Consider the following 72,089-nt stretch of genomic DNA (forward strand, 5'->3'; position numbering starts at 1 on the left):
CAGTTTAATGGATTTCAGGTTTAAAAAGTGTTCCCTTATACTATTTTGTATTTCCTTTGTATCTATTATAATGTTTACTTGTACATTTCTGATTCTGTTAAATTGTATCCTCTCTATTTTGCTTAGTTAGGCAAAGTTCTGTCAATCTTGTTTACATTCTCAAAGAACTAGCCCTTATAATCATTGTTTCTTTTCTTTTTTCTTTTATTTCTTTTCTTTTCTCTTTTCTCCTTCCTTCCTTCCTTCCTTCCTTCCTTCCTTTCTTCCTTCCTTTCTTTCTTTCCTTTTTTCTTTCTTTCTTTGTATTGTAGTCTTTGTTCTCATGTGATTGTTTTCTGTCTGTTTAGAATTGGATTTGGATTTAATTTCTTCCTTTCTTTAACTTTTTGAGTTGCACCATTTATTTGTGTTCTTTCTTATTTATTAGTGTAGGCACATAGGGTTATAAATTTCCCTGATAGGACTGCTTATACTGTCTCTTACTGTTTTATGTTTTCATTTTTATTTAATTCCAGGATTTATTTCTTTATTTATCAATTTATTTATTTATTTATTGATCAATTCATTATTCAATGATGAGTTGTTTAATCTCCGTGAATTTATGTGTGTGCTAGAGATTTATTCACTGTCAGTTTTAAGTTTATTATTATTACTAACAATTCATTCACTTGTACCCAAGTTATAGGCCCTCCCTCATCTCCTCCTGGTCCCACCATCCCCACCTCCCTCTGCCTCCCCTAGTCCTCTTCCTTAGTCCACTGATAGGGGAAGTCCTCTTCCCTTACTGTCTGACCCTAGTCTATCAGGTCTCATCAGGACTGCCTGAATCCTCTTTCTCTGTGGGATGACTAGGTCGCTCCACCAAGGAGAAGTGATCAAGGAGCAGGCAACTGAGTTCATGTCAGAGACTGTCTCTTCTCCTCTTACTAGGGAACCCTCATGGAGACTGAGCAAGGGTCAGGTCTGCCCTATGCATGGTCCTTGGTTGATGCATCAGTCTCTGCAGTGCTCCTTGAGCCCTGTTTTGTTTGTTTGTTTTGTTTTGTTTTGGCTCTGTTGGTCTCCTTGTGTAGCTCTTGTCCCCTCCAGGTCTTTTTATATACCCTTTATTGTATCTTGTTAGTATAGGATATAAGGAATAATTTTAATCCTTTTGAATTTGTAAATATTTGTTCAGTGTCCCAAGATGTTATTTCTTTTAAAAAAGCTTCCATGTACTACTGAATAGAATTTTTTTGGGGAGGGTGTAATATTCTATAAATATCTTTTAAGTCCATTTGATATATGCTTTAAACTAATTCTCAAGCTTCTTTGTTTATTTGTTGTCCACAGGCCTGTTCATTGGAGAAACTGAGATATTGCTATTGTAATGCCAGGTTCACAGGACCCTCAGAGACCACCAGGAGACAACTTGATGCAATTGCAAGAGAGCTTTATTATGAGAGCGATCGAACTCAGGATCTAAGTCTCACTGATGCAGCAGTAGAGAAGTGGGACCCTGAGTTCTGAGTGAACAGGGTTTTCAAAGGGAAAGTCTGTGATAGGGGGGTTTCCATGGCAGCAAGCAGGGGGCACAAGTCCTGGCATTACAGAATTGGGTGAAGTTTAGCAGGGCGGGTGACCTTTTCTGAGGCATACAATCATAATCGCTATTTTTCTAAACCATATCTGAAACATTGGGGAGAATTTTCCCACCCGATTCTCAACTGATTCCCATTGATTATTGCCAGGGAGATTGTCTCTATTTTCTATGAAGCATTTATTCTGTTATATTTCCTGGAGGCTGTTTCTAGGAGAGTTAACTTTATTTTCTGCAAGGTGTACATTCTGTGACATTTCCTGGTATCTGAATTCAGCTCCCAGTCAAGATCTTTATTTCAAAATGGAGTTATATTCAGGCTAACTTAAACTCTTCAATATCACCCAACTTTATGGATTGATGATATAGGTTATGGCTAAAAGATACTCTGTCTTTAAACACCATAGTATGTTTGAGTTTTGAAATTCAGCATGCCAAAATTCAATGTATATATGTTTATCATAGTAAAGTCTTCTTGGTTAGCTGATCCCTTCATTACTGTAAAATGTGCCTCTTTATCTCTTGCTTGCTTCCTGATCCTATTTGCTTCAAAGGTTTTTGTCTATTCTTTTCCTCTAAGGAAGTGACTACCTTTTTTTTAAAAATTTCATTTTTCTTATTAGTTACATTTTGTTAACTCTGTGTCCCAGTTGTATCCCCCCTCTCTCATTCCCTCCCCAACCCCACACTCCCTCCCTGGTCTCCTCCCTGCCCCTTTCCAAGTCCACTTCTTCTTTCATTTGACCCTGTTTTATCAGGTATCTTCAGGGCTGGCTGCAAAGTCCTCGTCTGTGGCCTAAAGGACTGCTCCTCCCCTGGGGGGGAAGGTCAAAGAGCCTGCCCTTGAGCTCCTGTTAGAAATAGTCCTTGTTCCCCTTACTTTGGGGAACTACTTGGTTACTGAGCTACCACGGGCCACATCCGAGAAGAAGTGACTACCTTTAAAGCAGAACAATTCAACAAGAAGCCAAGGCAGCCAGCTTGAATCAATTACACATGAGGAGATATTTAAGTCGGAGCAGCTGAATCGAAACAGCTAGCCAGAGTACAGAAAGAGCTAGACAGCAGTAAGTCTCAGAGACTAAAAACATTCTAAGGCTCAGTTAGCAGAATAAAACTGAAAGCTGGATTTCTAGGTCTGGACTTACAGAAGTTTAGGTTTTTATGGAGGCTAGAGGTTTCCAAGCCTCAGCATAGGAATAGCTACAACAGAGATAGAAAGGCTCTGGACTCAGCCCAAGTCATTTTCATAAAGCTTGGATATGGCTCTTTTCTTATCTCTTCTTCTGAGGGGATAAACACAAAATTTACATTTTAAGGTATCCTGTATTTCCTATATTTTCCTTTCCTGCATTTTTTCATATTATTTGATTATTTGGAATTAATCCTCTACGTTATCAATGAGCTGTGATATCCTTTCTTTTGTTTGATTCATTTAACTTATAATACCTTGCCTTGAGTTTTCTAGTTGATTGACTCGACTTTTCAGTTCCATTTCAGTTTGATTTCTCTTCAGTGTTTTGATATCCTTATTAAATTTTGTTCTCAAGTACTGGATTGACTTTTTCATTGGTGCCAGCCCAATCTTTGTATTTTCTTTGGCATCACTCAGGTTTTTATTTTCCTTAAGCTCTTTGGTCTCCAATTGCATTGAGATATTTCTTCACATTATATTCTTTAAACTCCTGGAATCCTTTGATAAACTTGGTTGTTATTTTAAGTTCTGTGTCCTGGAGTTTATTTAAGTAATCGTCTTTGGCAAACATTTGTACAGGGCTGCCAGCTTTGGGGGAAGCGAAGATGACTTAATCATGCATGTCATTTGTATTTTTGTGATGTGATCTAGGCTTGTAGACTTCTTTCTTTAGTTCTAAGTCACACAGCATAGAGAGGATTAGGGCAGAAGGAAGGATATCTGGGTGGGTTGGGCCTAGAGGCTAGAAAGTTTTTTGATAGAGTGAGCAAAGGTGGACAGAGGGCACTGGTCTGTCATATAGGATTTGCTGCCTGGTTCAATCCTGGAGTGTAGGAATAGATAAATCTGGTGGAAAGGTGTGATGTGGTGTGGGAGGGGCCCTTATGTGGGGGTAGGTAGGGAAGTTCCTGGACACATCTAAGAGATCATTTGTGCTGCAGGCAAGGTAGGGAAGCATAGGACAGGCTTTAGATGTGTGAGATTTAGCCTGGGTGAGTGGAGTTTATGGCAGGGCCTGAGAACTCACTGTGCTATATGACGAGGAAAGATGCGTAGGTGGGGATTTTGCATGAAACCTAAAAACGATCTGTGGGTAGTGACAGGTAGGGTGTGTGAAAAGAATCTGGGAACTATGGCTGGATGGTGAGGTTGGTTGTGGTACATCCATGTTTGTGGCAAGTTTGACATGTCCTGGCAGGAGGCTAGGACTGATCGCCGTGTAGACAGGGGTGGCCAGACGAGGCCAGAATACTGGCTGCATGACTTAGGCTAGATCTTTTGGGTTCAGGAGAAGGTGCAGATAGAGAAGACAGAAAGACTCACTGGCCTAGATTCTGGAGAAGGAAATGAGAGCTCTGGCTGGATGGAGACTGACACTGATAATGGACTTTTAAGGGGAGGAACTTATGAGAGGCTTGTCAGTCATTAACGGTATGACCTCTGGAGAGTGACTGCTACCCAGAGAACAAGCCCAAAGTTAGTTAATGTAAAACCCCAAATATGAGCACTTTGTCCTTTTCTGGCTTCTGTTCATAAAAGTGAGTGAGCTGTGCTTCTTGTAAACACTCCCAGTACACACCAGGGAGCCCTTGTCAGAGACAATATTACACTGTTTGCACGTCCGGCTTCCCAAACTGTGAGCTAAATGGACTTCTATATAAAGCTATTCTGCCTAGGGCATTTTATTCTGGCAGTAAAAACTCATATAATGATGATATTTCACGTGTATTACTATTTTTGTGACAAAGTACATTTGCATTTTAGATTTAGATGCATTTTTTTAGGCTACTATCTTTCCATAATTTCCATCCTAAGTTAGACATATGCATTGTAGTGCAGCTCTGAATGTTAGCCTGTGTTTGTTTGTTTTTAAAGTTTATACTTTGTTTCTATTACTGAAGGGCTTTTGTATCAACCATGTGACAATGATTGGAAATATGATCACTTGACTCAAGGACTCAAAGCCTGAAGGCAAATTTTACCCAACTCCTTAACCCTTTAGAAATGGGTGCCATGATGCACATTTGACAGTGATATACATTGTAGACTGTCGCAATGTTTCTGATCCATATATTAATTCCGAAATTATTTTTATTTAGACAGAAACGATAATTTCCATTAAATTTATTTATTTTTGCTCAGATTCATTAATTGTTTTGTAATTTGACCATCCTGACCATTAAAAGAAAAAAAATGTTCTAAGTACATAGGCTTTGTCTTTATTATCTACAGTCCTGTTTTTGTATATTAACTCACTGTAGTCTGATATGTGGTGGCTGGGAAGGTGGACCATGAAATGGATGACACAGAACAGGTCACGATTGTAAAACTGAGGGCACTTAAAGCTTCACTAAAAATGGAAAGCCTTTCCAGAGATCTTGTTAAATATCCTTCGTATGGCATAGGCTTATAACAGACAGCACTCAGAAGGATACCACAGGACTTGTACTTAGCAGCAGTGGTAGCAGTATCACCACCATCATCGTCATCACCACCACCATCATCTTCTTCACCACTGTTACTGTCATTGTGTCAGTCATTGTCACCTTTATCATCATCATCTATATCATTATTATTCTCAGTACCATCATCTACTTCTAGAGCGTAAATGCTAAAAAAAATGTTGTGTTTAAATAGTCATTTTTGTGTAACCAGTTGCAGAGGTAGGCTCGCGAGTGAAGCAAAAACAGCAGCATGGATGGCAGTTAAATTGCTCCCATAGGAAGATTAGGTTTACTAAAAACATATCAGTCAAAAAATTCAAGGAGGGAAGATATAAAGATGGTATGGAGCTATTTCCTATACTCTGTTGGTTTACATGTCCATCTTTAGGGACTTGTCATGCCTCTGCTAGCACAGGAAGACAGAAGTAGAACAGCCAGGTTCAAACATTGATATGAACTTCACAGGAAGATTTTTGCTCCACCTTGCAAAATGCCCAAATGTCACTCTAAAAAGCTGCTTCATTTGACCCTCTGAGAGACCAGCAGGTGTAATATGCTCTAGATATCAGTGACAGCAGCAGAATGGAGGCTGCATGCTATCTAGTGTCAAAATGTGTTTTCCAGCCCTATGTCAGAGTCCTTTAGCCCAGCAACATTTGTAATTTCTGAACAATTCCCATAAAACTTAGGTGTTGTTGACCTGGACTGAACTCCCTATGGCCAGCAATGTCATTCCCCCTCTTGTTTCACTTTCCAGGTTGATAAAAATCAATAGTTCCTCTCACAGAATTCTGACTTTCCACGTGGTGTTCAGATTCACGTGAAAAAATGTGACTCAGATAAAGGGACAGGAGCTATTTTTTTTTTTTAAATCTTCCAGATGTATTTCCCACATTCATTATTATTTCCAAAGAGGAAATAATAATGCTACTATTAAGTACTATATAAATGATACCATTAAAAACAATTACTTTGAAATTAGCTTTTGAATATTTGGATGTAATTAAGGTAATCTTGAAATTATGTACTGTTATTAACACTTTATTGTTCCAACTATTGTTAAAAATGACATCTCTGAGCATATTAACTCATGACAAGTTTTAATTTAAGTCATTGTTGTTTTGTTAATTAATTATTCTTTGATTTTGCATAGACATTATGGGTCCATAGCCCAGGCTGGCCAGCCTGGCACCTACAATGTAGCCTAAGCTGTCTTCTGCCTCCTGCTTCTCTGTGTAGAGATTTAAGCATGAGCCTCCACGGCCATCCGTTGTGTTATTTTACTTTTTAGTATATTTTTAAACGCTTTGAGAATAAAACACAGTTACATTATTTTCCCCTGTCTCTTTTCTCCGTCGAACTCCTACAATGCAGTCCCTTGCTCTCTTTCAAATTTGTGGGCTGTATTTCTTTCACTGTTTTTACATCAGATATGTAATTACTTTATTTTTAAAGTGTTAAAGAAAGTGAAATTTGCATTTTTTAGATTTATGAAACTGTAACTTGTCTACTTGTTTTGCTATGAAATCTCCTAAAAAAGAGAGAAATTGAATTCTGAGAGATTTCTCATTATTTTATATTTCAAAATCTTACAGTATAAGTTTTCTGAAATTAACATTAAGTAGAAATTTTGAAAATGTCCCTGTTGACTATTGCTTTGGCTAGCAAACAATAAAACTCTATGTCTTCCATTTGAGGGCTTTACTTCTCTGTAATTCTGTATGTCACTAGATGCTAAATTTTCTGGAAAAAAAAAAAAGAAAATAAAGGCCTGACTGTAAACATTGTAGGATTTGCAGCCCATATGGTCTCCCTCATAACTATTCTGCCACTGTGGAGTAAAAAGTGTCACAGAGAAATGGATATGACTATACTCTGTAAAAACTTCATTCTTGGAATCAGGCCTTAGACTAGGTTTGACCCTCAAACAAAAGTTTGCTTTTAATTAATGATTTTCAGTTTGGGATAACACCATAATTATTTGGTACGTTTGATATGTATCTGCATTGAGGCTCTGTCCTCTAAATTATACATATTTCAAAGTATGTGTATATCCTGATTCACAAACAGTATATACACAAATGCAGTGTTTACATATTTAATATGCCTTTTGTGTAATCCTTTTGAAATTCAAGGCATATATTATTGCTTCAGAAAATGCCATTCTTGAAATTTTCAGGCAATGAATTTTAGATGGGGACTCAACTGTTGCTAATTTCAACATTCCTTAGAAAATATCTACATGAATGGTCCTTGGTTGGAGTATTAGTCTCAGAAAAGACCCTTGGGCCCAGATTTCTTGGTTCTGGTGCTCTCTTTGTTGAACTACTGTCCCCTCCAGGTCTTTCTATCTCTGTGGATTTATATCAATATATTTGTCTAATCCTTACTTGCAGACATTAGGCAATAAATAAGGAGTAGAAATCTATCAGGAGTGATAGTGTATCAAACTACATTCTCATCTGTCATAAAAAGTGAATTCATAGGAGCAGTAGTTGAGGAATAACTTTGTCGAGAGTATATAATCTTTCTGTTCTCAGGGTACAATGTAGCAAGTATACTCTGAAGTTCAGAGTACCTATATTGAATAACTGAATAATGATTGAAATTTAATGAGTATGTGCTTTGTACCAGGGCTCCCTGTCATGTCTATTATCATATATAATTCCTATGTTAAACTTTTAACATAAGCACTAATGTGACTTCTTTCCATTCTTTTTCTTATATATAAGAAAGAAAACCTGAGTGTCAGCCGAGTCCATTCAGCAAATAAATTAGAGTCCAGATCTTTAGCTTTTATTCTATACACATTTTCTTATCAGATAACAAGAATACATGAAAGAAAAAATCAATTTCAGTGTAAAATTCTGCAGAAAAAAAATAAGAAAATAACATCAAACCTGCATTAAGTAGCATACACACACATAAACCAAAGAGCACTGAAGGAAGTCCATCGGGAATTTAGATTCCTGGTAAATCTGTTATTGTGTTCTGATTAGAACTATTTAGAAAAGAAATGTTTACAAAGAATGTATATAGAGAAGAATCAATAAGAGTATGCAATGTGTGGGAATCAAATACAGGAGAAAGTCTTTAATAAAGGAGATCCAAAGTGTTTGCAGTTAATGTGATTTGAAAGAAAAGCAAACAAGGGTGTTAGTTCTACAATGACTGTGCACTAATTGGATTCCTTCAATAAAGTGAATGGTGATTTGTAAACGAACCATGTGAGCTTCTTGAGAGTCTAGGGAACTGCCTGTGTGTGAAGTGGAAACAATGAATCTATTCTGCACCCTTGTAACAGGGGGGCACTGAGGGGACACGTGAAATGGTGGCCTTGGGAAGGGACAAGGGACAAGGAAAAAAGTCTACCATTTGCACAATAGAGGAAATCAACCGCAAGGAAGCATTAGAGCCATTACCCAGTTCCAGGATTCCTTGGTGTAAGACCACATGCTTCAAAGGGACACCACAAAATATGCACACTGTATGTTTTCCTCTTACCATGATGCTTGCACTTGATACCTGAGTAGCTAGCCACTATTTTTAAACGGATGGATTTTTCAGCAAAATGGAATGAAAATTATGAATTTTCAGGAATAAATATGGCACAAAGTATAACATCTCTACAGATGTCACAGAAACACATTTAGATCTCCATTTATTATAATTATAGGCCCCTTGTTAAAGATTACATGCCCAAATGCTTAAAATACTCAAGAAAAGTTGATTGTACATTACCTAAAAGAGAGATATTTTTGTCTTAAATTTTCTTTATATTGTGAAGGAAAAGATTTTCCATTTTATGCAAAACACTATATTTTATTTATATAATTGTGTCATGACTGACTCATAACTTTTACATGCTTTAAATATTTCATTTCCAGTTCATTTCTATATTTTCATTCATCAAAAGTGTAAAACAGCATATTATTGATGTAGTCGAATATTAATAAAACATAAACACTCCTTAAAATGTGTAATGTAAGGAATTAATACAGATGTTACTTTCATTAACTCAAAGATGAAGACTTCTTAAAGCATGTACATTGATGATCTTATAGATTATTCAATAATAATTCAAAAACAGGAAAATTTAAAGATTCAATGATAATTTGAAAAGAAGAAAAATTAAATATTTATTTTAGTTATCTTTGTTTATTAGAACTTGAAAATAATAAAACACCATTAAGTAATATTTATCATCAAATTTTAAAGAGAAAGCACTTTGAGAAAGTAAATTTTCCCTGTTTATTAGCTGTGACCTGAGACCATTTTACACAAATGGCAAGAACATATTTTCTCAAAAACTATCTTGTACTCCAGGCTCTTTTATTTCCTTTATTAGCTTGGTATAAAACCAGGGGCTATAGAGAGAAGAGACTAGAAAATAATAGAACACTACTTCAATATGAATTCTACGTGTGACTTTACCTCTCCATAGATACACGTGTGTGTGCCTTCTGTCATATACATGAGGAAATATGACTATTTCCTCAAAAATGGAACTGTTTCTCATAGGATGATGGAGGAAGTTTCTATGGTTCAGAGAGCTTAAAAACTAAATGAAGAGATTACTAATCTCAAAATGAAACTCTTCAAGGTTATATGAACACCGAACAGTTCCTGAGGAAGAGGAAATTCTGATTGAACATGGCTCTCCAAGAATACAACTCTTGTAGCTTTTTTGGTGATGTAGCTGTCTTTGAGACATATCTGCTCCTAGGAATAACTTGCTTTTTTATATTTCTGTATAAATGGCTAATGCTGATTGTCAAAACGAGTGTGCTTATAATCATCCAAGATAAATGTCTCTGGTTATGCCTGTGACAACTAATTCTAATAACAACAGTTGTTCTTGTCACACAAAGAAGAGATATTCAATGTTACTATACTGGACTGATCTCTGGAATAGAACAGGGATTTTACATATATTAGCTGTTTGTTTTAGCCATTGTTCTATTGTTGTGAAGAGACACTATAACCAAGGCATCAGCTCATTATCATCAAAGCAGGGAGCATGACAGCATGAACAACAGTCATGATGCTTGAGACGTAGCTGAGAGTTCTATATCTTAATATGCAGAGCAGAAGGGAAAGGTGGGCCCTGGCCTGAAATTCTGAAACCTGAAAGCCTACTCCCAGTGACACCCTTCTTCTTACAAGGCCACACTTCCTTATCCTTCTAATTTTTTCAAAGAGTTCCACTACCTAGAAGCTAAGCATTAAAATGTATGAGCCACCACATGATATATAATCACTTATAAGTGGATATTAAACATATAATATAGGATACACCTACAAAAATCTGTACACTTAAAGAATCTAAGCAAGAAGGAGGACCCTGGATAAGATGATCAATCTTCACTCAGAAAGAGAAACAGCATGGACATTGGAAGAGGGAGAAAACAGGCAACAGGACAGGAGCCCACCACAAAGGGCCATCGAAAGATTCTACCCAGCGAGGTATCAAAGCAGAGGCTGAGAGTCATAGCCAAACTTTGGGCAGAATAGGGAATCTTATGAACGAAGAGGGAGATAGGAAGACATGGAGGGGACAGGAGCTCCACAAGAAGAGCAAAAGATCAAAAAAATCAGGGCACAGGGGTCTTTTCTGAGACTGATACTCCAACCAAGGAGTATGCATGGAGATAACCTGGAGCTCTTAGAACTCCTACACAGATGTAACACATGGCAGCTCAGTGTCTAAGTGAGTGCCTAGTAATGGAAACAGGGACTGTCTCTGACATGAACTCAGTAGCAGGCTCTTTGATCACCTCCCCCTGATGGGGGAGCAGCCTTACCAGGCCACAGAGAAAGACAATGCCTCCAGTCCTGATGAGACCTGATAGGCTAGGCTCAGAAGGAAGGGAGGGAAGACCTCTTCTATCAGTGGACTTGGAGAGGAGATGATAGAGGGAGAGTGGGATTGGGAGAGTATGAGGGAGGGGACTACAACAGGGATACAAAGTGAATAAGCTGTAATTTATAAAAAGAATCAATAAATTAAAAAAATAGATAAGCTGATGGGGGCTATTTTTATTCAAACCACCACATTATTCTCTTAAAGAAAAAGATCAACATAAATTATACCTTATGTTTCTTTGTTTATAGTATATATATATATATATATATATATTATTTATTAAAATTTATTCACTTTGTACCCTGGCTGTGGTCCCCTCCCTCATCTCTTTCCAACCCTAAGCTCACTCCCTGTTCTCTCTATAAGCCTCTCCTCTATTCCACTGAGGGGGGAGGACTTCCTGCCTTTCTATCTGACCCTAGCCAATCAGGTCTCACCAGGACTGGCTGCATCATCTTCCTCTGTGGCCTGGCAAGGATCCATCCCCCAGGGGAAGGTGATGAAAGAGCCAGCCACTGAGTTTACATCAGAGACAATCCCTGTTCCCCTTACTAGGGAACCCACTTAGATATTGAGTTTATGGGTTACATCTGAGCAGGGGTTTTAGAACTTCTGCATGGTACTTGGTTGGGTATCAGTCTCTACAGGGCCCCAAGGGCTCTTTTTTTTTTTTTTTTTAGTTCTGTTTTTCTCCTTTTGGACCTCCTGTATTGCGTTTCTATCTCCCCCTTCTTTCACAAAATTACATGCCTTTTGCCCAACATTTGGCTGTGAATCTCAGCCTTTACTTTGATACCTCGATCAGTAGAGTCTTTCAGAGGCAGTCTGAATAAATCTCAAAGATTATGCTAATAGTACACAGAATAAGTCTCATTGCAACATTCCCTGATGTGAAATTCCACTAATTTACTAAGCATTTTTGTTTGTAAATGGTGCCCTGTTCACATGTCACTATATTGTTGTCAGTTCATATATTCTGGCTGTACCCTTAGAAGTGGAAATGCAAAGGCATCAGATAATGTTCCTATATTCATCTTGCTGAATATTGGCAAGGCCGCACCATCAGAGAATATTTCTGTGCAATGACATAAAAATAATAGGCTATTCCATTTATATATTTCCCCAGTTTTATTTGTGGAAAATGAGCATTTTATTATAGTTTTGGTATGTAATTCTCTCATTATGAGATAATGAGCATCATTTATTTTTGTGAAGCATTTCTATAATACTTCTAGGCATTGTGTTTGTTTTCCAAAGCTGTCTGTACATTAGTGATCAAGTAACTACAATTTCAGTTTTACGCTTATCTTTTTACTTTACTATTTTCAATTGTTTTGGCCAGCAAAGCATTTTCTTTTCAAATTTTTTATTATTAAAATTTCACTCTTCTGAGTCATATCACAGTTTATAAAATTCTATTCACTCCTCAATTATAGTCTTACATCTCTTCTTATACTACATGGTATCGATTCTTTATATTCACTTTTCTGATACAACTTACTTTTATAAGATACAATTATTAAGGTGGATTTCTCAGTAGCACTTTCCATTTTCCTATGCCCTTGTTACTGGAGCCAGAAATCCGAGATGCCTCCAATATAAAAAATATATATATTTCTAATATGGTCCAGGCATTTATTTGGTTCTCTATTTAAGTACAGCTATGAGATTTTTGTTGTTGTTGTTGTTGTTTTAGGGTTTTATGAAGCGCTATATTCTAGTTAGGCCTATCATTGCAGTACTGCTTCTCAATACTTTTCCTAGTTATTCTCACTTGTTGGTTTACTCCAGTATATTTACAATTGAATTAATTCACAAAACGTGAAGAATCAACAATGGAATTGAAAAATTAGATCTGTACTGTGTCCTTGTGGTTATGTCTCTATTCGAAGAATATCTTCTTGTTTCTGTCTTATTCCAGTCTATATGTATGTGTCTTTTCTAGTGATCATACAAATATTTCTTGTTAAGTTTATGGCCAATTATGTCTTGTGCATTTGTTATTTTAAATGTTATCTTACCTTCTACTATACTTTCTAACTGGCTATTGATTCTCGAACAGTAATTTTTAAGAGTTATCAAGAGAAAACGAATAACTTCACATTTGATAAGGAGAGATTTTTCACCTGTTGTTTTTTGAATACTTAACTTTCTTTTTTACTTTCATTTTTCTATAACCTAGCTTTCCTGAAATAGTTGCAATAATATTGAGGACATGGGGTCCCTTTTTCTTACATATTTTTTTAAAAATAGAAGTCTATTATTTGTTAAGCAAAATCACTTTTCTTTCTGCCCCCACACATTTTGTATTTAGTGTATGACCTCACTATGGCTGTGTCCATGAATATCCAGTTCAAGACTTTCAATTTGTACAAATAATTATTTTCTAATTTCTTTTTATGTAATTGTATAAAAATTTTGGTTTGCTTGTCATTTTAGTATTTGATTTTTTCGTCTTAACATCTCTGATTTCTGCAGTCTATAAATAACTAAGAGTTAGTTCCACAGTGTCTTTCCTCGTGACCATATTGTTGTAATTTATGTGGTCTCTGAACTTTAAAGACATATATATTTTAAAAAATACTTATGTATATGGGTGAGCATGTGTTTGTGTTTGTATGTGCATGAGTGTATGCATATACATATTAGTGTGCTTGCATGCCAAAGCCAAAATATAAACATAGGCGTCATTTCACTTCAGGTACAGGATCATGTGCTTTCTCCCTTGCCTCGGACTTGAAGATTAGAGCTGAGCTACGTGGCCAGTGAGCCCTAGGATTTTCTTGCCTCTGCCTTCCCAGAGCTTGCATTATAAACTCTGAAGTTTTTTATGGCTTCTAGATTTCTACTCAGATCCTCATATTTTCCAGGCAAACATATTGCCAGGTAGGTTATCCTGTGGCCTTACACTGCCAAATATACTGTGTAATCTAGGCTTTTATTTATACTGTTAGAAATGTATATTTGCTTCCTTGCAAATGATTTTACTTCAGACATACGACAATTATCACAGTGAAGAATGGATTTTATTTATTCATTCACTCCTTGGTACACACATTGTATACACACACACACACACACACATTCAACATACCCAGAGACAAACACACTCACAGAGTAAATGTTTCATGGATACAATTTTATTATTTTTTTCTGTGTAGATAGCTATTTTCGATTTATTTTTTTAATTTTTATTTTTTACAGTTTATTCATTTTTATATCCTGATGATAGCCACCTTCCTCATCTCCTCCCAGTCCCACCCTCCTTTTCTCTTCCCCATTATCTTCTTTTCCTAGTCCACAGAAAGAGGGAGTCCTTCTCTCCTGCCACCAAACCCTAGTATATCATGTCTCATCAGGACTGCCTGGGTCCTCTTCCTCTGTGGCCTGGCAAGAACAATTTCATTCTTAACAGCTGGGTGCTTATTATTTTGCCACGGAAGAGACTGAGACATCGGGAGCCCAAGCTGATTGTCTGTTATTCTACAGTTAGGGAGGGAACTGTATGGCCTAGTTAGACCAGTTTTTTTGCAGAGCCTATGTTTTGAACCATTACACAATGATGTTTTTCTGGTTTCCCAGGATAACAAATAATAAATAAATCCTTGGTCACTGTATGTATCTTAAATCCCATAAATAATGTAGCATATCTTTCATATTTTAATATTATTATAATATTGTAGATTAATCTTTCATCTTTCCTTAAAACACTTTGCTGTTTCACCTCCCTGTAAATATTCTGTGACTAATGCAGCCTTTTCTGTTAGTACATTTGGTTGTTTTCTCCTTTTTTGACACCTTGTGACTTACTGAGTTTACTCCAAGATACAAGGTTTTACTCTAGGTGGGAAACTGTTACAGGATACGATAACTGCTAAAATAACTGACAATCTTGTCATTGTCATTCTACAGCTACATTTTTTTATGTTTATTTGAAAGTTATTTTTTTCCTTTTAATGTCCTTTTTCTGTTTTTTAATTAATTGATTGACTGATTATTGCAATTTATTCACTTTGTATCCCAGCTGTAGCCCCCTCTCTCTTCCCATACCATCCCAACCCCACCCTACCTCCCTCTTCTCCTTCCATGCCCCTCCCTCAGTCAGCTGATAGAGGAAGTCCTCCTCCCCTTCCATTAGACCCTAGCCTATCAGGTCTCATTAGGACTGTCTACATTGTCTTCCTCTGTGGCCTGGTACAGCTGCACTTCCCCCAGGAAGAAGTGATCAAAGAGCCGGTCACTGAGTTCATGTCAGAGACAGTCCCTGTTCACCTTATTAGGGAACCCACTTGGAGACTGAGCTGCCATGGGCCACATCTGTGCAGGGGTTCTAGCTTATCTCTATGCATCGTTCTTGGTTGGGGTATCTGTCTTTGCAAAGACCCCTGGGCCCAGATTTTTTGGTTCTGTTGCTCTCCTTGAGGAGTTCCTGTCCCCTCCAGGTCTTTTTATGTCCCTCTTCTTTCATATGATTCCCTGCACTCTGCCCAAAGGTTGGCTATGCATCTCAGCATCTTCTTTGATACCCTCCTGGGTAGAGTCCTTCAGAGGCCCTCTGTGGTAGACTTCTGTTGTGTTTCCTGTTTTCTCCTGCTTCAGATGTCCATCCCATTTGATTTCTCAGTGAGGGCTGAGCAACTTCTCTAGGGTCCTCCTTGCTTAGCTTCTTTAGGTGTACAGATTTCAGTATGTTTATTCTATATTATATGACTAATATCCACTTATAAGTGAGTATATACCATGTGTGTTTTTCTGCTTCTGGGTTCCCTCTTTCAGGATGATCTTTTATAGTTCCCACCATTTGCCTGCAAATTTCATGATTTCCTTGTTTTTAATTGCTGAGTAGTATTTCATTGTGTGAAGCTACATTCTTACTGCTCCTTGAATACACCAATTTATCTTCATATTATTATTTATTATTGTTATTATGCTTTAACATTTACTCTCCTTCCCACTCAGTCCACACCTCTCCTGTATATTTCCACATTTCTTTCAATGACCTTCTTTCTGTCCTATATGTATCAGTCATTTTCTGAAAGAAATCTTTATTAACCATCTTATAGAAATAAAAACTCTACTAACCTTGCTTTTTTCACTACCATTGTGCAAATTATGATAAATAATATATTCGCTTAAATATTTTTCAATTTGATTTAATCAGTGACTTTTCTCCCACTGTATTGCCTTGCTTTGCAAATGTACTTGAGATGTAATGAGTCTCAGAAATCCTTGTCCAAATGAACAAGTAATATGCATGGTTCACCTAATTGTCTAAAAGCTTTCCTTACATGGTATATAGCATTCTTATCTCATTGTTTTGAAAAATAACAATGACAACTTTGTTTTGATGTTTGATGATATAAAATTTGATATTAAATTAAGCTATTTTTTTTCTAGTTCTGCTTTACTTGTATATCAAATTCCTGCTTTGTAAGTATCTAGAATAAGCGTATTTTATGCCCATAGGAACCTGGTGTCTTTGTCACTGTGCTATTGCTGTGCAGAGACAACATGACGAAGGTAACTCTTATAAAAGAGATCACTTAATTGGGGCTGGCTCACAGTTTCAGAGGGTTACTCTGTTTTCATCAGAGCACGGAGCTCGGCGGCACATAGGCAGGCATCCACCAACAGCAGGAAGAACGACAGGGCTTGCCACAGACTTGACAGTTCAGAGCCCACCCTAAGTGGTACAGTTCTTCCAACAAAGCCATGCCTCCTGATTCTTCTAACTTTATAAAAAAGTTCCAATCTGTGGTGACTAGGTGCTCAAATATATGAGGTTATGGGGGTCGTTTTTATTCAAACCACCACACCTTTTATCTGGTACCTAAAAAGTTTCTCCCTATACATCCACCCCCCTTCCCTTACATTTGTAATATACTTACCTGTGTGGCTAACACAGGTAGGATTTTAAGCTAACTATTTATTTATTTATTTATTTATTTATTTATTTATTTATTTATTTATTATTAGTTACATTTTATTAACTTTGTATCCCAGCTGTATCCTGCTCCCTCATTCCCTCCCAATCCTACCCTCCTTCCCTCATCTCCCTGCTCCTTTCCAAGTCCACTGATAGGGGAGGACCCCCTCCCCTTTCATCTGGCCCTGTTTTATCAGGTATCTTCAGGACAAAGTTAGTTGAGACTGAGTAACACTGTGCTGATGTACTTTTAGTATTTTAGTTAGCATTCAGAAAGGGTATATTTGTTAAGGCATTCTTGTTAAAAGCCACAAAACATGAGTGACAGCAAAGGTTTGACCTCTGACTTAGAAAGTATCTTATTAAGATAAAGTGATTTATTATATTTTAAATTCTTCTTCTTCTGTGATATAAAACACTGATGGTATACTGCTCATATTGGACACTCATTTACTGTTTGTGTAAGTCTTCTTTGAATATTAATGAAATGCTTATTTGTAACATAAGCATGAAAGTCATGTATTTCCTAGGCAACTTTTTTCCTTTTTTCCTTTTTTAAAGAGTAAATACATGAAATATTGCAAGACAAATCTTTCTCTGACATCTGCGTGTCATCTGTTTGGATATTATAGACAGAGTTCTTCCAAGTTATCTTAGCTGAGAAAAGTATGTGTCTCTTTTACATATACACTTCTTCTTTTGCAAAATAAAAACAATTTATGATCTTCTGGAGGTTAACAGGTGTCGTAAGACTCCTCTGAATAATTTATCAGCCACTGATAAAATCCTGTATCTTTATGTGAATTCTTGCTGGGCTCAATGTAAGTCCATTTATCATTTTTCTCACTGAAGGAGCATGCTGCAGACAGAATTGTGAAAAGATGTAGGTGAGAGATTTGTAGTACTTATTTTCTAAACAAATGTTTTCAGTATGTTTCTTGCTTTCCAAATAAAAACCTAGTATACCTAAAGAGTGCACGGTCACGGGGTTATTTCATTACTGTCCTAATATTCAGTTTTTGTTTTACAGGGCAGTGCTATGAAGAAAAGTGAGAAAAAAAAAACATTTGATCTCAAAGCATTTTTTCCTGACTTTGATGTGGAATTATATTTCTGTTTGTGTGTAGGCATGTATGAGAGAAATTAATTTTAAATTCCATACTCTAGTGGAGGGTCTTCACAATATTCATGTAAGCCTGGGCATTCTTTTTCTTTTTTTCCATTCTTTATTTTAATTTTTATTAATTACCTTTTATTCACTTTGTATCTCCCCGTGGACGTGGACACCTTCCTCTTCCCCTCCCAATCCCATCCTCCCTCCCCAAGTCCACTGATAGGGGAGGTCTTCCTTTCCTTCCTTCACAATGGAATATTACTCAGCAATAAAAAACAAGGAAATCATGCAATTTGCAGCTAAATGATGGGAACTGGAAAAGATCATCCTGAGTGAGCTATCCCAGAAGCAAGAAGACTCACAGGGCATATACTCACTCATAAGTGGATATTAGACATATAATATAGGATACACCTACTAAAATATGTACACCTAAAGAAACTAATCAAGAAGGAGGACTCTGGCTAAATGCTCAAACCCCATATAGAAAGGCAAAGAGGATGGACATCAGAAGAAGGAGAAAACAGGGAGCAGTACAGGCCACAGAGGGCCTCTGAAAGGCATTCTTTTTCATAGGCATTTATTTTATAATAAACATGGATTTAGTTGTTCTCAGCTAAAATTAAAACTATATACACAATGCCAAGCTAGTATCTGTGCATTCAGTTGGTGATAATATGTGTATGCTTTCTCCCTTTTTGTTAAATACATCATTTCAATGTTCAAATCTGTCAGCCAAATTACTAGGACCCAGTCTAAAGGTCGTCTTATTTCTAAATAATAAAATTAGTAAGTGTGGATATATAAAGGCAAAGAATAGGGTATAAACCCTATAAACCCAAAGTGAATGCAATGCAGGAATCATAAGAAATTTGATATTAGTTGTTATTAATATACCAGCATTGAAATTTTAGCTTTTCAATTTATTACATGATCATTTTTCCTACTTTCAGTTTATCACTATTTTCCAATTTAATTAATTAATTTATTTATTTATTATAATTTATTCACTTTGTATCCCCGCTGCAGCCCCTCCCCCATCTCCTCCCTGTCCAACCCACCTCCTTCTTCTCTCCCTATATCATTTTGCTAAGCCCCTGTTAAGGTAGATCCTCCTCCCCTTCTATCTGACTCTAGCCTATCAGGTCTCACCAAGGCTGGCTGCATCATCTTACTCTGTGGCCTGGCAAAGCTGCATGCCCCAGGGGGAAGGTGATCAACAGCCATCCACTGAGTTCATGTCAGGAACAGCCTCTGCACCCCTTACTAAGGAACCCACTCGGAAACTGAGCAGCCTATGTGCTTCCTATGAACAGGACATCTAGGTCCTCTCCATGCATGGTCCTTGGTTTGAGTATTTGTCTCTGCAGATCTCCATGAGCCAAGAATTTTTGGTTCTGTTGTTTCCTGGTAGAGTTCCTGTCCCCTCCAGGTCTTTTTTATCTCCCTCTTCTTTCATAAGGTTTCTGGCACTCTACCCAGTGTTGGCTAGCTATGAGTTGGAGCCTCTTATTTCCTAAAATGAGGGTGGGCATACAAGAATAAAATCCAGAGGCAGAGATCACCAAAGTGTGAATAATTTGCTTTGTTTGAATATTATCATTTCTTTAAATTTCAACTCATTGTACATTATCTTTTTTATTAACATCGTGATATCTAATCCAAGCTTAGACCCATAGAGACCCATAGAAAAAGCGTACCAATAATATATAAATATACTATCAAAATCCATTGTTTTAAATCAGCATACACATATTTCACCAAGATATTCCTTCCCCTATGCAAATAATTTGCTAAGAAGTATTCCTTTGTTCCCATTCACATACCCCAATGGATACACTGAGAATCAAATCACAATCCAATCTATACTCCTATTTCTATCAGCAATCTGTTTTAGTCCACTTAATCATTGTGGATTTCAGAGACTAGAGCACTAAAATCTCCTTCTACTTGTGTGATACCTGTTCTTACATTTCATGATGCCTTACATTATTGAACTTATGTTAAAGCTAGCCTACCTCAAGGGGAACTCTCCGTGGAATGTCTTCTTGGTAGATCTGCTAAGATTAAGTTCTTCTCTAACACGGCCGCGGCATTTTGTTTCCTATTACTTGACACAGAGTGGCTCTGATGGAAGACAATGATACAATTCTCTCCCAGTTTCTCGTATTGCATATAAGAATCAAAACAATTCCATTTTATCTAGACATATCTGTTTAGTACTTTTCTTTTCTACTCAATTACAAGCTCCCAGGTGGCAGGGACAATCTTGTTTTAGTCGTCATTGGCATATGGCAAGTATCTCAAGAGGAGCCATTAATTGAGTCATGGATAGAGCATCTTTTCAATTCTGAGAAAAATTGCTAAGTGAGTTTAAAACAATGAGAGAATGATTTTCTTTTAAGAGTGAGTTAGGCACAATGAACACCGAAAACAAAACCCCACAAGTATGTTCTGTATGTTGTCACTGACAAACCATGGAAGAACTTTGTTATAAAGTGAGAAAAATTGGATTTCCTCTCCTGGAAGCATCTGAAACTTTTATTATATTATGAATATTGTTTAACTGTGAGATGCTGCCATTCATTCACCTCCATAAATCACCTTTTATTGTAAAGAAATGACATATATCTGATGGTATTAGACCCAACACATTTGAAAGGGAAAGCAAAACCTCATCCCCTAAAATTGAGCTCTTTTTACCTAAATGGGAGGTCTCTGTGCTTATTTATGTGGAAACTCAGGATGATTGCTTAGGTACTCACGTCAGTGAATGTGAAGTAATTAGGAAGAGTAGCGATCATTATAGGGTTAGCCCTTACTATTATTGAATTGTAATCACTCAATATGGAACTGCCTAAAGCAATAGCAAAATGCAACAGATCCAACTATATCTTCTTTGAAACCCACAGAACCATCCTGCTGCAGCTTCAGGCTATGGGTAAGGCCCTTCCCTCTAATTGAGGGCTTAATCATCTTGGAGAGAAGCTGAGAATTTCAATCATTTTTTTTCAAGGCCCCATCAATCTTGTCTTTTGAAGTAATTTGATTGTTCCCCCTTCTTATATAAAAACTCTAAGCTTTACAGTGAAGGAAAATGATGGGGTAAATAAAGGGAGAGAAACTAAATTTCCAGGATATTTAAATTGAACTTTAAAATAATTGTTGTTTAAACTTTTTTATTCTTGCTATACTGTGCCACCTCAGATAAAGGAAGCCTTCCTTCACTATTTCCTATACTCATTTCCTATACTCATAGGCATTTGGGACTCTATGTGCCATACAGACATGAAAATAATGTTTAAGAAATCAGGAACACATGGTTCTGATTTCAAGTTCCAGGTTGGTCATTTGCAACCCATGTGGCCTTTATTAACAACTGTATTTATGACATTTTCTCATGCATAAAAAAGTTAATAGCAACCGTTAGATAAAGATTTTCAGAATTAAGCATAGCAAATGATCTTTGAGGACCTGGAACGGGTATTGGTAGGTTAGGTTATTTAATATATTAGCAAAATTCAGTTTATCTCATGTTCTCTATTATTTAGCAACTTATTTTCAGCTTCTGATACATTTAGGTCAACACAATAGCTCAGCTTTCTTAAGATGATCTGGAATTATTCATCATTCTAATTTTTTTGAAGTCATAAAATTTAGGAATAGCTTTGAAAATCAACAAAGATGAAAAAACATTTTTTATCTTCACTTTTTATCTTTTAATATTTAGGAATTCAACTTCATGCAATTGTTAAACATATTTACTGACATATGATTAGTTTTTTATCACCTCAATGAACAGAATCTTCCCTTTGATTCTTATTCTATTTTTGTTTTGTGGTGCTGCTTTGTGAAAATTAATTTCAAGTAAAATTCTTACACCAAATCACCGATACTGTCTCTTTTAACTTTAAAGTAAGACTGTAAATACCCTTGAACAACTTTTCTCTGCTGTTTCACAACACTTCTTTTTAGTTTTGCTAGAAGCTTGAAACACTTTCCCCTGAAATTGTATTTCTATGTCTTTTCCTTTTTCATATCATGATCCCTCAAGGGTAGGGGCCACTGGATTCATCTTTAGATCAGAAAAAGACTTCAAACAGAACGTGTAGCAGATGCTTAATTGCCGCTTACTGGATGAAGACACACATAGTGGGTAAATGGGCAATCCCCTGCTGTCAGGTCAAATGAGAACTTTATCCTTGTGCTCAGAGGGTCCTGGGTCCTGGTTATTTTAAGGGCAGGAGGGAAAAAAAAAGATTTCAGAAAACTTTCCGACTGTGTTTTTAATCGTCATTTTATCAAGACATTTTTTTTCTCCTGTCAATGAAATTGTATGTGCTATGGGTTTAATCATATTTACTTGCCTGGTTTAGGACATCTGAACCCATCTCAGTGATAAAACATATTATTTAGAGGTGTATATTGTTTTTATTTCTCTCATTTCCAAATAAAAGAAAACTAAATGTTAAATATGCTTTTATAAGCAATGTCTTCTAATTTTTAAGCCATTGGTAGCAGTAATAATTACAAATGAATGCTGTATAACACATAAAAGATATCTTCCATGTACTTACAATCTATTTGTTTAATCTTATAACACTCTTATGAGAGTTATTCATTATCCCATTTGACATCTTGAAAAGCTAGTGCATACTTGAGCTTTTTTGGGGGGTATATGTCTAGGAGTGGTATAGCTGGATCTTGAGGTAGCACTATTTCTAATTGTCTGAGAAAGCGCCAGATTGATTTACAAAGTGATTGTACAACTTTACATTCTCACCAGCAATGGAGGAGGGTTCCCCTTTCCCACAAAACTTTCCAGCATGTGTCATTCCTTGTTTTTTGATCTTAGCCATTCTGATGGGTGTGAGGTGGAATGTCAGGGCCATCTTGATTTGCATTTCCCTGATGACTAGGGACATTGAGCATTTCTTTCTTTTTTTTTTTTTTTTTCAATGCAGTTTATTCAGGAACCTTGAACAATCATCTGTCCCTGGGGAAAGCCAGCCCACAGCTTAAATAGCCTCTGGGTAGCCAAACCCAGCGTGCCACGTGGGCAATGCAGATAGGTCCACATACATGGAAGCAAGCCAGATCTTCGGCCCGTGACAGAGAGCACTTACCATCGGGAAGGTGGAAGGCGGAAACCAGCTCCATCTTTAAGGCACAGCATTCTGCAGCTCTCTACAGTTCCCCCTTTTTGTTTTAGACGCATCAGGCAAGAGTAGAGGTCTGATCTCTGATATTAGAAATAAATTGGGACTTTGTACTGATGTTCATTTAGGTGTCATCCACCCAAAGAGCATCAGACCCGTCCGATACCTTTTTCTCAGAGGCGGGACCTGGGGCATCAACCCCCATGCTCTTCTCTGGGTCTACAGCGGCTGACCCTGAGTGCAGTGCTTAGCCTCGAATCCTGAGTGTAACATTTTAGCTTTTTATGATAGCCAACCATGCTTGGGGAGACTGTCCTGCTTCAATGGCTGTAAAGGCCTGAATGGTCATGGCTGCATTACGCTGTTGTGAGACTCTAATCTTGCATATATACCACAGGCAAACCAAGGAGACCAACACCAGAAGGCCTGCTAACGCTCCCATGCCCGCCCATTCCTTCAGATGATTCATGGCTGCAGCAATCCATGATGATAATCCTGTGGCTAGTCCTGCGTCCACTCTGGTAGAATTTACTGTGACAATGGCCACTCTCAGCTGCTCCATCGAAGTATCGAATTCTCCAGTCCAATTACCTAAAATATAGCTAGACAATTGTTTAGACAGATTTGCAGCACGGGAAAAATTCTCATATTGTATGCTAGTGACACAAAGTCCAGCATACTTCCATTGACAGCCAAGTTGAGCGATTTGCCATAGGGTATCAATTTGCTCCTGCAAGAGGTCAATCCTCTGATTGAACACCATCAAGCCTCCTTTTAGTTGAGCATTAATTCCTTTTTGTATATCTAAGGCATGAGCTACATTGGCTAAAAGATTATTCAGGGTCTGAGCAGTTTGCCCAGTATGACTCCTGGCTAATGCCGCGGTGGTAGCTCCAACAGCCGCCAATGAGATGGCAGTAACAATGGTGGCTGTAGTTCCAAGATTCCTTTTCTGTCTGAAGAGAGTCATAGCATGAGGGGCATCAACGGGCACAGGCACCCAGCGAGGCATGTGAGTAACTAGGGCATACCTAAATTCACTAGCATTCCAGCATTGGGCAAAAAAGCAAGTATCATTACCACAATTACTTGGCTCTATCTGGCTAATAATGAATAAAAATGGGGGATATAAACAAACAGGTGTGGGCTTATAGGAAATATTATGAGAAGCCTTAACCCCCTCGTTGGAACATCTTGCATCAGTTCTAGAACTAGCAGTGGTGGAGTCCGAGGTCTGAGTAGATTCAGGAGACCATTGCCCCCAGGGGCGAGACATGCACCATGTAAATTGACTAACTCCATGTTTTCCTCCACTTTTGAAAGTCCTTTAAGGTTCTTAAATTATTTTTTCCCTTTTTTTTTAAAATTTTTCCTCAATTACACTTTATTCATTCTGCATCCCCCCATAAGCTCCTCCCTCCTCCCCTCCCAATCCCACCCTCCCTCCTCCCTCTGCTTGCATGCCACTCCCCAAGTCCACTGATAGGGGAGGTTCTCCTCTCCTTTCTGATCTTAGTCTATCAGTTCACATCAAAAGTGGCTGTATTGTCCTCTACTATGGCCTGGTAAGGCTGCTCCCCTCCAGGGGGAGGGGATCAAAGAGCAGGCCAATCAGATTATGTCAGAGGCAGTCCCTCTTCACATTACTATGTAACCCAATTGGACTCTGAACTGCCCTGGGCTACATCTGTGCAGGGGTTCTGGGTTATCTCTATGAATAGTCCTTGGTTGGAGTATGAGTCTCTGGGAAGTTCCCTGTGTTCAAATTTTCTTGTTCTGTTGCTCTCCTTGTGGAGACCCTGTCCTCGTTTCTCTGCCATTCAATATTCCTCTGTTGAGAATTCAATGTTTAGCTCTGTATCCCATTTTTAAATTGGATTACTTGGTTTGTTGGTGTTTATCTTCTTCAGTTCTTTATATATTCTGGATATCAGCCCTCTGTCAGATAAAGGGTTGATGAAGATTCTCTCCCAGTCTGCGTAGGCTGTCATTTTGTTCTGATGACAGTGTCCTTTGCTTTACAGAAGCTTTTCAGTTTCATGAGGTCCCATTTATTGATTGTTGCTCTTAGAGCCTGTGCTGTTGGTGTTCTGTTCAGGAAGTTGTCTCCTGTGCCAATGAGTTCAAGGTTCTTCCCCACTTTTCCTTCTAACCAATTTAGTGTATCTGGTTTTATGTTGAGGTCTTTGATCCACTTGGACTTTAGATGTTGTGCAGGGTGATAAATATAGATCTATTTGTATTTTTCTACATGTAGACATCCAGTTAGACCAGCACCATTTGTTGAAGATGCTATCTTTTTTCCATTGTATGGCTTTGGCATTTTTGTCAAAAATCATGTATCCGTAGGTGTATGGGTTTATTTCTAGGTCTTCTATTTGATTTGCTTTATCCACCATTCTGTTTTTATGGCAGAACCATGCTCATATATTTTGAGTAAACTCATCAAAGTTACAGCCTACTATCAGAATTTCTCCACATATCTATGACCAGTCTTTCCTGTGAGACGTGTGGAGCTCAGGGGCATGTGCATGCTCCACCACTTCCTTTTCTGTAATATATTTCTAAACAAAATTTGTTTCGCAGGTATACATTTTTAGAAAAAAAATAAAAAAGCTAGGGTAGCAGTGTTCAAAATATAAGCTCCTTATGTGCAGCATTTCTAGGAAGTAGTCACTATTTATAGACTTGGCAAATGCATATCCATAGGCTTCATTTTTAAATAGACCAGTGAATTAAATATTGTAAATATTGTGAATCTATTTGCGGTGTGTGTGTGTGTGTTCATTTTTATGCATATGAATGTGCACACATTCCTGCACATGTCTGTGGAGCTACAGGTCAATATCTCATTTTTTCTTGGTGGCTCTCCCCTTATTAAGTTAGGATCTCTCACTGAATGTGGAGTTCAGCAATCTTGATAGAAATCCCGGGGATTCACCTTTCCCTGTACTTCCCTAGCATTGGAAATACAGATGAGATACTACATTATTCCCTGGCTTTTTAGTGAGTGTTGGGCCCCAAACTAAGGATTTTTATGCTGCTTATTGACTAACATTCTCCTCAGTTTCTAGGAACTTATCATTGACATTTGCAAATGTGCGACAAACATAATATTTTGATTTAATTATTTCTATAATTAAATTTCAAAATGGAATTTATGGTTTTAATTTTAATTAGTATTTTTAATTAATTTAATTTAGGTTCATGGTACTAAATTTATTTAATTTAGTAGTCAAATGGGTAGTTATTCCACAAGGCTCTGAAAGATAGGTATTAATATGCTATCCACAAATTATTTGCTTGAAATTTAGTGTCCAGTTCAATAACACTAGAGGTAAAACCTAGTAGAACCACATTAAGTCACAAAGGTTTTACTCTCAATATCTTGTTGCCAATATTTAAAGGTCTAGTAAGTTCCTCTTTTTGTGTATGTTTGTCTGTCATAAGAGAACACTGTCATAAAAAAAAAACTTTTGATGGATTCTTACAACTGGATATTTTATGCATACGCTTCCAGATTTAAGAGAAATAAATTTCTATCATGATGAATTTTCTGGTCTTTAGTATTATGCTATAGTATCATAGAGGGGCATTAGATAGTTGGAGATAAACTTCAGACTTAGAAAGTTAAGTTGATTGGATTCTTAAGGCTTCAAGTAAGGAGAGAAGACTTAACATGCTTCCTTTAACTCTTTTTGAGGCTTCTGGGCAGGGTAAATATATATTAAATTAGTTTTTCTCCTGATAGTTTTCTTTGTTTGAAATAGTAAGTTGAGAAGAAAGAGGTTAGAATGATGAGTTAAATAATATAAGGGAATGAAAAATTAGATGTAGAGAATTGAACACACTTTACAGTTGCTTTCTTCCTAATTTACACATCTCTGTACTGAGTATTGTGAGGATTTCTTATAAACACATTTTTTAAAAAATGTAAAAATTAATATGGAAAAAGATTTTTTTCATTTAGAGTTCCAAAGTTTAAGTTACAGCATATTTATTAAATGAAGTCATTAGAAATATTCACCTTTTCATGTTCTCTAAAATGGAATGATTATCAAAACCATATGACCAAATATAACTAGCTGGTTTAATTTTATCACTAGTTTGGCCAAGGTTATTAGCCATCTTTTTCCTCTCCCAACTCATTTCCTTCGTTGTTGTTGCTACCGTTTTCTAAAACTTTATCACAATTCTGTGTCTTAGGAGAACACACATGCATGATATTACAGATCCTGTTGGTCAGGAGTCGGTAATTGTAAAGCATCACAAACTATTTCTTAGCATCTAACAAAGCCATAATAAAATAACAGCAGCCTTCGTTCTCATTTAGAGAGGAATCATTTACTTCCAAGAACACTAGGGCTATTGGTAGAACTCATTTTTATGTGAATATAATCCAATTCGCCTTCTTTCTGGTGTTCTGCTTTCCATGCATACTTTTTGAACTCCTGGAAACTGATCACGGTCCACAAAGTTTGTCCGTGTTGAAGAAAGTCTGGGAGACTGTCAAAGTCTTAAGTGTGGTAATGTTACCAGAAGAATATTAGCTTGTCAGCATTGTCATATTTCACTGAGTAAGAGTAAGCAGCATAGTTTCCCCATGTTCAGGGGTACAGGATTGTACCGGGGTACATGCTCTTGGTTTCTGGAATCATGGCAGCTGCTTTACTGTTTGCCTGCCACGCTAAGTGATGTAATATTGCTGCAGCTACAGGAGTGAAAAAGTTCATGGATCCATCTATCTCTTTTTATATCTCACTGTCATATTATTTCCGTATCTTTTATTAATAAATATAAATTTTGAAACCAAAAAAATATAAAAACTAACATGAGTCCTTCAATTAAGGTGTTTTGTATTTAGATGGTGTGGCGGTTTGAGTAGGAACGGCCCCCATAAGCTCAAATATTTAAATGTTTCGTCATCAGCGAGTGGCATTATTAGGATGTGTGGCCTTTACGGAGTAGGTGTGGCTTTGTTGGAGGAAGTGCTCAAGCCAGGTTCAGGGTCTCTCTTTTATTTCTGCTGCCTGTAAATCTGGATGTAGACCTCCTAGCTACACTCCAGTACCATGGCTGTCTGTGCGCTGCCATGTTTCATGCCATGATCATAGTAGACTAAACCTCTGAATGGTAAGGAAGCTCCAATTAAATGTTTTCCTTTATAAGAGTTGCAATGGTCATGGTGTCTCCTCACAGCAATAAAACAATGAGCAAACAGAGAACACTTGATCATTTTGGGGATATTCACACATTTTACAACCTTATTTCCTTAACAGATATCTTCGGAAACATCCAGGACACGAATGTTGTGTTACGCCTACTGATAGAAAGCTCTTACCACAAGACGGTTTTTCCAAGTTTGCGAATGTAAATGAATCATCTTTGCCTTGATTTATCACCTACTAACTATGGAAATAATATACTTGTTTCCAGTTATGGTAAAACCTGAATCTAGACCCAATTTCACAAATCTGAAATACTAATTAATCAGGAGACTGACGCAAGATGTCCATAAGTTCAAGACCACAGATGTAGAGTTGGTTCAAGGCCAGCTTTAAGAACAGGGAGTCTCTTTCTCAACATAAAAAGAAAAGGCTGTAACTCAGTAGAAGAGCAGCCTTTTTTGTATATGTTTGTCTGTCTTAAGAGAACACTGTCATAAAAAAACTTTTGATGGATTCTTACAGCTGGATATTTTACACATAAGCTTCCAGATTTAAGAGAAATAAATTTCTATCACAGCATTACAAAATAAATAAGCAATACGTAAACACGTAACTGCAAAAATACTAATAAGTAATTCAATATAGACATGATCTGTTGCACCCTTAAACATTATTTTAAATGAGACCAATACTAATATTAATAAGAAAACTTGTGATTTCTCTGAACAAAGCCTCTTTTTCTTCTTTTTTTCAGAAGACTGTGGCATTTACATCATTAAACCAGGCCTCTGCAATTCTGATAGGGCATGATCTGTTCTATTTTATATATTCTATATATTCCTGTTATAAAAATAAACCATCAGTATCGTTAAATAAAATGTCAAAACAGAAAAACAAAACCTATTCCTTTTAATGTCACAATTTCCAATTTAATGGAAGCCTGGATAGAGCACTTGTTTTCTTTCTATACCATTTCCAGAGGCAGAGAAACAATTTGCATTCCATTTATCTTTGCTGAATGAATCAGAAGCCCATACTGTCCAATTTGAAACATGTAAAATATAGCTTGTGTTAAGGATCTATAACTGAGCGTCTCAGTCTCATTCTGGTTGTTGCCCTTATCATTGTTATTATTTCAAAGGGAATTGTTGTATGGCAATAACTCTAAAGGCATAGTAATAACACACATACCTTAGCAGTAATCAACAGCTCTCTAATTTGACTACCTATTTAAGAAGAAGGAAAAAAAATGCTTGGTATTGGAAAACTAGCCAACTATTCAGTGCTTATTTAATTATGTTTGAAATTTACACATATTTTAAGTATTGATTTTCATACATCTAGTATGCAATAAAGAGCAAAAGTATAATTTTCTATTTTGCAATGAATAAAGTAATGAAATCATCACAGAAAACATTTTTTTTTGTTTCTCAAACTTTTTTAAACAAATGGTACTGTGTTGTAATAAAAGGTTTCTATATATTAAAAGACACAATGATCAAAAGAAAAAAGCAAAATGAGAAAAAGCAGTTTCAACACACATATTTGGTGAGGGAATCAGACAGACACTAAAAATTTCTATGACCAATCACCATAATAAAAAATTAAAAAAAAAAAAACAAAAAAGACATAAAAACAAAAAACCCAACTCTAAAAACATATAGTCTACTGCTATTGCCTTTGGATGTGGCCAAGAGGTGGAAGGTATTATGGAAGGCACAACATACAATTCAGAAATAGGGCCTAGAGAACCTTGAACTACAACTGTCCTGCTGTCCTAAATACTAGCTTTTAGGGCAACAGAAGACATCATGAAAGCTTCCAAAGAAGAGAGAAGAATAGCAAGTCCTGTCCAGCTAATAATCAGCAAGGCAGATAACTCTAACGGTATTGGCACACATGTCCTTGCAGTAACCAACAGCTCTCTATCGGATTTAAGACCAGTTCAACAAGAAGGAAAACAAAACAAAACAAAAAAAACAAAACAAAACCAAACAACAACAAAAACCTATTACTGGAAACTTGTCTTGTTTTAAAGTGCTAATAAAGTCATGGTTATTAGAGGTTTATTAAATCTACAGCTACTAATTTACTAAGCCAGCATAATCTATAAGAAACACCTATAAATATGTGTCCTTATATCCACAGGTAAGTGTAGTCTTCACCATGCATCAAGGAAGCTTTCTGTTTTTAATAGAAATTTCTTTTGATAATAGAAACTAGCCACAGCCAATGAAAGCTCAGACAGGTAGAGTCCAGTCTCAATGCATCTACAAACCACTCCACACAACAACCTCAGAGAACCTTGTGTAAGAGTTGGGAAGAAATATTGTAAGATCCAGAAGATCAGAAAGTTTTCTGTGAGACTGTGTCTCCTAGTTGAGGGTCCAGTGTGAAATGACCAGCCCTGAAAGTATATAGAAATAATATTATAGAGACTGAGTAGGTTCTATTGAAAAGAGGACTCAGGTTCAGTTTCATGCACATACATGACATCGCACAACTATGTGTAACTCCTGTTCTGGGGAATCAATGTCATCTTCTGGCCTCCTTTGGTAAAAGGCAAACATTGGCACACAAACTAACATGTATGTAAAATAGTCATGCATGCAAAATAAAAATAAGTATTTTTAAAATAGGTAAATAAAGTTTAAAAATACATTGTGTGTATTTATCAAACCTCAATTAAAATAGGAAAAACATTTTCATAGATGTATCTTTACAGGTGATACACAAATACCTAGTAAGTGTGCTTTCAAGGGTGGGAATATTGCTCAGTAGCATTGCTTCTGGTCATCAAGAACAGGGCCCTAAGCTTAAAAGATGGTAAAAAAGAAAGAAAGAAGGAAATAAATAAACAAAGAAAAGAAGGAAGGAAAGAAAAAGGGTGGAGAAAGTTGGAAGGAAAGATTTGTAATTCTAATACTTGTTTGTTGGTTTTGCTCCCAAGGAACCAGCTCTTGGGTGAGGACAGAGGGTCCAAGCTGAGGGGGTGAGAGGCACCAGAATCACTACACAGACAGCGGGAGTCAGGTGAGTGCAACCTGAGGGCAAGCAGATGCAGATTCATTTATTCCCAGAAGAGAGAGCATGTTATGTAGTTTTGGGCACCCCACTCAGATTCCTTCACACCGTTTCTGAGCCTATATTGATTATCGGTCTCTGGCAGGCTCCCCAAAGTCAGGCCTCACACCCTCTATCCAACTACTTCTTCAGTCACATCAGCAGGAGTCTTCCCAGGCCGTGAGCCCCAATGGTCCCTTGCCAGAAATGCCCACAGCTGTTAAAGAAATTTAACTTAAAACACTCATCAGAATACCTATTATTCAACAGTTAAACAAATAATTATAGAAAACAGCAAATATTGACCATGACATGGGAAAAGTAGAGTTTTATGTGCTGTTTTCAGTTTTTTTCATACAATACATTTTTTTGTTATAGACTTTATCTTCTCTCAACTCCTTCCAGATCTTTGGCACACCTCCCTATCCTCTCAACTTCATATTTCCCTCCCTCAAACAAAAGAAAAGAAAAACAAAATAAATGAAAATATTAATGAACAAAAACCTAAAAGACAAAAACTACAAAGGACCCACCTACTTTTGGCTTGAATGAAAAGCCTACTCCATGAGATAGTATCAAAATCTGACACTGCTGAAGTGGCCAAAAATCAAAACCAAAACAAAATCAGAAACACAAAACAAAACAAACAAAAATACAAGACTAGAAAGGTTATGGTCCCTAGGAGAAAACTGAGATAAAATGACTCATAATGACATTGCTGGTCCTCGTCAGAGAACCGTTTTCTTGCTGTAGATGGCAACTAACATAGAGACCTACAATTGGATGATGAGCAGAGCATGAGAGACTTCGGGACACCCTGCCTTAAATGGAATGTCTTCATAGAACCCACTCCCCTGTGGCTCAAGGATCACTGTGGAAGAGGAACCTGAGCTATTTTCAGAGGAAGAAGTTATGGATGACTACAAGAACATATCGTCATCAATACAGTAGGCCTGATGTTCATATGAACTCTAGGAGACTGAGAGCATGCCCCAGTCTATAAGAGTTTAAACCAGACAAAATTTCAGCACGTAGAAGAGGAAATGAACACAAAAATACCATCCTTGACCAAGAATTTTTTTCTGTAGTTGTATACCTGATGGGAACAATAATATCTCTTTCTAAAACCCTTGAAATTTTCATCCTATGTCAGATTTTGTGAGCATCACTGTGCCTTGTACCTCCTCTAGGACATTTGACCAATGGTTCATCTATTGTAAGTAAGAAAATTATGGACAACAAAACACCAATAAATTGTATTACAGACATGGGTGGTAAAATGTTAGTATATAGGGGGCACACACCTAATCCCCAAAACAATAAAATTATGAGACTCAGAGTGTCAGTTATTATGGCTGTTCTTGTACTCCTAGATACTAATACGCATGCCCTGGCCAGTTCTAATATCCTTCAATGGCATTTCTTTGTCAGAGACACTTATCAAGGTCACAGCATCATCATAGGTTCCAGAGACTTCCTTATTCAAGGATGCCAGACCTCAGTCTTCCTCCCCTACCCCAGTTCTACCAAACTTTCCAAGACGCCTTTTCTATGCTTTCCATACAGACAAACTGGATTCAAAGAATTCCTGGCTGATATGGAAACCTTTGGTTGCAGGAGTCAATACTGTAAGATGGAGAAGTCCCGTAATCAGGACACTGTGTATTCATCGGGAAAGAGCTTCCTAAGGGGACCATGCTCCTTCACCACTCCTGATCCCCGGAATGAGTGCTGGCATACAGGATTTCAAGGAAATCTCTATGCTTCCCCAGCAGCTAAAACAACCACAGCTGATATTCCTGTATCGGGCCACTTGTCCCAGCATACCAACTCATTCTAACACATCGCAATATTCTTTTTCATGAAAGATAGGCTCCTCAGCCGATCACGGCCTGTAAGGACAATGAAAATTACTTTCAGGAAACCCTTCAGGGAGATGTTTCAACTTTATTCGGGGTGAACAAAGGTTTTATAGTCCTTGGGGGATCAGATGAGGGGTGCTCACAGAATAGGTTATACATAATTGGTTGGAACTAGAAATTCCAAGGATGCTCCATTTGCATTTGGCAGGATGAGCTTATCATATGAATTGGCACATAGTACCTAATTATCATATAGGCTCAGGGAGGGGAGAGCTAGCCAAAAGCTATATATCAAATGACATTAGGGGCTTCTGTGCCTATAGACAGACACTCTCCAGATGAGGTCAGGCAGACAGAAGAAGGCCCTGCTGGGGAGACCAGGTCCTCAATCTAGTGCAGAGCTCAGAAAGGCTATCTGGACTGGGAGAGCAGAGTCCTCCAACAAATTATTATGAGTGACAATTTTTTGGATGTAGAGTGAAGTGTTCTCTATATTTCAGCTTTGCTTACATGATCTGTATTAAGAAGAAGGGAGATCTGGTGATGTGATTAGAAATACTGTCATAAAAATGTCAACAGAAAGAGACTTTGATATGAAAATCACAAGCTTTAAGGGTAAGTAAAAAGATTGAACTTTGAAATGTGACTGTATATGAGGGATGTAGATGAGAAAATGTTTTCATGATTATTTACATCAAATTCTAAGATGCTATAATTTATAAAATCTTTTTAAAAGTAATGATGAGGTATGTTCTGAAAAAATGACTTAATTTTAACCCAACATGAGTGGTCACCAAGCAAAGCTTCTGTTGTGAATTTTGATTGATTGATAGTTAAAGAATATATATATATATATTCTTAAAATAAAAGATATATATATATCTTTTATTTTAGCTACAGAGTGAATGCAGTTAGGAATTGTGTTGGTTTAGTAAAGTGCCAGTTATAGGCTCTCCTGAACAAGGACAAGACCGATGACCATGCTAATGTGAAAGGGTCACACCCCCAAGGACTTTTTAGAAATTGAAAATAGATTCTTCTCTTATGCAATACATCATGAGCACTGTTTTCCCTCCTCTTCCTCCCGTATTTCCTTCCTCCTTCCTTCTCCTCCAGATTCACTCCCTTTCATTTCCTTTTCAGAAAACTGCAGATCTCCATGAGACAAAAGCCAAGAATTCCAGGCCACTAAGGAATCCTAAGAATAAGAGAAATAATTTTTCCCAGGGAAGTATGCAAAAATTGATTATTCAATACCAAATGTTCAGCCTGGAAAACTAAGCTGCAACCCACATTACATACTGTCGTGAGTGTAACGCAAAGCACCGTAATCTCTTTGCAGTGACATTGCCATATCCTAGTAAGTTGGCCTTCTGACTCAGACCTGCACTTCCAGCCTGTTCTCTCTTAGTAAGCCAGAGAAGTATTGGTCAAATATGAGTGCAGTTCAGTAATTCCTTTCTCCTATATCTGAAAACATTTGATGGATAAATACTTCACATTACTTGGGTCTTCCTTTATTATTGAACATCATCTGCAACATCCTTTTGCCCCTGTTCTTTCTTGGATTTTTTTTTCCTGGAATTTTTTCTTCTTTTTTTAAAATTTTTTATTTTATTTTATTTTATTTTATTTTATTTTTAATTATACTTTATTTACTTTGTATTCCCCCTCTAGTTCCCTCCCTCCTCCCCTCCTAATTCCTCCCTTCCTCCTCCTTCTCCAAGTATGCCCCTCCACAAGTCCAATGGTAGGGGAGGGTTTCTTTTTCTTCCTTCTGATCCTAGTCTGATAGGTCTCATCAGGAGTGGCTGCATTGTCTTCCTCTGTGGCCTGGTAAGGCTGCTCCCCCCCTCTGGGAGAGGTGATCAAAGAGCAGGCCAGTCAGTTCATGTCAGAGACAGTCTCTGTTTCCATTACTATGGAACCCACTTGGACACTGAACTGCCATGGGCTACATTTGTGCAGGGGTTCTAGGTTATCTCCGTGCATGGTACTTGGTTGTAGTATCAGTCTAAGGGAAGACCCCTGTGCTCAAAATTTTTGGTTCTGTTGCTCTCCTTGTGGAGCTCCTGTCCTCTCCAGATCTTACTATTTCTCACTTCTTTCATAAGATTCCCTACATTCTGCCCAAAGTTTGGCCATAAATCTCAGGCTTTGATTGTCTGCAGGGCAGAGCCTTTCAGAGGCCCTCTGTGGGAGGCTCCTAACTTGTTTCCTGTTTTCTTCTTCTTCTGATGTCCATTTTCTTTGCCTTTCCAGATGGGGATTGAGCATTTTAACCAGAGTCCTCCCTCTAGATTAGTTTCTTTAGGTGTACAGATTTTAGTGGGTTTATCTTTCTTGGAATTTTTCTTACTTTAGGTTCTTTAAACTAATGTTTACTTTTTGTTCTTTTTTATTAGCCAGCGTGACTCATTGCATTCTTCCTCAAGTCTGTTCAAATATTGTCAGATCCCACAGTGACTGTTTTATATAAACAACACCTCCCACAAGGGCATACTGTCTTTCTTTCTCTTCTATAACACCATATATATATATATATATATATATATATATATATATATATATATATTTGTCTTATCCTATTATTTATTATTTGTCTTCTTCCCATTGCTTCAGTTGAAACTCTAGGAAAAGAGACCTTATTTTGTACACATCATATTTCCATGTCTTAGACAAGCATGGAGTTAATGTATCTATTTAATGACTTTCTCAATTCAGAAGTACCACGCAGGTTTCACTAGCAGTACCTAGGCAGTCACTAGCAGATTAAAATATTAATAAACAAATTTTACCAAATCATCTGAGACAGAATTAGGGCAATTTTAAAAATGAAATAATAAACAAACAAAGACAAAAACAAAATCAGAATAAGGGTCAGAGACCTTGTTTAATTTTTTTCCCTTTTTCTATTTGTCTTATACAGAAAGACAGTTAGATATGGTTCCCAAAAAGAACAGTTACGATTCTGACAAATGACAGAAGTGCAGAGCAGCAGGCTGCCTTATTTATAAGACGTTACGCTCAAAGAATAGACTTCCATGTGGTGAAGACTCACTGTGAGTGCAGTGCAAGCGAGTCACAGGATCTGCCAACCACAGAGTCAGAATCCAGCCTTCAAGCTCCTCGAATGTCAGGAGGCATCATGCATTGCTAAAGAAGCGCTAGCTCCTTCTCCAGAGGAGATGCCATCTTTGTTACAGGGAAAGTCATTTTCTTGATGATCTGAGAAGATTATTCAGCCCCTTTCTCTGGGAATATGAATTTAAAATGTTATGAGTGTGAAATGATAAAAATAGCACCAAGTTATTCATGCCGTTCAGAAGTAATTTGTTTCAGAAAAGAGGTGACTTTTCTGGAGTGTTTTCTTAAGGTTTCAAACTTAATGCTTGTTTGGGGAACTAGGTTATTTCACATTTTTTTATTATTGTTCATAACACATATTGCAGTTTATTTCACTTTTAGCTCCCCTTCTTTATGTGTTGTATGCCATACCACCATCTGTGAGCATTGCTCTGTACCATTAAATCCACAACGATGGGACATAGTACAAAGATTAGACCACTTTTACTATCACTCACCTATGCCCTATTTGTGTCATCTCTTATTATTAAGATCAATTAGTTAAAATTAAAAGCATTTAAAAAATTTTTAACATAAAAGATGATTTTTTCTTCAGTTATGAGCTTATAATTTAATTATATTTTTCCTCATCCTTTCTTCCCTCCAAACCTTCTAAATAACCTTCCTCGCTCTCTGTTGAATTTGTGACCTTCTTTGTCACTATTATTGCATGCATATATCTATTTTGTATATACACATATATTCTTAGTATAACCTGTTGAGTCCATATAATGTTAATTGTATATATGTTTTCAGGGCTGACCATTTGGTATTAGTCTACAAATTGGTAAGCCCTTCCCTGAAGAAGACCACATTTCCATTTCTCACTTTTATTCAGTTGCCCACAGTTATTTATGTAGGGCTGAATATTCAGGAGCTTTTCTCTGTCCAGTTTTGGATGTTCATTGGACTCACACTTATTTTTTTTTTTAATTAGTGAGGTTAAACATAACCACAGTAAAGCAGATAAATTAGTAGGAGAAGATAAATATTGGGAGGGGATCCAATGACAAAGAGGCAAGAAGATTGAGAGGAGGTGAACATTGGAGGTGAGAAGGACAGGAGTCACAGAACGGAGGTAGTCAGTAGCACTTGGCTAGGAAGCCTTGTTATTAGATCTGCCTTTTGTTCCAGGTCTCAGATACTTCCTCTATCTCCACGAGACTAACCATGCAAAGGATATATCATTATAGTTTGTTACTGATTTGTTCTCCGAGGAAGCTGCAATCATGAACAGGCAAATGGAGTAGAAGAATGATAAAAGTTTAGGATATTGTTGTTTAGGATATTGTATCACATTTTGTCTAATATTATTCAATGCTAAAAAATAAAAAATATGGTTTCCACACTTGAATAATTTTTTTCTTAAAAATTGTTTAAAATCATCTATATTCTGTGTTGCATTAAGCCATGTTGTTGAGGTAGTGGCTCACTCAAGAATGTATCCCATGAGGAATACAGTAACCTAAACTTCTGGTCACCTCACACTTTCCTGATTTTAATTTCATTACTTATGATTTACTTTTAGCACAATCCAGGGGGAAAACATGTAAGCGAATTGAGGAGCTTGTGTCTGATCTCCTCCTGTTCAGAGCAAACTCAATTTAGGGTAGTACCACATTTGAGGACACGTTAGGTATGTTAGTCAGCCCCCCATCACTCTGACACAATGATTGAAAGACTCAAAAGAAAAACTCATGATTTTAGGTTCAATCAGTGGTAGCTGGCTCCATTAATTTTGGCCCTCAGCAAGTGGAAATATTTAGGAAGAGGCTGTTATGGTGAAGATCAGCAGAGTGTCTGAGAGAGAGGAATTACCAGAGACAAGACAAATGTTCATTCTATAGTCAACAGCCTTCAGTCAGGATCTACCTGAGAGTTTTCAGAGCTTTAAAGCTCTCATGATCCAAACATCTTCCAGTAGTTAGATTGATCAACTGAGGGCCCAACTTCCAATTCACGAGTCTTTTTGAAGATACCTCATGCACAAATAATGACATTAGGTGGATTATTTGACAAAACATTACATGCCAGGTTTTTGTTACCTCAGAGTTTACATTCTCATTCAGCAGACACACATGTAAGAACTATTACAGCAAGGTTTATATGATGAGGGAGAAATATAAAACACACATATACAAGAAGTCTGTGTGGAATTTAAGCTGAAACCTGAGCACTATTAAGTTAGAAAGATAAGGACAAAATAGGAGTAAAATTATGCACAAAAAGCAGACATACCACCTGATAGGAAAGATCAATTCATATTAACAGAGAACATGTTGCTGAAGCAACAAGTATTAGGAGAAAGAGTAGTGTCTAATTGAGATGGGAGAGATGTAGGTAGGGGCTGGGATATTGAGGTCTTACAGGCCAGGAAACTGATTTTGGCTATCACCCTAATGTCAGTGGGGAGCCACTGAAGTTATTAAGTAGATGAGTGGCATGACTTATTTAAATATTTCAAGTCACTCTCATTTCTCAGTAGATAGAGTATTAAAGGAATTAAATAAGATGAAGTGGAACACTCAGTAAATGGAGGCAGCAAGAAAGTTAAGGAAGGCTTGAGCTAATAATTTCAAGTTGGCTAAGCAGTGGTTCTCAACCATCCTAATGCCTTTAATACAGTTCCTTATTTTGTGGTGACCCCCAACCATAAAATTATGTCCTAATTACTTCATAACTGTAGTTCTGCTACCGTCATGAACTAAAATGTAAATATTTGATATGCAGAATAAGTGATATGTGACTCCCCCCTCCCCTCCAAAAAATGGGTCACAGCCCACAGGCTGAGAATCCCTGGTTTGGAGAGACTTTCAAAAGATGTTATATACTGACTTAAATACAAATAATTTCAAATGCTTTTGGAGAGTGTGAATCCTTACTGTATCTAAACTATATAGCGTCCAACTTGATATTTATCTATCGATAATCGTGGTAGAGGAATAGAAGGCTAGTATACTTACTATAATGGGTCTTGAGGGTTGAAGGAGGTAAGGCTACTATCACATGAGGTTCCAAGGTAGTTTCATTATAGCTAAATAACAGTTTGGGCACAGATTTACTAGGCTCGTATTAATAGCTCTAAATATATATTTCTCTAATTATTCAGTGCTAGACTACTAAGCACCATCTATTTTATTTATATCCACTACCTCTACCGCTCTTCAAAAAATTTCAAAGCATATAGTTTTGTACAAGCATTTATCTAAATGACTCAAGGTTACTAGATAGTCACCTTATATTTATTTATTTATTTATTTTTTATCAGTTACATTTTATTAACTCTGTATCCCAGCCGTGTCCCGATCCCTCATTCCCTCCCAGTCCCTCCCTCCCTCCCTCATCTCCACCGTGCCCCTTTCCAAGTCCACTGATAGGGGGGACCTCCTCCCCATTCATCTGATCCTGTTTTATCAGGTATCTTCAGGACTGGCTGCAAAGCCCTCCTCTGTGGCCTAACAGGACTGCTCCTCCCTTCGGGGGTGGGGAGACCAAAGAGCCAGTCATTGAGTTCCTGTTAGAAATAGTCCCTGTTCCCCTCACTTTGGGAAACCAAATGGTTACTGAGCTACCACAGGCTACATCTGAGTGGAGGTTCTAGGTTATATCCATACATGGTCCTTGGTTGAATGTCAGTCTCAGAAAAGACCCTGTGCCCAGATATATTTGGTCCTTGTGGAGCTCCTATCCTTTCCCCATCAGACTAACTCCCCTTCTTTCTTATGATTCCCTGTACTCTGCCAAAGGTTTGGTCATGAGTCTTTGCTTTGAAAACACTGCTAGTTAAAGTCTTTCAGATGCGCTCAGTAGACTCCTGTCATACGTTCAATGCAATTCCATTCAATGGAAAAAAGACAGCATCTTCAACAAATGGTGCTGGACCAACTGGATGTCTACATGCAGAAAAATGAAAATAGATCCATATTTATCACCCTGCACAAAACTAAAGTCAAAGTGGATCAAGGACCTCAACATAAAACCAGATACCCTAAATCAATTGGAAAAAAAAGTGGGGAACAGCCTAGAACTCATTGGCACAGGAGACAACTTCCTGAACAGAACACCAACAGCACAGGCTCTAAGAGCAACAATCAATAAATGGGACCTCATGAAACTGAAAAGTTTCTGTAAAGCAAAGGATACCGTCATCAAAACAAAACGACTGCCTACAGATTGGGAAAGAATCTTCACTAACCCTTTATCTGACAGAGGACTAATATCCAGTATATACAAAGAACTAAAGAAGCTGAAAAGCAGCAATCCAAGTAATCCAATATTTATTTTTAATAGAAGAAATATATGTGCTATTTAGATGTTTAAGTTCATGAAGAATATTGCTCTGTTTGTTACATAGGATGACAGGAATGTAATTTTATACAAAAGGCTGCCATTTTCTAGTGTCATTGTAATATTAGAAATCTATTCAAGCAAAGACTGTGTAGGGGGTAATTAAAATCACACATAAATAATTTAAAGAAACACCAGGTAATTATTTAAAAGAGCTGAAACTTAAAATTGAAGAAATCAATGGCTATTCCATGTAGTCATGTTTAATCTCATTAATTTTTTAGAACTAAGTCAAAGTTCCATATTATAAAAAATTATCATATTTTCATTCTAAGGTTTTAAATAGACAAAAGGGAAATTTTAAGTGGCTTAGTCAGGACTGATATATTGTTTTCCTTATAGCTTAGTTTCCAAAGTCCTAAACTAAATGTATCACTCATATTAAGCACTTTAGAATTTGCCCAGTTTAAAATATCATGTAACTCAAGAGAGCCTCATGAGCCTCACCATTATTTCAGGGACAGTGGAGGGATTTTTTTTTTTTTTAATATCACTTCTTACCTAGTCTTTGATTTAAAGTGTCCTCGACTACAATAAACATTTTGCTTTAAACCTAGATTGAACTGTCTATCTAGGGTGTACTTCAAGTAATAAATTAAAGAAAAATCAGCAGGAGCAAATCAAGAGGAGAAACTGATTCATTTGCACTGTTATGATTTCATCAATTTCACATTTGCATTGAAACTCAGTTAATTACTCACCTGAACATCCGTATGACACATACCAAGTAGGCTCACCATGAAGGTTGCAACCCAGAAATAAAGGCCTCACGTAGTCTCACAAACAAGGCCACCACCAGCTGTCTGTTATACTCAGTCTCAGCATCCTATCAGTTTGAAGACTCGGGAAAACAATAGCTCAGAGGAGACAACTTGATTTTGAGGCATGATATTAAGACAGCTGGATGGATCAAGGAACAATATATTGAGGGGAGTGTCACAATAAATGAGGCTGTCCATTCCACCAAAAGAATGCACTTTCTCCCCCCCACCCCCGTTTTCAATGTGGGAATCTTCGGGTTCTTCATGGGGCATTAGAAATTCTGAGGAAGGGAAAGAAAACATTACAGAATACCAAGTTCAACCAAAAAGCAAAGCAAAACAAAACAACAACAAAACCTTGGGAGTAGGTTTTACCTTCTGCAAGTCGGAACAGTAACTTGCAGTCACTATTTGTCAAATGAGGAGCATGTGTGTAAGAACATCATGTTCAAATGTCTGCAGCAGAAAGTTTTGTGACACAGGAATTATGTCATGATGAAAAACCCTGTACAATTTTAGCTTCAAAAGTGTTACTACTTTAAAGTACCTCTTAAATTTTGTTTTGGGTCTGATATAAATTTTATAAATAGTAATGTTTCCTTTTCAGATTGTGTGAGAAAGTGGAGATGTTTATAAAGTTATTTATCACACAAGGACAGCTCCTTACCTATGACTGCCAGTTTAATTTACAGCATTGCAGTAGTCCACTCTCATTCACTTTTCCATTATGCTACCATGTTTTGTATTTATTGTGTGTGTATAATAAAATAATCAAAACAGGTAGTGTTTAATGAATACCAAAAATCTGCCAAGTGTTAGTTAGAAAATAAGTTACTATAACATAAGTTAATATAACAAAAATTAGTTACTGTAACTAATATTATAATTGTGAAAGCTGAGGCAGAGGAAGGCCTCTTGTTTTGAACTGTTTTTTTCCTATGGATCTTTACACAGAAAATGGGTGAAATGTATTTCATGACCAGGAATTCATAATCATTCTAAAATCCACATTTATTTGTTTCTCTTTTATTGATTAAGTTATTTATTTACTTTACATCTTGCTCACACCTTCCCTCTGTTTTTTATCTTCCAGTCCCACCCTCTTACCTTCACTCCCCTGCAAATCCACCTCTCCTTCCCTTTTCTTCAGTAAAAGGGAGATCTCCCATGGTTATCAACCAGCCTGTCATATCAATTTGTAGTAAGATTAGGTGCATCTCCTTCTGTTGAGTCTAGACAAGGCAGCCCAGTTAGGGGAAAGGGACCCAAAGGAAGTCCAACAAGAATCAGAAACAGCCCCTGCTCCAGCTTTAGGAGTAACACAGGAACACAGCTCCACAAGTGTTGAATATGTGTGGAGGGCCTACGTCTGTCCCATTCACGCTCTCTGGTTGGCATTTCAGTCTCTATGAGCCCAGGTTAGCTGATTCTGTAGGTTTTCTTGTGGTGTCCTTGACCCCTTTGTCTCCTGCATCTATCTTCTCCCTCTTCCACAGGATTCTCCAGTCTCCATCATAGTGTTTAGCTGTGGGTCTGCATCTGTTTCCATTGGTTGCTGGGTGAAGCCTCTCAGATGACAGGTATGCTAGGCCCCTGTCTGCAAATGTAGTAGGATTTCATTAATATTATCAGGGGTGGACTCCCTCTCCTGGTATAAGTCACAAGCAAGGCCAGACATTGGCTGGCCCTTCCCTCAAATTCTGCTCCATTTTTACCCTTGTATGTCTTTTTTAAAAATTTTAATTTTAATTTTATATATATATTACAGTTTATTCACTTTGTATCCCAGCTGTAACTCCTTCTTTCATTCCCTCCCAACCCCACCCTTTCTCCCTATATTATAATATAAAAAGATAAAAGAAATAAAAAACTAAAACTTCTATCTATAAATTACCATATAAATATATATGAATCTATATATATAAATTATATATATATAATTTTATATATGAATTTATGTGATACATTTATATAATTTATGTATATATTAATATATATATGAATTTATGTGATACATTTATATAATTTATGTATATATTTACATATATACATACATATAATACTACAGCCTTTTAGGGAGATGTAGTATTTAATCAGCTGCTTGATGATTCTTACATTCTGTTCCTTTTTGTAATTTATCTCATTAAAATTGATGTTTTACTACTTTAATCAGGTAGTATTTAAAAACTGATAAATACTCCCAGTATTAGATCTAGTCCATTTTCCAGATTTTAACAGGAATTGCTTGAGTGTTCCAATTTTAATTGTAATAATGTTTTTATAACATCAGTTAGAACGTCAACATGACGCATGCAAATGCATTCCAACTTTGCATAAGCTAATGGATTTAGATGGTAAATGGCATAAGTGGGCTTAGATCATTTCCATTCCTGCCTCCCTACAAATCCGTGTAGGCGATAATTACAGTACATCCTATGCAGGAGTTTTCAGCAGCACCACAGCCTTGCATCTAGTTCAACATATTTAATTTAATTTTATGTTTTTGAGAGGTTTGTATATGAGTATTGCATCTCTGTTACTCCAGCCCTCTCTTCCCTCTCTGCCTCCTCCTGTGCCCCACTCCTCCCTTCCAAATTATGCCCTCTTCTCATTTTAATGTTATTTTTCACACACACACCATTAGGTCCATTTACTGTCATCCATATGGAAGTATCCAGGGCTGACCACTTCAACCACAATATGGGAGCTCATCTCTGGAGGAAATGGATTCTTCTTTTTTCAGTGGCCATTGACCACCTTCTTTGCTCTTCATCTTGCCATGGGACCTTGTGGAATTTCCTTCATCCACAGTCCTGTCAACTCGTGGTGTCATTGTACTGATTGTCTTCAGGCGAACAGATTATTTAGCTTCACGGTGCAGTTTCCCTGCCATGTCTCAGAGACACTATGTACTGACAGGCATCCTTGTCCTCTAACTCTTCCAAACTTTTCACCCTTTTTTTAGGATGTTCCCTGAGCATTAGCTGTAGGATCTGTGCTGTAGATATATTAATTATGGTTGGACATCCCACAAGCACTCATTCCGCCTTTTTAGCATTTATATATCTGTGTAGTAGTTTCTATATATTACCAAAAGAAACTTCTTTGATAATCAGTGAGTGCTACAATTACTGGCTAGGTCAGTGCACAGACTCAATATATTTAATTTTCAATCCAGGTGAAATGCAAAATACTTTAAAGCCACAACCTGGAAATATTCCTTTGTTATCTATTTCTTTTTAACATCTTATAATGATGGTATAATAATTATTACATAATTTCTTTTATATAATCATTGTTGTATTTTTGAGTTTATCAAGTGTACTAAACACTGGCTAAATAGGAGAAAATACATATAGTGGACAATTCTTTTGTATTGTTTATGCAGGTGTAGATTAATGCTTGCTGATCTATAAAGGTGCTGTTGTATTCAAAAGCATACTTATTATACTGTGTGTTTCTCTTCAAACCTTAAAAACAGAATTGTCAAGGCTTTCTGACAATAGTGGCTGGAATCATTTTGAAAGTGACATTAGCTATGGTATTTATGAAGTAGATTGGAGCTTTTGAGGGGTTGGTGACACTGTCAGTTCTGAGACCATGAGCAGCACAGCTGTCCTCATTACCACATTTCCAACTGTTAGCACTGGACAATGACATGCGTGCGGTGGACACTGCAGCAAGTTTTACTTAAACTTCTTTGGATTTTATAGCCAGAATTTCTGCCTTCCTCAGTCATAAGTGCTGAAGAACCTAATTATTTTTCCTAGACCTCTCCCTTTTTCACTTCTTTTATTTTCTTTTTTTACCTCTCTATATACCCTTGCCTGAATAAAAAGCTCAAGGAGAAATGCCATTCCTGATTCTAAGAGACAAATGCCTGTGATGTGCCAAAGCCAAGGTCAGGATGTGACCTTTTCAGTTAAATTCAACCCTTTACAGGATGTATGCTATATGCCTGTGAGGCAAAGTCAGTTGTTCACGGCTGTTCAATAAATAACGGGTTCAGTTTTAAATAAACAGAGGAAGCTCTCTTCTGACAGCACATCCCTTGTATTATCCTCTTGGTTTAAACTAAGTTACTCAGTCTGCCATGCTCAAATTTTGAGCAGATACTATATGTCTAACAGTATGCAAAGTCAAGTATCTCACACATCTATTTGTTTATATGTTTATTGTTATTTGAAGAATATTTTATCCCCTCTCTGTTATCTTGCTTTGGAATTATTACTATTCATTTAAAAATAATCATACTATGACACCCCTCTCACCATGAAACTGCATTATAGGTACTTTATAGGTATGTGCACATAAGTGCTTTTTAGGTAAATTACAGATCATTGGTTCTCTAAGAGTTATTATGAGCTCTTATTGGTTTCTGTCATTCAAAATCTTTCTTAAAAAGATTTCTTTTAGGGCTGGAGAGATGGCTCTGTGATTAAGAGCACTGGCTGCTTTCAGAGGGCCGCCTTTTCCATTTTATTCTTCTCTCATCCATTACACACTGACTGCATTACCCTGGCCTCAGTATCTCCTCTCTATCTCCCTCACCCCAAGATCCAAGCCCCACCTCAGAAAAGAGCAGGTTTTCCAGGATGTCAACCAAACACTGCATAAAAAGCCTGGGTAAGATGATCAGTCCTCACTCAGAAAGACAAATAAGATGGACATTGAAAGGAGAAAACAGGAAACAGGACAGGAGCCTACCATAGAGGGACTCAGAAAGACTCTACTCAGCAGTGTATCAAAGCAGATGCTGAGACTCATAGTCAAACTTTGGGCAAAGTGCAGGGAATCTTATGAAAGAACAAGAATGGAGAGATGGTAAGATCTAGAGAGTACAGGAGCTCCACAAGGAGAGCAACAGAACCAAAAAATCTTGGTTGACTGATACTCCAACCAAGGACCATTCATGGATATAACCTAGGTAACCTAGAACCCCTGCTCAGATGTAGCCCATGGCAGCTCAGTATCCAAGTGGGTTCCCTAGTAAGGGGAACAGGGACTGTTTTTGACATGAACTCAGTGGCAGGCTCTTTGACACACCCTGAGGGGGGAGCAGACTTGCCAGGCCACAGAGAAGGACAATGCAGCCAGTCCTGATTAGACCTTATAAGCTAGAGACAGATGGAAGGGGAGAAGGATCTTCCCTATCAGTGGACTTGGAGAGGGGCATGAGGGGAGATAAGGGAGGGAGGCTGAGATTGGAAGGGAATGAGGAAAGGGGCTACAGCTGGGAAACAAAGTGAATAAACTTTATTATAAAAAAATAAAAATTAAAATAGAAGGTGGAGATGCTTTTTTTTCTTTTTTGGTGGGGAAGATCTTTTTAAATTTTATTTCATTTTATTAATTACACTTTATTTTGTATCCCCCCATAAGCCCCTCCCTCCTCCCCTCCAAGTCTCACCCTCCCGCCCCCTTCTTCACACATGCCCCCCACCCCAAGTCCACTGATAGGGGAGGTCCTCCTCTCCTTCTTTCTGAGCTTAGTCTATCAGATCACATCAGGAGTGGCTGCATTGTCATCTTCTGTGGCCTGGTAAGGCTGCTCCCCCCTCAGGGGGATCAAAGAGCAGGCCAATCAGATTATGTCAGAGGCAGTCCCTCTTCCCATTACTATGGAACCCACTTGGACACTAAACTGCCATGGGCTACATAAAGGTGGGAGAAAAGTAGAAAAGGATTTTAGATATTTGGATCCTCATAATAAATATATGATAGAAAACTGCAAACACATCTATTTTCACAGTGTTGTAAAGAAAGTAGCCTCATATTGATTGCAGGCTGTGTGAATGGCCATGATAATACAGAAGCCTGGAAAACTAAAATTGAGATGGATCCATATATCATTCCATCACAGCCATGCAAGGCAGAGCTACATCTTAGAAAATGAAAGGTATATTTGAAAAAGTTTACTTGAGGTCAAAGACCTGTTCCTGCTAAGGAAGAAGAAATCCATACACCATTGAATATCTGTCTTTATTGAAAACTTTTATATATGTCCTATTAATTTTATATGACTATAATTGAAATATATTGTCAAAAATTTTATCTGCTGAAACTTACCAACTTCTATAAAAATAACAAGTTATTTGAAAAAGTACATAATGTGTCAAAGGTCGCTAAAATGAAGATGGAGAAATCTCTGAACATGACTTCCACTATAAAAGAAAGATTTCAAATACTTTATAAATGCTTGCTATATTACCTGGATAAGCAACACAGCTGGAGAAAATTACTGTGGAAACAAGGTAAGACCTGCCTTACAGAGAATGATCTGGGAGCAATAGTCCAATAGTTCATGTAAGCTGTATTGTTTGTGCCAGGTTGAATTTGAGCTGACAGGAAGAATATAATAAAAAACCAACAGAACTTTTATATCCATATTTATAAAAATGAAATACTTAGGTGTCAACATCCATCAGAAATGGCTAAAGACTGAATCTTAAGTTTTATGTCCTGAAGTTGTTTACTCACTTGATACAATTAAAATTATTAAGCAAGTGAGAGCTGTTACCTTTGTTGTATTCTAGTGATTATATAATGAACAACATTTAATTGCATGTACAATTTACCTTAGACCTCACCTATCAGAGGACTAGGGGAGGGGTATAGGTGAGAAGAGGGAAGGAGGGTGGAAATGGGAGGAGACAAGGGAGGGAGGGGATACAAATTGAATAAATTGTAATAAATGACAATAATAAATTAAAAAAAAACAGAAAAGGAATTAAAGAAAAAAGTAATATTCATATTTTCATATAAAGAAATACTTGTGAACTATTAACTGATGATTATTTCCATTCTCATGTAATGGAAGGAGAATGTAGTGCTTGTTTGACTGTGCAAAAAAAAAAAAAAAAAAAACAAAAAGAATTCTCTCCTTTCATACAACACCAAATGTTTGGCAGAGTACAGGGAATCATAAGAAAGCAGGGGAGTTAGTCTGATGGGGAAAGGATAGGAGCTCCACAAGGACCAAATATATCTGGGCACAGGGTCTTTTCTGAGACTGACATTCAACCAAGGACCATGTATGGATATAACCTAGAACCTCCACTCAGATGTAGCCTGTGGTAGCTCAGTAACCAATTGGTTTCCCAAAGTGAGGGGAACAGGGATTATTTCTAACAGGAACTCAATGACTGGCTCTTTGGTCTCCCCACCCCCGAAGGGAGGAGCAGTCCTGTTAGGCCATAGAGGAGGGCTTTGCAGCCAGTCCTGAAGATACCTGATAAAACAGGATCAGATGAATGGGGAGGAGGTCCCCCCCATCAGTGGACTTGGAAAGGGGCAAGGTGGAGATGAGGGAGGGAGGGAGGGAGGGACTGGGAGGGAATGAGGGATCGGGACACGGCTGGGATACAGAGTTAATAAAATGTAACTGATAAAAAATAAAAAAAAACTGTTAAAAAAAACAATAAGAAACTACTTAAAAGAAAACTTTCCTTGAACAGAAGAGAGGAAGTTTTGTATTTAATGTGTTTCCCCCTTTGATTACCTTCTCCTTTCCATGGTAGTGTTCAGCATCCTACTGTAGTTAATCTTTCTGGCTAGTGGACACAGCTATGTTTGCAACGCCATGAGTTCTGTTGGTTGCCAGATCATTAATGGGGTATGAATTATGCAATGAACTTCTCCTGTGCCAATAAAGATAAAGCCAGCAGGAAAGACTGTCCTGAGAATAGACAAACGCAACAATAAAAGACATAAACACATTCTTTCACTTGAAAGGCCAATTAAGAATTAGAAATAATTCATGATCAGATGGTTTTGTGTGGCAGATTTGATACCATGGAAGAGTTTGAACAAAACAAAAAACAAAAATCACTGGGTTTGAAATTGAGAATTTAGGAGCTCTGAGTTCAGTGTCTACTTTCTCTCAAATTAAGATCTTAGGCTAGACCCTTTCCATGCATGGTCCCTGTTGGTGTATCAATCTCTGCAGAAACCCTGGGCTCAGATCTTTTACTTTTGTTGGTCTCCTTGTGGGGCTCCTGTTTGCTCCTTGTTCCTCTATTCTCACTCCTCTCTTCTTCTGCAAGACTACCTGCACTCTGCCCAAAGTTTGGTCTCGTGTCTCAGCATCTGCATCGATCTCCTATTGGGTGAATCCTATAGTAGTCTCCCATCCTGTTTCCTCTCTTCCACCACTTCCGGTCCGGTGTCTATCCTGTTTGCCCTTCTGAATGATATTTAAGCATCTTCCTTAGGGTCCTCCTTGTTGTTTAGCTTTTTTAGGTCTGTAAAAGGCTATAACATCTGGCTAATATTCACTTACAAGTGAGTGAATACCATGCCTGTCTTGCTGTTTCTGGTGTACCTCATTCAGGAGGACTTGAACCCCCTGCTCAGTTGTGGCTGATTGCCAGCTCAGTATCCATGTGGATCTCTGAGTGAGGGACTCAGAGGCTGTCTCTATCACGAACTCAGTTGACTGCTCTTTGATCGCTAGCCCCTGATGATGCAGCTTTGCCAGGCCATGGAGGAAGAGGATCCAGGCAGTCCTGATGAGACTTAACAAGCTATGGGCAGATAGCAATAATGGAGAACTCCGCCTTTCAGTGGACTAGGGGAAGGGGATGAGGGGAAGAAGGATGGAGGGTGAGACTGAGGGTGTTAAGGGATGGTGATTCAATTGGGATATATAATGAATAAATTGTGAAGAAAAAATATAATTAAAAAATGAAAAGCAAGTACTGATGACCTTCTTTAAAAAAATAAAAATATCTTAGGCAAGTCAAGATTACATATAAACCATTAGGCTATAGACCTAACTACTTTTCTGAAAAACATCAACAACAAAAAACCCCACTTGCTGTATTTAAAGCATTTTGTGGTAAGATGACTTTAAACTTATGCTAAAGATCTAATGGTGTATTTTAATTTTAATGCTGTTCCTACTGGTAATATAGCATTTTCTGGATTTGAGAGTAAAACAATGTCAGCTGAACAATGCTTCTTCTTAGGCAAGATGTCAATTAGAAGCCTGGAATGATTTTTTGTTTTAAGTATATATCAGCATTACTCAAAATTTGGCCATTTTACTTCTGAGTTTCCACCTATAAGTGAAACAAAGCTATTAGTGTAAATACTCATAGTTTGAATAAAAATGGTCCTGATGAGTCCCTAGGAAGTGGCACTATTAGGAGATTTGGCCTTGTTGGAGTAGGTGTGTCTTTGTTGAAGGAAGTGTATCACTGGGGGCTAGGCTTCGCCACCTCAGAAGCTCAAGACAAGCCTAGTGATTCAGTCTCCTTTCTGCTGCCTGCTGATCCAGGTGTCAAACTCTTAGCTCCTGCTCCAGTACACAGCTTTGCTGTCTGTCATGATGATAATGGACTAAACTTCTGGAACTATAAGCCAGCCCCAATTAAGTGGTTTCCTTACTAACAAGTACTGTGGTCATGGTGTCTCTTCACAGCAATAAAACTTGAACTAAGATAAGCTTGAATAGTTTGCTTGGTATGGAGGATATGTACTTGTGGTCATAGCTTGTGTCACATACTGACGTAATGAAAATATATTAGTTATGAATAAAATTAAGTCTCAAATCTACAGATTGAAGTCTAAAGCTTGGCACCTCCTAATGTGATTTTATATAGAAAGAGGTAATAGAAGATGGAACCAGTTGGGATCAGGTGGTCAGGATGAGAATGTTTGACCTCACTCACTACGAATGATATCTTCATTTTTTTCTTTTTAATAGGAATGTTGGTAGAATTATATTGTTGGAAAATAGTTACAACCAAATCACTCTTCACAGAAGAAGAATACAATTATATCAGTGAACAGGCATGCATTATCTTGAATCTGTGGTGGATCACAGATATGCTAACATATTCCAAAGGTTGAAAAGAAGTTTCAGCCTTAAATAACCACAATGGGATATTACCTTTCACAAACATCAAGGTAAATGATAGCTCTTCCTCAGCAAGAGGGCCTCATGGCCTATTTGCCAGCCATTATTCACCCTCTTCTACATGGTAAGTAGGATGGTTGTTTGAGTTAGTTAGCAGGATTTCCAAGGACTTATATTTCTATGCTGCATGTGTGATTTGCAACAGGAACAAAATGTTAACAGGAGTTAGACACTTCTTCCTCAGAGAAAGTGAGATATGGGGTCCTTTCACCATGATGTTTCCATTTTGAAGAGAGGGCTTCCAGGATCTTAAGATCACAGAGATGATGAAATGCACACAGTTCAAAAGGAGAAAGTACATATAATCTCAAAAGTCTAAGGTAAATAAAGAAAGAAAAAGATGGGGAGAGAACACTTACGCCTTAGCTCAAGAGAATAAAATTTTATTGTTAATTTTTACCATTTGTCTCTGAAGCATCCTATACAGGGAAACAAAGAGGATGGTAGACAGAGATCAGAATGATGTGGCAAAGGCAGGAGATGCGGAGTGTCAGTAAAAGCCAACCCACCAGGAGAGAGCCCCGTGGGAAGATGGTTCCTCACTGACCTTAAGAGAAACCAGCTGTGCCTGAACCTTGATTTTAAACTTCTCACTTAGAGACAACTGTTGCTGTCAAAGTCCTTCATTTTTGGGTTCTCTGAAAATGCAGCACTAGAAAAACAAATTCAATCTTTATATTTCACTATTTTTTTTCAAGTGTGCAGGCTTTGAAGGCATAAGCATTGGAGAAAGGCTACTGTAACTATATTCATTGCAGAGCATTGCTAAGAAGATTAAATAAGTTAAAGTACATGCAATATTGGGCAAAGAGCCTGGGGCAGAAACTTTATGGATGGTAGCTGTTGGAGTCCCCAGCCTCCTGCATGTGGATGTTGAAATCCTCTTTGAAATGTGTGAAGTATTTGCATGCAGCTTGCCCGTGCTCTTTTATGCTTCCGATTGTGTTTGATAGTTTATGATGCAATTAGCTCATTTCCTGTATTGTTTAGGAAATAATGGTAAGAGTGAAAGAACAGGTCTCATTTTGTCTAAGATGTCCATTAATGCTCTCAAAAGAAGTCTTCTCTGTTGTAAATACAATTAATATTCACTTGTGAGCTAAGTCATGGATGGTTTATAACACATTTAAAGTGTCCTTGCCGCTTTATGTTCTCTCTGTGGACTGACACTGTAACATTATCCTCCGTGAAGAGAACTGTGAAAGCAACGGGCTAGAAAACACGCGTCTGATGGATGAGTTATTAGAGGAAATAAGAAGTAACACAAAAGCAAGATGCCTTTTGGGAGCTGCCATGTGATCACGACGGCGAGTCCTGCAAAAGTAGAGAAAGCCAGTAAATAAACTGTTTTCCACAGTGATGCTCTAATGAATTAAACCTGGCAGTGCTGGCTGGTGGGATTAAAACTAGTCAGGGAAGATAAGCAGACATTCCAGCAACCTAGGTTTGAAACTGTGATGGGCTGAGTAGAAGTTGGAATACTGAAACTTCAGGGATAGAAATGGGTGTGATAAACCAACTTTGTTTATGTGTTTTAAATTAATTTTGTGCTTTAGATTATAATTACGTCATTTCCCTCTTCTCTTTCCTTCCTTTTAACCCACCCATAGACCTCCTACATGCTCTCTTTCAAACTGATGGCTTTTCCCATTAGTTGTTATTATATGCATATATGTATATACATACATAATAATAAATATGATCTGCTCAATATGCACACTGCCACTTGTATGTATTTGACAGTAGGGGTTTAAGGATTGTAAGAGCCAAATTAGGGAATTTGCTGTGAGATTGTCTCTCCTAGGAGTGTCAGAAGATACAGCCATAATTTCTCACCAACATGACTTGCTAAGCACGAGCTGAAAAACAACAACAACAACAAATAAGTCAGCATGGATGGGGAAAGACTGTGAGACCTCAACTCCACACAAATAACTACAGGCAGCTAGGAAATGCTGAGATTAGGAAAATAATATCCCCTGGATGTGTGTGTGTGTGCGTGTGTGTGTGTGTATGTGTGTGTGTATGTGATATAAACAAACTTGTTGCTTTTTGTTAAGTTAATGTTTAGAAATACTCATACATGTATATAACTCATTTTGACAACACCTCTCGTCCTTGCTTTCCCTTCTTTCCTGCATGCACCTTTGTCTCCCATAAGGTCTCTTCCCCTTTCATGTCTTTTATTGTATCTTTCCAATCTAAATGGATTTTAAACATTTTTGTTATCTTTTAAAAGTTTTTTTTTTTGAGATTATAATATAGTTAGGGGGAGATGGCCTCGAGGGGAGCGCTGTCCTTGTGCTCTCTGGACCACAGATAGATTCTTTGAACAGAGGTGTCAGATATGAGCTTCTAACTTGGAGAAGATATTTGAGGTGAAGAATGACTACAGAGCCAGATGCGCACCATACCCCACTCCATGATAGGAGTTCCTTCCAATCAGGCTCTTTGCCTTCGTCATGTTTTCTAGAGAAGCTATTGCCAAGAAGAAAAGGTGTTTGGTTTTCACAAGCCAGAGAAGTACTGAAGTATTGAGGGCTGCTGTAGCTGCAGAGCCAAGTCCTCCAGCTCCCGTTTCACAGACAGTAAGCATTACAAAAAGGACTTCCAGAGCTATTTTGGGTTGCTCAGGAGACATCTGTAATGGCTGTGTGCTGTTTGTGAAAAGATGGAAGAAATTGCCAGCAGGATCAAACAAAAACAAACAAACAAACAAACAATTAGAACCTTGTGGTAGATGCAAGAGCAGGACCCAGTCTAGAGACAACATTGAAACTAAACTGAAAAAACTGAAAACAAAGTGAAAACTCTGTCTGGAAACCAGATGAAAAGCAGCCAGATCAGTAAACTGCAGAAGGAATTTAAATGTCACAATTCTGATGCTCACTGCCTGGCTTCAAGTACCTCTGCAGCCCAGTCTCTGTGCTACAGTAACCAGTCAGATGATTGATGGCTAGGATACAGAGAAGGCTTCCCGCTCTAAAAGAACTCCAGTTTTTTGCTTTTCCTTTTAGATCTTACCTACTGGAAAATACAGAAAATCTGTTTTGGGATTGTCTATAAGGGCCGCTTTGGTTTCAGCTCTTCAAGCCTGGCTGCAGCAGCAAGAAAGCCATTGCCAAGAAGCCTGAGAAGCAGGGGCCAGAGTCTCTGTCCATCTCCACTGAGGAGTGGTGACTGAAGTTCATGTAGAAGGGAACAAAGAGCGATTTAAACTTTGAAAAGACCACACCACAACAAACAGACCCTCCTATTTTTAGCTTGGATAACTGCTATTCTGCCCAAAAGACGTCTTCTAGAATAGTTTTTAATGGGTTACCCTCCTTAACCCCCATCCAACAAACTCTGAAACCAGTCTATAGCTTACTGTGAGAAAAGAGACCTCTGCATAATACTTAAATGCTGAGTATTTAATCTGAATGCTGTTATAAAGTGTTCTTTAAATCTTTTTAAAATCCCCTTTAATGAGTGAAATTAAGGGGATTTCAGGGGACAGAGATGGGATTTGTTGTGTGATAAACTATATATAGTTTAGTTTGGGGGCTTTTTATTTTTATTTTTATTCTTTTTTTTTAATTTTTTATTTAACTTTTATTAATTACACTTTATTCATTTTGTATTCCTCCATAAGCCCCTCCCTCCTCCCCTCCCAGTCCTACCCTCCCCCCCCCCTTTCTGCATGCATGCCCCTCCCCAAGTCCACTGATGGGGGGGTCCTCCTCTCCTTTTATTCTTTTTTTAATTAATTTTTTATTTTTTACACTAATTACATTTTATTTGCTTTGCATCCCAGCTGTAGCCACCTTCCTAACTCCCTCCCATCCCTACCTTCCCTCCCTCATCTTCTCCCATGCCCTTCTCCAAGTCCACCAATAGGGATGTCCACCTCCCCTTCCATCCAACTCTATTATATCAGGTCTCATCAGGCCTGGCAATGTCCTCCTCTGTGGCCTGGTAAGGGGGGGGGTGTCAAAGAGCCAGCCACTGAGTTTATATCAGAGATAGTCTCTCTTCCCCTTACTAGGGAACCCACTTGGATACTGAGCCACCATGGGCTACATTTGAGCAGGGGTTCAAGATTATATCCATGAATGTACCTTGGTTGGAATATCAGTCTCAGAAAATACGCCTGGGCCCAGATATTTTGGTTCTGTTGCTCTCCTTGTGGAACTCCTGTACTCTCCAGGTCTTATTAACTAACTCTTCTTTCATATGATCCCCTGCACTCTATTGGGGTATTTTTAAATGGCTGGCTACACTTGTTTTTCACTCATGATATTTTGTTATAACTCAGTGCATGACCTGCCCCTAAAATTTTTTAAATGCTAAGGTGTTGCCAAAGTTCAGGTGATTCAGACCTCTACTATTGATTATTAAGCAGAACCAACAGAGATTTCTGCAAAAAGCCTGAAGGAGGAAACAATTTCTGAGCACACATCGTGTCTTCTCCCTTCACCTTAATATTTGATAAAAGACTTTACGTGACTTTTAAAACAGAACCAGGCTCCTTCTGAGGAGGCAAGCCTGCAAGATGGGCAAGTTCACATAGGGGTCATACCAAAGCATCACCACAGGGTGGAGAACACAGGTGGCTAGAAACTACTCAAACAGAATGTGTTAGTCCCGGGGATTCATGGAACACAGCTGATGCTGCTTGGGGTGTGTTTCTTAGAGGGCGTGCAGTGTATAAGGAATTGACTTCGCTGCTATCCGACTGTCTGGGATTCACTGAAACCCACCTGATTCAGTTCTAGCTCTGGATTACCTGAGTTGACCTCTGTGGAGGTTTTATCTAGAGTAGCTTTTTGCCTTGTCACAACCTTATTAGCATTTGGGGTTTTGTTTATCTCTCACTAGCAGAAAAGAGTTGTGCATTGAGGCCGAGTTGGTTGGTTGGGTTGGCTTCTGAGCATCAAGAGAGCCGAATGGAGTGTGTCACCTCTGGATCTCAACGAGGGCTTCCGATGATAGAACCCTACTGAAGTTGTGATTGCCTCTTCTCAAAGTTCAGGAAAACAGCAGCACTTCAGACCTCTCGTAAGGAGGGTCACATGGCTCATCATTATTTTAAAAACTGGATTTTTAAGGTATGTTAGTGTTTCACAATGAGCCACAGTTCGTGTGTTTCTTCCTTTTGTGAAAAATCTACCTAGTACAAGCTACCTAACACATGCACAGACTGCCCGGTGAGTGGGTAGGTTCTCCACAACCCTTGGTATAGTACAGAATCCAGCCATTGAGATTCTCCTGCAATTCTTTACCATGAGATTTTTGTTGTTGTTGTTGTACAGTTTGGCTGCAGTATTGGTGGTAGAATATACTCTGGTGGATCATCTCTACTTCTGCATCTATCTCTCTATCTATCTCTCTATCTCTCTATCTATCTATCTATCTATCTATCTATCTATCTATCTATCTATCTATCTATCATCTATCTATTACTAGACCTCAACCACAGTCTTCTCCCCCTTCGTTTTGCCTGTAGGACATACTCTATATAGTCATGCACTTTGTTCAATATATTAGAACTCTATAGATCCGTTTTGTACTTTTTATACTTTTGAATACTCATAACCAAAACTTTTACTCTAGGGTCTTAAATAAAGATAGTCCATCCAAGGACCATGCATGAAGATAACCTAGAACCACTGCATAGATGCAGCCCATGGCAGCTCAGTGTCCAAGTGGGTCCCTAGTAAGGGGAACAGGGGCTATCTCTGACATAAACTCAGTGGCTAGCTCTGATCATCTTCCCCTGAAGTGGGAGTGGCCTTATCAGGAAGACAATGTAGCCAGTCCCGATGAGACCTGATAGTCTAGGGTCAGATGAAAGAGGAGGAGGACCTCCCTTATCTGTGGACTTGGGGAGGGTCATAGAAGGAGAAGAGGGAGGGAGGGTAGGATTGAGAGGGGATGAGGGAGGGGGCTACAGCTAGTATGCAAAGTGAAAACTGGAATAAATTTAAAAAAATAAAAATAATGTAATTGAGGCACTTCCCCTTGCCTTTTTTTTCTTTTAAACCTTCCCACAGACTTCTTCCCGCTCTCCTTCAAATACATGGCTTCCCCCCTCTAATTGTTATTGCATACAAATATGAATATACACACATATGCTTAAATGTAACCTGTTCATACTGTAACGTTACTATGATGTATATTTTCAAGGCTGACCATTTGTCACTGAACAACCAGTTCATGTGCCCTTCCCTGCTGAGGATAATCTGCTCTCTCCAAACCCTTACCAGGTTCCCATCCCACCCCCTCTCAAATCTCAGATTCATAGCCTTTTTAAAAACAACATTCACACACACACACAAATCAGCAACCATTATCATAATTTTACAGCAGCAATTGTTCAAGAGATGCATTGAAGGCACAACCTTTACCAATAGAAAGGCCACAATTCATAAGACCAGTTAATAATTATCAATTAAAAAAATCAGTGAAATAGTCCTTGTTCCCCTCACTTTGGGAAACCAATTGGTTACTGAGCTACCACAGGCTACATCTGAGTGGAGGCTCTAGGTTATATCCATACATGGTCCTTGGTTGAATGTCAGTCTCAGAAAAAACCCTGTGCCCAGATATATTTGGTCCTTGTGGAGCTCCTATCCTTTCCCCATCAGACTAACTCCCCTTCTTTCTTATGATTCCCTGTACTCTGCCAAAGGTTTGGTCATGACTCTTTGGTGGCTCTTTGGCCTCCCCACCCCCCAAAGGAGGAGCAGTCCTGTTAGGCCACAGAGGAGGGCTTTGCAGCCAGTCCTGAAGATACCTGATAAAACAGGATCAGATGAATGGGGAGGAGGTCCCCCACTATCAGTGGACTTGGAAAAGGGCACGGAGGAGATAAGGGAAGGAGGGAGGGACTGGGAGGGAATGAGGGATCGGGACATGGCTGGGATACAGAGTTAATAAAATGTAACTGATAAGAAAAAATAAAATTAAAAAAATCTGATTAAAAAATCAGTGAAGTCTTTTCAAATTAAGAAATATGCTTTTTCTTACATAATGTTGTTGCACATTCAGTTGAAAACTAAATATTATGATCATTATTTATGCTCTGGGAAACCAGTAAAAAGTGTGCTATTTGTTACTGTAATATTTATTTTAATGCTGTTGCCTCGACTGTAAACTTGTAACCTCTCCAAGAGGTGCTCCTATTATTATTTTATTTACATTGATTTGCATTCTAGCATTCTTACTGAAAACTTTGTTTTCTGCTTGCCTATTGAACACACATTACAAGAGGTCACAGAGGCTTCTAGCTACATCAAAGATAAGAGGATGTGTCAATGTTAGTATACCTTCTTTAAAGGCCACCCACTTTAGCTTTATCCTAAGTCAACATCTCACCCAGAAACTTGCAGAACCCCTATGCTCCTCTCCCCACTGGTATTTATCCTCTCCACTTGGACTTTGTTTCCCTTATACTTCCAATACAGCGATCTGACCAATACAATCTGCTACTGTACTTTTCATGAGTTATTACAAAGAATTCTGTATGTGTAGTGACATCACATTGGTGGCATATCAAGAGATACTTCAGGACCTTATTTTTTTTCTTTAAGATGTGATTTCCATATGCTAATCTTACTCTTGTTTTATAATTCAAATTTCAAGACATGAACTAAGAGTCTTCAATTAAATCTGTTGAGAGTCTCATTTACTATTAAATAGAAGATGCTGTCAAATCTGTCATATCTGTGGGAAAATAAAACACGTTTTAAAGTAGGGTTTTTTTTTTTTTTTTTCTTTATAACTTACAAAGCTACAGTGAAAGTTATCCTGGTTTTTCCGAATATCTTTCTCTTGTTCTCTTTTCAGGTAGTTTTCTCTGGGTTGTTAATTGTTTCATTTGAATATATGAGATGAAAATGCAGCCAAAATGAAATGATGAATTATAATTTGTCTAGATCAAACAATTATTTTAAAATGATTCATAATAAAAAGAAACATACAAAAGGAGTATTGAATCCATATGTATGCATCCTGTGTTATGCCTTGTAAGATTCTGGTCTAATTATAACAGTAATTTTATAAGGCAGTTGTCTATATTCTTCTTCACAAAGAATGCAGAGTCAGGAAGATTAAGTAATTCTGCCTGCTAAAATCCATAGATAAGATGTATAGGTGACATGGGAACCCTGACTTCAAGGCTTTGCTCTACTTTAGTTTTGTTTTCATGAGAATTGAAGACTGCTGTCCATACCTATTGTATCCATAAAAATAATAATTAAAAAGTAAAACCTTGAATTAAAAGGTCTAGATTTAATTTACTTATTGATTACCAATTATTGGTAGGACCTAAAAAGAAAAACACCATGGTGGTTTCTATACACTTAGTGTGACTATATATAGAAACGATGCTGAGACTCATAGCCAAACGCTGAGCAGAATGCAAGGAATCTTATGAAAGAAGGGGGAGACAGAAAGATCTGGAGAGGGCAGGAGCTCCACAAGGAGCTGGGCACAGGAGTCTTTTCTGAGACTGATACTCCAACTAAGGACCATGCATGGCGATAGCCTAGAAGCCCTGTATAGATGTAACACATGGCAGGTCAGAGTCCAAGTGGGTTCCTTAGTAAAGGGAACAGTGACTGTGTCTGTCAGGAACTAAGTTGCTGGCTCTTTGATCACCTCCCCCAGGAGGAAGCAGCTTTACCAGGCTACAGAGGAAGACAATGCAGCCATTCCTGATGATAGCTGATAGGCTAGGGTCAGAAGGAAGGGGAGGAGGACCTCCCTTATCAGTGGACTGGGGGAGGGTCATGGGAGAAGATGAGGAAAGGAGGGTAGGATTGGGAGGGGACGAGGGAGAGGGCTACTGCTGGGATACAAAGTGAATAAACTGTAATTAAGAAAAATATATAAATAAATGATATATGTGAAAGTTATTTGTAAATTCTAGCATTATATGCATTATAATTTTATTAGGATTATACCTACTACCACACAGGATGATTCTATAATTATATAATGAAATAATATCATAAATATGAAAAGTTTATTTTAATTTTATTGACAGTTTCATAAGTTATTTTATGCCAAGTACTCATGAAATATAGTCTTGCAGGACATTTGTCTTATAGAATGACTCCCTACATTTTTTGGAAGTATCAACACAGTAATTATTTTCTACATTGAGGTATATATTTTGTTATTTACTCATTTTGAATTTATATGTTCTTTTTATAGGCTTACAAAATTTAAATATTTAATGTTCTCAATATTTTGTAATCCACTTGTTTAATTTAACACAGGAAAAGACATTTATATTAAAAACCTGTCATCATTTCTAGATTTTATGCTCTTTTAGTGAAGAAGGAGGCAGATATAAATGTAGACTATAAAATAGGAAATATGTATGTGTTATAAATATATGAATAATATCAGAAAGGAAATATATGGGATAAAGTAGGAATCACTCTATAAATGAGTATTTTATTATATTTTTTGTCCTTATACATGTATTTTTCCAGTTTTATTATGTCAGCTATATACTGGGTTTTTTTGTTTTGTTTCAATAATGTGATTTACTATTATCTTGAGATTTATACTCCCAAACTATCCCACACCTAATGATTTATGGGTTAAGATTACTTTGAAATACAGTTAATTGACACGGTATCTATACTTAAAGACATCTGTGAGTTTATGCAAATGACATGGATAATATTTATTTCATCATCATCTAGCCTAATATAAAGATATGTGACTTGTAACTGAAAGATACAAGCCTGTAATATGTGCCACTGTACACATGAATTGTTTTGTTCAGTCTCCAACACAAAAGGTATAGCTGATCCACAGGCATCAGGCAGATGGAGAGATGCTGGGTGTCATGGGCTTTTTGACACCTTCAAGCCAACCTGAAGCAACACTCTTTTTCCAACAAGGCCACATCTATGCCAACAAGACTGTACCTCCTAGTCCTTCAAATCCCCAAAAGTTCAACTGTGCAAAAAAAATCTCCACTGGAAAATGGTTTCCAAAACAGAGTAAGAATGAATTCCATAAAAGGATTATCCATTTCTGTCACATACTTCATGGCTTCTAGAACTATCAAAAGACCATAAGGCTAACATAGTGTTCTAAGTATTTTTAAAATGTGAAATAAAGCCTTTTACCATAAGAAGTTACTCTAATGTTATTATTATTAATAATTATTTTAATTATTTATATTATTACATTTTTTCCCTTTTTATCCAGGCTATAAGCCCCTCCCTCTCCCTCTTCTCTTCCCAGTCCCACCCTATCCCTCTCTTCACCCTGGGCCCCTCCCATAGTCCATTGATACAGGAGGACCTCCTCCCCTCCTATCTGACCTAGCCTATCTGATCTCCTCAGGGCTGATGCATCATCTTCCTTTGTGGCTTGGCAAAGCTGCACTCCCCAGGGGGAGGTAATCAAAGAGCAGGCCACTGAGATCACATCAGAGACAGTCCCTGTTTCTTACTAGGGAAACCATTTGGAAACTGAAAAACCTATGGGCTTCAACTGAGCAGGCGTCTAGGTCTTCTCCATGCATGGTTCTTGGTTGGAGTATCGGTCTCTGCAGGAACCCCTGGGCTGGGCCCAAGTTTTTTGGCCCTATTGTTTTCCTTGTGGAGCTCCTCTACCCTCCAGGTTTTTTTTTTTTTTTTTTTTTTTTTATCTCTGTCTTCTTCTATAAGGTTTCTGGCACTCTGCCCAAAGTTTTGGCTATGAGCTTCAGTATTTCCTTCCATACCCTGGTGGGTAGAGTCTTTCAGTGGTTCCCTGTGGAAGGCTCTAATCCTGTTCCGCATTTTCTACTACTTCTGATGTCTGTCCTGTTTGCCTTTCTGAATGAGGATTAAGCCTCTTCCCTAGGGTCCTCCTTGTTGTTTAGCTTCTTTAGGACTATAGATTTTAGTATGTTTATCCTATATTATATGGCTAATATTCTCTTATAAGTGAGTATATACCATATGTGTCTTTCTACATCTGGGTTACTTCACTCAGGATGACCTTTTCTAGTTCCCACGACTTGCCTGCAAATTTCATTATTTCCTTGTTTTTAATTGCTGAGTAGTATTGCATTGTGTAAATGTACAACAATTTCTTTATACACTCTTTGGTTGAGGGGCATTTAGGTTGTTTCCAGATTCTGGCTATTATGAATAAAGTTGGTATGAACATAGCTGAGCAAATTTCTTTGTTGTATACTTGAGCATTGTTTGGATATATGCCTAGGAGTGGCATATCTGGGTCTTGAGGTAGTACTATTTCTAATTTTCTGAGATAATGCCAGAATGATTTCCAAAGCATCTGTAGAAGGTTATATTCCCAGCAGCAGTTACTCTAGTTTTAGTGGTGGTATTTTACTAAAAACCTTGCTGTCATTTTATTGTGCCAGCCCCCAGCCCTCTGGGTTTGGCTTATTCTTTCAAGTTTTCAATCCAGAACACAGTATAGACTGAACTTTAATAGCGCCTTTCATGCTTCAGTCAGTAATATGAGTTTTGAATTTTATGTTTTGACTACATTTAGACAGAATCAGTACACCGTTTAATTTGTAAAATTCTATATAAATACAGGCAAGGGATACAAATGAGAAATTCAAATAGCAAGTAATCTTTTTTTACAGTTCATCCTTATTTGTGCTAAACAATATGCTGGCAAAACCTTGCCTCCCTGGACCACTTATTATTGCCTTGATATGTTTATTACAACTAATTGTGAGCTAAAGAAATTTGGAATGTATTAATTGGGGCTACTATTTATTTTTTCATTTTGTATTACTGAAGCATCCACTAGATGCTTCATAGCACTTAAGACATCTTGGAGAACAGTAGCTTCTTTACTTGTAACAGATCTCTTATCCCAGACAATCAGAGTAGAGTAGGTGCCTAGAGCCACACTTACTATATATTTCCATACAGATAACCAAAATTTCACTTGCAAATGATACACAGGAAGAGATTGACAATAATTCTTCATGGAAAAGTCATGGCAACACACTGGCCTAGAGTTATTTAAAATTATGAATTATTTGATTTTAGACTTTCCAATTTAATTCTTTTAATCTTTTAGTAAAATAGTTCTATAATGTGACTCTTTACAAATCTTTATCAGAATGTTGTCTAGTAGAATAACAAATATTTATTAAAATATTTTCAGGAGGGCTAAGTTTAACTTTCGCTCAATTATTATATTTTGATTCAGTTACAAGTGCTATAATTACTTTTGAAAAAAATAAAGAAGATGATACCATTGCAGGTGACACAACAGTAAAAAATTAAAGAGATAAAATAAAGTAGTATTGTTTGCATTAATAATTTTTAGTTTTAATTTTAGGCAGTGATGTATAAATGGTATCCTGTCAAAGTAATTCACTAATTTTGTAGGATATTCTCCAACTATTTTGTATTTCCATTCTATTGCCTGACTTAGATTCTTACAGAAAAAAAAATAACTTGACTAAATAACTACAAATTTTCCGAAAATGAAGAGTAATAGGGGTAATATAACTTACCCCTATAGCATGCCTAAGAATGATTACCCTCATTTCTAGTAACAAATCTGATGCCGGTTGTAATTCTTTAGTCATAAGGTGAGCCAGCCTACACGAACTCAGGATATTGAGATAGATGAATAAAGAGTTGTTTACAGCTGAAGCGCACTGTGTGGTTTTGCTAGAGTTTTATTCAAACATCACAGGGCAGCAATCGTGTTTTCAGTTTCTAGTCTCTTCCAAGCTCCGTTCTTTTAGCTGAACGTCACCAACGATCAGAAAAATGTCCTGCCTTCAAGAGATGCTCATTCTCCTAGGAGTTTTGCAGGGAACTAATCGAGGTTATCGTGGTGATCTCGGGCATAGTGGTGTCCAAAAATGCCCCAGGGGAATGCACTGATGTCACCTAACACATGCAAGGGCGGTGCCTGACTCCGTGTCTCCGATTCATACTTATAAGGGATTGCTATGTGTAGGTTTTGGAAACCTAGACGTTATTCCTTCATTTCTCTCTTGAGGACAGGTCTGTGTTCTCTGCTGTGAAAGCTGCTGAGCTGACTGATGTCTTTAGGAATCATCAGTAAAACTAACTTGATTTTTCTAAGTAGAATTATTATCCTTTTCTTCTACCAACTACCAGTATTTATGAATAAAATGATATAGACAGAGAACTTTTCTAAAAGTTGGTAAAATAAAGTATGATATTAACAAGGCATAAAATATTATAGCACTTATTCAAAAGCATGAGTCATAATAATGGAACTCAATGCTTGAAAAATTGATTCAAATAAATATATTTAATACAAGTGGCTTCAGTAAATGTAAGTCATTTAAATTGTGTGGCTGGGGAAAAAAAGTGTAATTGTCCATGGGAATAGATGCTTTACAGTTTTTGTTGTCAGAAACTACAATGCAGTCATAATAATCATAGATGCTTCTAACGTTTCTCCATGTAGCTAATGGCCTACTCTGAAAAAAGATGAATATTTTAATTTTGTAAATATGAATTCTCTCTATCCTTTGTTACTCAACAAAGCACGTTCAGCTCATTTGAGTCATCTTGTTTACAGAAGAGGTGTGTTGGCACAGCTCCAGTGGTGACACATTTTATGCTAAAAGATTTTATACACTGCATAATCAGTTTAATTAGTAATTTTCTCACCTACGTTGATTTAGCTTTCAGGCTGATCTTTCAAAAATGTTAATCAGATCACGTTTTTTTCTTCTGTTTAAAATTTCCAGTGCTGTCCAAAGTTTCAGATATTTAACCCGGCTTTCAAAGCCCTTAATGTCTCTTGCTAACTTCTCAGCTCTTTATATGCATTGCTAATTTCTTGTGTTTGTTGTTTCATTTCCTAGACCCCAGTGCTCATTTACAATGGTTGTTTTCTCTCTGCAAAAGAGTATCTTGTTTGAGTCATTGCTTCTTTCATCCTATTTCTTTCACCATTCTTTCTTTTTTTTCTTTTCTTTTTCTTTCTTTCTTTATTATTTTTATATTAATTACAGTTTCTTTGCTTTGTACCCCAGCTGAAGCCCCCTCCCTCATTCCTTCCCAATCCTACCCTCCTTCCCTCGTCTCCTACTTGCCCCACTCTAAGTTCACTGATGGGTGGGCCCCTCCTCCCCTTCCATCTGATCCTACCTTATCAGGTCTCTTCAGGGCTGGCTACAATGTCCTCTTCTGTGGCCTAGTAAGGCTGCTCCTCCCTGGGTGGGGTGGGGGGGTCAAAGAGCCAGTCACTGAGTTCACTTCTGAGATAGTCCCTGTTCCCCTTACTAGGAACCCACTTGTATAGTGAGCTGCCATGGGGTACATCTGAGCAGGGGTTCTAGGTTATATCCATGTATGGTCCTTGGTTGGAGAATCAGTCTCAGAAAAGATCCCGTGCCCAGATATACTTGGTCCTTGTGGAGCTCCTGTCCTTTCCAGGTCACCATTCTTTCTAAATTACATCTTACTTTGAATTTTCCTAAATAACTGTATTATTTCTGATCCCCAAGGTTTAAGAAATTTTATTTGAACCCTTGGTTTTCTTTTTCTGAATTGTTTTCCAAGCCTTTCTACCCTGGTTCTAACTCAGTCTCCTTTCATAATCACTTATTTTAATCCTATTTGGAGAATATTCTTTATTATTATTATTATTATTGTATTATTATTTTTATTCACTTTGTACTCCCTCATCTTCTCCTACTCCCACCCTCTCTCACTCTTTCTCCCCTATCCCTCTCCCCTAGTCCACTGATAGTCCTCCTCCACTACTGTCTGATCCTAACCTATCAGGTCCCATCAGAACTGCCTGGATCCTCTTGCTCTGTGGGCTGGCTGTGTTGCCCTAACAGGAAGAACTGAACAAGAAACATGCAACCAAGTTTATGTCAGAGACTCTCTCTTCTTCTCTTACTAAGGAGCCCACACAGAAGCTGAGTTGTCTATGGGCTACATCTGAGCAGGGGGTCTAGATTCTTTCTATGGATGGTCTTTGGTTGATTCATCAGTCTCTGCAGTTCCCCCTAGATACAGCTGTTTTGGCTTTGTTGGTCTCCTTGTGTGGCTCCTGTCCCCTCCAGGTCCTTTCATACTCCCTTCTTCCATAAGATTCCCTGTCCAAAGTTTGGCTGTCACTGCATCTGCTTCAATCCCTTTCTGAGGAGGAGATCTGTGGTAGGCATCCATCCTGTTCTGTCTTTTCTGCCGCTTCCTGTGTCTATCCTGTTTTCCCTTCTGAATGAGAATTAAACATCTTCCCTAGGGTCCTCCTTGTTGTTTAGCCTCTTTAGGTCTGTAGATTTTGGTATATTAATCCTATTTATGTCATTTCTACTTCTCTCTCCCCTTCTCTCCCATGCTCCCTACTCCATCTCAAATTTATAATTTTTCTTTCTCACATACATTTACATATATTTTTAAAACGGAAATCTATTCCTTAGACAAAACATTTGTTCTTCACTTATCGTTCTCTCGATTACTCCTTACTCTTCTACAAATGACTCTGTATCTGCCTCCATTATCCATTATATCCTGAGATATAATCCTTACTTACTCATAAGAGTAATTGAGATATCCTGGACTCAGACACTATCCTGCTGCAGAGAAAACTGCAAAGCTAGGTTAATTTGCACTTAGTTTTTGTTTCAATGAGCATACAGTGGTGTAGCAATGATTATAATCCGACATAACCTTTATTAATTTTATTTTTATGTTACAATAACTCATTTCTCAGGAGCTACTCTCGGATACTCTTAGAAATTACACTTGTCATGAGTATATTGTTACTAATTATCTCTTCCTGTAACCGAACATTTTGCCATGTAATTTTACAGTTTTACCTTCTATGTACTAAAATACTTTCTGCTGTTTCGAGGTTGGTCAGTGAATGAAGTAGATGAGGCATCCTACCATTTCTTAGCTCAGACCATAAAGGTCTCTCATATTTCTGCTAGTCCTTGTGTACAAATCATTGGGTGAAATGCCTGGCCAGACTATAAGGCACTTTGTCTACCCTCAATGAGGAGGTACAGAATGGAGTTACCTTGATGGGAAACCTGCTATTTTTGCAAAGTATGTAGTATCATTGATGTATTGGGTGGCTGGATACAGTAGGAGCAATTGAATGTATACGTACTAACATAGTTTCAATTTTCATTTCTTTTATTGCACTTGCAATTCTACTTTGACTACAACCAACATTAAAAAAAATCCTTCAGGTTCATTCATTATATGATATACTGCTCATTTTTACTTGTTTTCTTGTGCTTTTGGACAAAATATGGATATGTCACCCAGGTTAGCCTGGAACTATAAAACTCCTGTTTTACCACCCCACTCACCATTTCTAACAGGTTACTTTTTTTTAAATTTTATTTTTCTTAGTAGTTACATTTTGTTAAGTTTGTATCCCAGCTGTATCCCACTCCCTCATTCCCTCCCCAATCCCACCCTCCCTCCCTCATCTCCTCCCTGCCCCTTTTCCAAGTCCACTGATAGGGGAGGACCTCCTCCCCTTTCATCTGACCCTGTTTTATTAGGTATCTTCAGGACTGGCTGCAAAGTCCTCCTCTGTGGCCTAACAGTACTGCTCCTCCCTTGGGGGGTGGGGAGGTCAAAGAGCCTGCCATTGAGTTCCTGTCAGAAATAGTGACAGGTTACTATTTTGAATGAGTGATATATCATCAATTCTTAAAATCTGTTTTTGGTGATAGTAATGATACTGATCATATTTACAGACAAAAGCTTAACTCAGCTTCCAGAACCTATCTGGTGTCATCTTTACATCCTCACAGAATCACTGAAAGCACTCATCATTGAAACCAAACTGAATAAAGTGGGCATTATTTTTAGTCCTTGTGGAATGTATTAATGCATTTTAAACACATCATGATTATGATAATTAAACTGAACCAAAGAAAATAAAAGAGAAGAAAAGAGTACAAAGTTATTTCATGTATGTTTTGCATGATTCATGAGGCTTCTTGAAGAAATAGACACTCCCCCCCCCAAAAAAAAAAGAGTAGTTTGAGTTGAACATTTATAAAATCAGTTGGACAAAGAAAGCTTGAAAAACTGTGAAAGCTTGAAAAGGAAAGGGGGTTTGGACTGTGGTTAATGCTGGCTAAGCGACTAGAATGTCTGGGTTCACAGAATTTGTTTGATTGGATTATTATTGTGTCACCTCTCCATCTCTCATTATACTGATGGCTTTGTACCTCCAGGTATAAAGAGACATTTTTTTTTCTTAAAAGATTTAAACAAATCTTTAGGACAGTCAGTGCCTTTTCTGCACTGCTGTGCGTGGTTTTGAAATACACCTGAAGAAATCCTACAGATTTCTGTACACATACATAATGTAATTTCCTCATATGTACATGTACTGTCCAGGCCCACTCATCCCAAGCACACTACCAGGTCCATGTGCCAACCTCCCATCTGATTTTTAACCCACTTATTCAGTTGGTGTTGTTCCGATATATACAGGTGTCTGTACTCAAGCATGGACAACCAACTAGGGGCTGCATCACTAAAGAAAATGAATTCTCCCTTCCTCTGGCAGTTATTGTGTGACAACTTTCAGCATAGGACAGGGCTTCTCAAATCTCCCAGTCTGTAGTAGAACTTTTAGGGGCTTGATCTTGTTTGGTTTTCATACAAGAAGCCAATGCAGTTGCAGGTTCCTTATTTAATGAGCACAGTATCAAACTGCCTCCTATATACTTATCTTCAAACCCATATATTGTTGGAACATATGGAGTCACACAAAGGGTCAAAGTATACAGAACACATGTCTATAAGGGGCTCAAGCCATCAATGACACGTCTATATCACACCATCCCAGGGATAACTGAGCATTCGATAAGGTAGGTCAGAAAGATTGTAAGTGCCAGGATTTGGGGAGGACTGCTACAAAACTGTATATGCCTTTAAAAAAAAAGTGTCTTTAACACAGAAATCAACATACTGAAGAAGTATGTTTGGAGGTCATGTTCTTTTAAATTTCTTTCAATGCAAACTTATGTATAAAAACATTGATATCACAGACATTTACATTTTCATCACCCTTTCCAAGATGGGTCAAAGAAAAATCATGAAGCAGAAAGAGGGTGGGTGGTAGGATACAGTAGATGGTTGAGGGGATATAGAGAATTGTAACTAAAAATGAAGGCCTTTTGAAACAGCCATATGGAAATATACTACTGCAAAATCTTTTTGAAATATATAAAAAATACAGATATGAAAGGAGACTTAAAAGCACTACAGGGGACAATATCTCCATTAGATATTCCATGGTAGTAAAGAAAAACCCAGTACCCTGACTCGATTACCTCTTTTTGAGTTGTTGGTCAATGGAGTCACATAAGCATCACAGCCTGTTGCTAATACTTTTGGGGTCATGTAAACATCACAACCTGTTGCTATTACTTTTGGTTACTCTCTAGAACTTGATGGTAAGACCTTATTGTTGAAGACACCACATTCTAAAAAGATATAGAACATGGAAAAATAAAGCTGCTACTTACCTGGAAGGTCTAGGCTTACTGTATATCGTTTATGATTCTGGTATATCCTACGCATGACAGCAGAAGAGAAACATAAGCATCAATCTCACTCAGCTGTCAACCATGAAAAATCCAACTGCTGACCAATGAAACATGTCTCCTGGTGTAACAGGACCTCAGATGTTATGAAGTAATTTTTCATTTTCTAACTGGATTTAAGTTCTACTTAAATCCAGTTGGATAGGCACCATACCTGGGCCTCTTACAGGGGCCAATAACATGTGACTAGATAGCTTATATACCTGAGAGAATCAGTAATATTACTCTGATAAACGGACATAGAATTAAAATGACTCTTAATGAGTTATTGCTATACTTTAGGATCAGAGCATCTCACAGTCCTCATCAGAAATGTTTCTCCTTGCAGTAGGTGCAAATTAACCCAAAGATCCTCAACTTTGTGCAGAGAAGAAGAGACTGAACTGCTCAACCCTAAGTGGGATATACATGTCTCTCCCTAAGGCTCCAGGATCTTTGCAGAAGTATGGGTAGAGAAATTATAAGAGCCAGGGGTGGTGGGGAACAATCAAGGGAACAGTGCAACAGAGAAGTTGGAAATGTGAACTCAGTGGTTTGAATAGTATACATAAACACGTGCAGGCTCAAGCCAGAGAAAATTCCAAAATATAGGGAGGGATGTAGACAAAATATCATACTACCAGATGAGGTATCTGCAGAGATATTCCCTTCTTTCCTCCTTTCCTCCTTTCTTTCTTTCTTTCTTTCTTTCTTTCTTTCTTTCTTTCTTTCTTTCTTTCTTTCTTTCTCTCTCTCTCTCTCTCTCTTTCTTTCTTTCTTTCCCTTCTCTCCTTCCTTCCCTCCCTCCCTCCCTCTCTCCTTTCTTTCTTTCTTTCTTTCTTTCTTTCTTTCTTTCTTTCTTTCTTTCTTTCTTTCTTTCTTTCTTTTTCTTTCTGTTGTTTTCTATTTTCTTTCTTTTAAAAACAGTATTTATTGGTTGGAGAAACAGTCTCATAAAAGACCCCTGTGCCCAGATATATTGGGTCCTTGTGGATTTCCTGTCCTCTCCAGGTCATACTAACTCTCCCTTCTTTCATTAGATTCCCTGCACTCTGCCTAAGTTATGGTTATGAGTCTCAGAAACTGCTTTGATACACATGGCAGCTCAGTATCCAAGTGGATTCCCTAGTTACGGGAACAGGGACTGTATGTCCCCCAACCCCCTCCCCTGAATAAAGACTAGCCTTGCTAGGCCACAGAGGAGGACATTGTAGTCATTCCTGAAGAGATCTGATAAGCTAGGATCAGATGGAAGGGGAGGAGGACCTCCCTCATCAGTGGACTTAAGAGAGGGGCAGGGAGGAGATGAGGAAAGGAGGGTGGGATTGGGAGGGAATGAGAGAGGGGGCTACAGCTGGGATACAAAGTAAATAAACTAATTAATATGAAAAATAAAAATTTAATTAAAAAAGTATTTGAACGCATATTGAATGCACCACCTCCTTCCTCTCCTGCTGATCCCACCCACAATTTCCTCCATTTCCTCTAGCACTCTCCTCAGGAAAGGGAATCCCCTCCATACCATCCCACTCCAGCACATCCAGTAGCACCAGGACCAAGTGCATCCTCCTCCAATGAGGCCAGACAAGGCATCCCAGCTAATGGTAAGTGATATAAAAGCAGGCAAGTGAGTCATGGCAAAGACAACCCCCACTAGACTAGCTAGGGGGCCCACATGAAGAACAGGCCGTCCATCAGCTACACATATGTAGTGGGCCTAGGTTCAATCCATGCATGCACTTTGATTGGTGTTTTAGTCTTTGTAAGTCTTCATGGGCCTAGGTTAGTTGACACTGTTGATCTTCTTGTGGAGTTCTCGTCCCCCCTGGGTCCTTCTATCTTTCCCCCAACTCTTCCACAAGACTCCCCAAACTCCATCTAATATTGGTTGTGGATCTCTGCATATGTTTCAATCTGCTGCTGGGTGGAGTCTCTCAGATGACAGCTATGCTAGGCTCCTGTGTGCAAGCATATCAGAATATAGTGTCAGGGGTTGGCTCCTTC

At 37.8% G+C, this 72,089-nt stretch overlaps 1 pseudogene; it reads left to right on the forward strand.

The window, feature by feature from the left end:
* The first annotated feature begins 3,906 nt into the window (after positions 1 to 3,906).
* Positions 3,907 to 54,712, forward strand: LOC110541635 (SIN3-HDAC complex-associated factor-like; annotated as a pseudogene).
* The last annotated feature ends 17,377 nt before the right edge of the window (positions 54,713 to 72,089 follow it).

The sequence above is a fragment of the Meriones unguiculatus genome, chromosome 3 (assembly GCF_030254825.1).
Source record: "Meriones unguiculatus strain TT.TT164.6M chromosome 3, Bangor_MerUng_6.1, whole genome shotgun sequence".
NCBI classification, from domain to species: Eukaryota; Metazoa; Chordata; class Mammalia; order Rodentia; family Muridae; genus Meriones; species Meriones unguiculatus.